Source organism: Nicotiana sylvestris, chromosome 1, assembly GCF_000393655.2.
Source record: "Nicotiana sylvestris chromosome 1, ASM39365v2, whole genome shotgun sequence".
NCBI classification, from domain to species: domain Eukaryota; kingdom Viridiplantae; phylum Streptophyta; class Magnoliopsida; order Solanales; family Solanaceae; genus Nicotiana; species Nicotiana sylvestris.
Genome location: NC_091057.1, coordinates 30353974 through 30426062, shown reverse-complemented (window position 1 = coordinate 30426062; position 72089 = coordinate 30353974). Strand labels below are relative to the sequence as shown.

Genomic DNA, 72089 nt, shown 5'->3' with positions numbered 1-72089 from the left:
TACTGTAAAAGGGTGTGGGAATCTTTTGGCCACGTTGGCAAATGGGAAGAATGATGTGAAATGTGATCTTGATGAGAATAAGTTGAGGGGAATTGCATTGATGAATCTGATGTTTATAGTGCACATCATCGTGGTGATGATCGTGAGCTTGGGGTTGTTTGCATTGTTGAATAAGAGTAAGAGGATGAGATTTGGTGATACGAGTGGACCGTTGCTAGCACAGGTTGGGTCAGAGGGCGTGTTGATGCGTCCGCTTCCTGAATTAGAGATCGAATGAGAAGTCCTGATGTTCTTTGATAGAGCAGCATTTGTAAGTTTTGAATTTGCAGATGTTTTTTTTTGTCCTATATAGGAAAGTGTAACCTTTTGTTTCACTTGAGCTTCAATGCTTTTTCTAATGTACCTTACTAGAATGAAAGTTTTCATTTCTGATACTTCCTACTATTGAATGAAAAGGAGTGTCTATAGTTCATTATATTATTGTTATCTTTCTATATTTCTATATTCATTCTGGTTATTAGTGGCAAAATGCTGGTAGCCAAAGAAAGAACTTCTTGAGTCAAACTGCGTACTTGGCTTTAAAGTAAGTATCATCGTACTAAATAGAAAAGCATAAACAAAATAGGTATCTTCATTTTTGCACGACGGATTGCTGTGAATTCTACAAAAGAAGGAAGGTCATCCCTTCTTCAAATGTGGGGAATCTATGAAATACAAAAGTTCATTTACATCATCTGCAAGTGAAATTTTTACCAATGAGCTAAGACCGTTAAACAAAAAGCCTTGGTGCTATAAGGAGGAATGAATTTTCCTCCAAAGCATCTGGAGTTCCTTTTCCCGAAGAGTCCATACAGCGCAAACAGGGAACAGTGATGGGCGAACCATGTTTTCTGCTTTCCTGAGTAATTTATCTTGGTATTATCCTAAATCAAAATCTCATATGTCACTCTTACAAGTTAGAATTCTCTCCCTTTTACCTCTCCTTTTTTTGTTGCTACTATTAGAGTTCTCGCTTTTCCTTTCATGTCAATGCCAAGGGAGGCTGACTTCTAGTCTTGTATACATGTCCCTCAGTTCCTAAATGTGATCGCTCATCAAAATACTTGTTCATAGACCTCATTTTCATATATTTCAAGTGTGTCAAGAGTCTGAGCAATTTATCTTTCTTTTCAGAATTCTTGTATTTATTGATGTACAGCAGATATCAAGTTACTTTATATACTTTTGTATGACCTGAAGAAGGAAAGAAGAGAAAAACATTACATACTTTTGTCATCCGTACTGCATCTCTGACTCTAGGATGTGGAGGTGTCTGCTCAATTATTTGATGTTTATGTTAAAGGAAATCAAAGCTAGTCTAATTGATAGTGGAATAGTTATAAGTTCCCATTCGGTGGTAAGAAGGTAACGACCTGATCTAGTGTTAGTGGACAGTTGCACTAAACATTGATCTTCAAACTGTTGATCATCAAATAGAAGAGAAACTTTCTTACTTAACAGCTAGAGTAATATGGAAATATGGATGTAAACTGTGAAAGAAGTATAAAACAACTCCTGACCAACACGTTTATTGTGCTTTAATATTTGTACATAGTATACGGGTATCTATATGTATTGCCAACATTTGAGAAGGTGACAAATACAGAGGTGTTGTACGTGTTGGATTGTACCAACTATCCTGACTCAAGGATATTTCGTCCCTTGTGAAGAAACTCTGACCATAAGCAGAATCCATTAATTATGTTGAGGAGAAGTATCTTTTTCCAGCTTTCTATACTTTGTCTTGGAGGAGAAGTTGGGGAATGACAACCATTTTCGACGAAAACGGCCGAACCCGTGGATTTTTAATCTCGAATGAATCCTCTTAAGTTTACTGGTGAAATCGCTTCTATATCTGAGTATTTTGGATTTTGAGAAATTTACCAACTTTTTCATGCGTTTATATCCTGCATAAATGTTGTTTGGAAAGAAATGAGGAGAAAGTTAAAGAAAATGGAATAGAGTTAGAAAAACAGTGAAAAAAGAAAGGAAAAAAAAAATAGCAGGTAAGTGGCTTCAAGCTAATAGAATTTACGGTCTTTCATTATGAAACATATGATAAATCCACAGAATTCTTCTCTGTCTTTGCTTCTACTATATGTGCATAAATTTCATAAATCTTGTCATACTGTTTCTTGTTGTTAGTTTCTCTTTAGCCTTTCCATTCAGATATATGTTAACCTCAGAATCTAATATTCATACCTTTCACCTCTTTAATCTGTTGGTCATCTTGAAGTCCTGTTTTCTGTAAGACCTGCAAGTTGCAATCAGATAGTAGTTCATCACTGTGCATATTTTTGCAATGACATCTTGATGTGCAGAGAATAAGAGAGGTTCTGCTGTTTACCTCAACTAGGCTCTTCAGACATGTTCTCATCCTTCTTTGTATAAATCCTCGAGTACTCTGTTTGATGCAGAATTTAGCATAAGTTGTTTGTAGGTGTAATGCCATGACTATAGAAGGATTTTTACCTTTACATGATTTTTGACAAATGCGTAAAAGTTCAGAAGGTTCCACACTGTCTTATCTAGCCTTTTGCCTTCAATATGGCGTGAAGTAATATCTGTGAATCCCATGATAAAAAAGGTAATTATCAGGCCAACTCCAATTCCAAGATTTAGAGAAGTCAAGGGAACACTAATATATGCATCTTCTAAGTTTACAAGTAGACCTCTTTTTAAATGTCCGTTTCATATCATCACTCATGTTTTAGGAAGTTTTTGGAGTCTGTTTTTTCTCCAAAGCTTAAGTAACGTAAACATTTTCTTTTTGCTTTTATCAAATGCTTCATTTATATTAAAGAAACAGTAATTTTATGTATAGACGTGAGGTGCTAAAAGGACTTAAGTTGATACCAAAAGAAACAAACCCTCCATTTGTGCTCAAGTCTTCAATTGCTTCTCCTCTTAGCTCGGGAGGTGGAATAGGGGACCAGATGCAATGGGGTGCCTTAGCACATGCTTTTGAATTTGCAACATCCATTAGTTCCTGCTGGGGAAACTGTTAGTTATCCTGAACGCTTGAATATAATAAAGCCATACGTGCTATTAATTGCAACTTCATACATGTTATAAAATTGTCTTACCTGGAAGAAAGTTGTAGCTATAATCACATCTGTTTTCTCCTTAAAACGCATCGGAAATACTGCTGTGATTTTTTGGGGCTGTCACAAATGTGAAGTTACATATTAAGAAGCATGAAGCTGTATTCTCTCAAATAAATCTCATATTTTAGGAAGGAATTTATCTCTACATTCTTTTTTTGGAGAATCTTTTCTCTTCATTCGAGTGCAATTTATTATAAATTTTTTAACCAAAGTCAATCATATAGTTTCTGTTCATGTGCCATATGTTGAACTTAGCATAAAGCAGTAGCTATATGCAGTAATTTGGAAGTATTGTATGGCCTAGTTTAGAATTTTATTTCAACATGCTTCCAGTGTGTTTAAGAGAAATGCCTGCAATCTGTCCTTCCTTTACAGCTTCCTGAATTGGCATGAGAAAAGGTGTGTACTTTCCGTATAGTATACATTTGATGTAGTGCTAATTGATTAGGTGTGAATATAACGCTTGCAATTAAGTTCATTGCAAGTAGAGTTCACAATTCAAGGCTGTAAGACGTTTGATTTTAATGTTTGAGTAATAAATCATTCTGCAGATATTAAAGTCTGAAATGGACTTGAAATTTGTTGGTATCAGAAAAAATTTGATGTTCTTACTTTGATTTTTTTTTAATTTTGTTTTTAGTATAATTTTGTCACTTTTTGTTTTGTATTTCGACCTGCATGTAAATGAACTGATTGTTTCTCAAAAAGGGTTGCAGCATTATTTCTGCCCCATAATTCATTTTAATCCCTTTACTGATGTTCTGCCAATGTGGATCAACCTACTTCCAAGGTAATGTTAGCTTAGCTAGTCTTACATTGAGCAGAGCTACTTATCTGCATAGTGTGTTCATTTACTTGGCGTTAAATTTGAAGTAGTATTTTCAGTGATGGTGATTGAACAAAGTTCTATCATAATGCGGATTACCTGTTTTATGACATAAAATGGCTCTCTTGGGTGATAGACAAGTTTGATTGGTTTGTACATTCCTTGAGCCACATCTTGCGAATTCACATTCATCAGCATTTCTTCCAGCTGAGAACTCAGAATTACACCTTGCACAGCAGCAATGTCTGTGATCGTTTTTATCGACTCTGAAAAGAACACGAGACAACACAATTTTATGAGCACCACTGCACTGCGTAATATTATCATAGTGGTAAATGGTTGATTCATTACAGAAGGGGGGAAATATTTTAGCGATTTAAATTAGAATATCCAGAAAGAAATTGTCTTAACAGCATAAAATGAAGATGGCAGACATCTCTCTTGGAAGCAACAATAATATATCTGAGTTTGTTTTAACTTGCATCTACATATTTTTTGGTCTTTTTTAGGACTATTTTGATCCTTTACTTGACCCAGGTTGTTAAAATGATGGAAAAAGCATCTTCTGCATGTTTTACAATAAATGATTCCCAGTTTCAGTACATTTAATCACCCTCTGCTCATTTTAGTTTGAAGAACTTGAAATGGATGGGCTTGGTATCAGTAATGGCCAACTGAAACGTGTATCTAAAGACAGGTATTATTTTCTTCGGTTCCTTTTAATTTTTTCCATTAAACTTGATAACTAGTCTTATTTCTTTATGCGAACATTAGTGTATCCCTGTTTTGAATTTTTCTAGACATGACTCTCCATAGAGCTCCTTCTTTCGTCCTTATTTTTTTCTTCTGTAGTTTCTTGAACCTGTTGAAGCTTATTGTTGCCGAAAGACATATAATTAAAAGTGCTCAGTAAACCTCCACCATACAGTGTCTTTGCATCTGTAGTGAGAGTTAATCTTAATTCTTAAGTGAAACTGTTCTAGCAGCAAGAAAGATGTGATTATAACTTTACAAAGCTCCAGCTACTTGACTAGAAAGTTCAATTTTGTTCCACTATCCATTGCTCGATTTTGTGAAATAGCCTCTTGCATAAATGCAAGGTTAAGGCTGCATACATAAGAGCCAAAATAGCCCATTCCTTCCCCGGACCCCGCACATTGCGGGAGCTTATTGCGCGGGCTGCCGTTCTTACCCATGGCTCACTTTCATCTTATCTTCTGCATAACAAAGTGGAAGTAGCTGACCACGGTAATGGTTCTCTTTTTCGCTTATGGCGCCACATTTAATTGTTTATTGCATGATCTATCATTCTGCTTCTGTGATGTTTCTAAAACAGGAAAAAGAGAGAAGGAGAGTAGAGTTGATGCGAGGAATTTCTAACCTTTACCATGCGGCATTCTAGCAAAATTGAGTCGTAAAGTCAGCTGATATCCTTCTTTTGGAGGTTCCACAATCTCCAGAACATCAGCACTAATTGCCTTTACCTTCTCCATAGTGTAACGTGATAGCCGAGTTGAGATCAGGAATGCTTGAGACAGAATTGGAGTTGATATTGATAAGTAGGTACGATCAGGATCTGACACCGTGGACTGATATAAAATATTTAAAAAAAAAAAAGAAGTTATGGAAACTTTAACACACATATTTGGGATTGTTAAAATATCAGCAAAATTTAAAGCAATAAAATGCAATTTCTCGACTTGGAGTCCTTATTTCATATAAAAATAGTTGCTTAAACTGTTCTTTTGTACCGCGAACTTCAACCCGCTATGGAATATGTGCTTTGTGGTTGCTTGTTGCTCTTACCTGAACGTAATATTCAACGGACCCAAATTCATGAAGGTGATGGTCGACATCAATGGTCCGTTCATCTCTGTCTCAAGGAAAAAAAACATGTTCATTATAAGAGTTTTATTTTTTACATCAGTGTTGTTCAAGAACTTAAGATTCACTCCAGGAAGAAAAACATTCGAGGACTGCTTAAAATTTAGTTAGTTGAATCTACAGTGAATTACTTGTACTTATTCCCTCCCTTTTTTGATATTTGATCTAAATGGACCTCAGCTCCAGTTTAAGAAGCACCTATCCCCTCCCTTTTTTGATATTTGATCTTAGATACCACCAAATGAAATCCGTAAAATCACCTGTTTAAAATGGATAGGGTCAGAGAACTGTTTCTAGGGTATTGCCGCTCATGCCCTTTCTAGAGGATAAACATTCAATGAATTCAAGTTCTGTAGTATTTTTCCACAAAAACCCTATTCTTAGCTTGCCAATTACTGAGTGCCATGGTCTGTTTTGCTTTACTAAACTAGACAAGGAGGTCTATTTCGTCTTGCTAAACTTGTGGGAGGTCCATTTTGTTGCTAAACTAGAGGGAGGTTCAAGTAATTCACCAAGTTTCCTGAAAATGAACAAATTATCAGTTGATTTAAACTTTGCATCAATCTGTAATCAGCATATCTTTACCTAGATTTCTTGTGTGGTCAACCTCTTGACTGTAGAAAAGGAAGTTTCATATCAGACGTCTCTATTTATTTGATGTTATTGATGTGTCTTTACTATTTGGGTTTCGTATAAAGCTCTTGAATATAGACTATATACTAATGGTACAGATCCTAATAGAGCGAAATGGATAGTTAGGATTCATATGCTAACCTCAACTAGCTTGTGATTGAGGCGTAATGGTTGCTGCTGTTTTCATATAAATCTCTATTGAGATAATTCTCCAAACTCCATATTGTACTTGACCGAACTTCCAAACCTCCCAACCTATGCCTCTTCTTCTCCCCCCCCCCCCTCAAAACCTTGTCTAAATCACGATTATTCAGTCATAAAATTCTTGTCTAACTTGATGTATAAATATATAAAAGGAAGTTGTTCCAATTAATTTGTTGCATGACTATGAACTAAATAACAGCATGTTGTTTCTGCAGCGGGACAAGTTTAGCACAAGAATATGATAGTTGGCTCATCTCTTTCAAGCACTTTGGCAGTGTACCGGGCTTGTGGTCTCAAAAAGTGGTATCCCCTTAAATTTGCTCAATATTGCAGTCACTAACTGGACTGTTGAAAGCAACATTTCACAATAGTGCAAAAAGCGAATATAGTCCCAGAATTGGAATTCCACCTGTAATGCCTTATCTTGTCTGCCAAATAGAACCTTTTTTTCTGCAAATACTCAATGTCATATCTGCTTCCACATCATAACTATACATAAATTCCTATTCATCCGCAATTTAAGCCAATCCGGTAGTAATAGAAAGTTAATTATATTTTACATAATGATTCCTGCTTAATCTGTCTAATTGCCTTATGTTCTGTACATCCACGTCTTTACCTTTTCCTTATGAAACTTTCTCTAGCTTGTTCTATTAATTTAATTTCAGCTTTTAATAATGCGATCTTGAAGATTTTCATGAAAGGTAATGTTCACTATATGAGGTGCATGCTTTTAATGGACTAGTTTTACCGAGCATGGAAATTGGAACTAAACTCGAATATTAGACTGAACGATACTATCTCAGCAACCTTCATCCTGGTGAATACATTGTCGCATTATTTGCTAGATCTTGAGATAATATAAGATTATAGCTGATACTACGGCTGTCATTGTGTAATAGGTGATTCTAACTTATTCAAGATTGATATGTTTTAAACTAGCAAAACGCTCTCGTGTGTAACCTCTACAATAAAGAATACTTGTCTACCTTAGTGAGAAGTAAATCTTGAACATGACTTGAAGCAGAAAGAACAACAAGTACAAGTTCTTTTTTTACCGGTATAATCTGAGCAGGATCTCCTTCAATGCTGGCGATGCACGTTCAAAACACGCCATGCTTCGTGTGTTGGCGTGTGTGTTGATCTTGAAGGTGGAATGAACTTCATGAAGGTATGTAAAACAGGTTATTTTTTACTGATGAGTTGTGGTAGAAGTAGTTCACTTGTTTGAGTAAAATGCAAGTTTTTGCATTTTGTAATCATGGTTAGCAACTTTTGAAGCAATTTACATAAGAAGACAAATGGTGCCCTCCCTTTTGTCTCAGCCAATGTGATCATATCTACCAATACTTGTCTTCAAAGCTCAGGAAACAGATAATAATCATGTTATGATTCTATGTACTGGTTACTGACCTATTATTGATCATTATTGTCTTGGCATCCAAGGGTGTAGCCTAGTGGTCAATAAAGTGGGTGAGAACCATAAGGTCTCGAGTTCAAATCTCAGCAGAGGCAAAACACACTAGGTGATTTCTTCCCATCTATCCAAGGCTTGATGGATAGAGTTACCTGGTACCTGATACCTGTTGCTGATAGGAGGCGGCAGGTATCCCGTGGAATTAGTCTAAGTGCGTGCAAGCTGGCCTGGACACCACGCTTATAAAAAAGAATGATCATTATTGTCTCCACTTCACTTGGAATTGAAACTTGGGTTCTTACATTTGTGCAGTGCAATCAAGATCTCATTATATACTTAAGCTAATGAGCTTTTAGTTCTGCTTAAGGAAGAATAAAAGATGATTTTTTGGACTTATTCTGGTGCTCTGTCCTCTCTCACCAACAATTGAAGTGTCTTTTTTAATATTTGTTTTTTCATTTGTTCGCCACTTTTTCTTTTCATTTTCTTTAGTCGAGGGTCTATCGGAAATAGCCGCTCTGCCCTCCCAGGGTAGAGGTAAGGTTGTATACATCCTAACTTTCTCAGACCTCACTTCTGAGACCTCACGTAAACTTTGTGTGGTTTTAATTACCCCTGACAAGTTTCACCTAATGGAAGTGAGTTCCACACGCTGCCATGTCCGTGTGGCATTTTTTGTTCGAAATAAAATATATCTTTTACCTATTTTAATTCATTAAATTTTTAATCATCTTTTCTGGGTCAAATTTATAAAAACACAAAAAAAAAAATGGCTGGAACTCCTTTATTTAAGCTAAGATTTTTCATTTGATGAAAATACTAGAGTTTTAGCTAGATTTTTTTCTCCCAGAATTGGACCAAAAAAGAAAAAATACATATTATTTTGGCGAAAGAAGAAACAAAAAGAAATATGCAGTTGGAACTCCAGTATTTTGGTTAAAACTATTTTTATTCGGTTAAAATATTGGAGTTCAACCAAGTGATTTTTATAGATCTGGTTCGGGAAAAAAAACAAAAAAATACAGAGTTGGAACAAGTAGTTATTGTATCTAAAGAATAAACAACAAGAAATACAAGGTTAAAATGTGCAGTATTTATTAAGAAGAAGCAAGAAGAAATACATACAACAACAACAACCCAGTAAAATTCCACTAATGGGGCAAGAAGAAATACATAATTGGAACAAATAAATCATTTCACATGACTATTTGGTAACCAACGCTTGAAAATACCTTGGAAGCTAATTTTTTTTTTCCTTACTCTCACGCGTTCAAAATATAGTGTATTTACGCTTTTTGCCACATCAACATCATGAGGTAAATGATAAGAAATAGGCAAGTTCAGAGGAATAATTAAAACAACGCAATATTTAAGTAAAATGTGCCATGTTTAGGATAGGTTTTTAGGTATTCTGTTTCTGCCTCAGGAAAAAGGGTTTGCATCAGAATTAATTATAATGTTTAATAAAGCATCTATTGCATTCCATTTACTTATATCTTGAAATGAAATTACAATAATATAAATTTATTCTCATAAACAAATAATAATACATATGTGAAGTTATTTTCCTACTGGGGAAACACATGGGAATCTTTTGGGATCATCACAAACCTTAATTTGATGCTCATCATATAATTGCTTAGTCTCACAATTAAATTCTGGTATTCCTTCTCTACATTTACTTTCTAATTCTGCTTGAGGAGTATTATCTAAGCCTCTTTCCACTAATAAATAGTCAAGACATTCTAAAAAACAACCATATTCTATTGATGGAGGATATATTTTACAATTTACTAATATTGTAAATAATATAAAGAAAAAAATACAAGTATACTCCAAAGTCATCATCTGCTTACAAGCCATCCTTGTATTTATAATTCCTATGGAAATAAGCAATTAAGTAGTGACGTTAGAAGTTTCATAGCATTGTTTTCATAATTTGTATAAACTAAAAACAACAACAACAACAACAACAAAGCAGCAGCTCAGTGTAATCCCATAAATGAGATCTTTGGAGAGTAGAATGTACGCAGCCTTACCCCTACCCTGGAAGGCAGAGAGACTGTTTCTGATAGCCCTCGGCTAAGAAAAGATGGAAGAAGCACTAATAGCAAATAATAATCATAGAAGATATTTAGAAAACCAAATCCAAGAATGCAAAAGAGAAGATGACAGAAGTACTGGTAGCAAGTAATAACAATATAAGATATATTGTGATAACAAACTAAGAGAGTACTGATGACAAGTAATAACAATACAAGATATATGGTAATAACAGCCTAAGGATAAAAGGAATACCATACTAATAGTAATATTATTGAACTAAGAAAGACAAAGGGGCAGTTGTGTCTATATAGATTACCACTTTTTTTAATAAATAAATAAAAATAATAATCTTATTGATGATTCTCGGTGGATACAATTTTGTTAGTTTCTTTGATTTTTCAGTATGATTTGAGGGCTTAAGTAGCGTATTTCTCGAATGTAGGATAATGTGAACTTTTTTGGGTTGTATTTGATCTCCATGAAAAGGAAGAATGTCTATAGATCACTTTGGCAGCTTTGAGAAAGACAATATTTAATGTCTTTACATGAGTATTCCGTAAATTTTTGGAATTTCGAGATCATATAGATTGCCACTTCAATGTGGATATTACACGATAACTGATAAAGAATTATAAATTTAAGAAAATCCTCTCAAGTATTTAAAAAATCGCAATTGATGCTTACTTTAATTTTACTCGAAATATAAGATCTTTTTAGTCAAAAATTTGTTAAATTACCCTCTCAAATTATTATACTTGGACCCGAATGTGAGTAATTGACAAACACTTTTGCTATTACATCTCAGTGCAATTATATTGCTTTTCAGAAAGTCTTATTGTGTTAAAAACTAAAATAAGCTCTTCCATTGCGAATTAAAAGACATTTTCAACCTACAATTTCTATGTTTAAAGAGTGGAGATTGTTCAAAATATAGAAGCACAACTATAAAGAAGTAAATTAAAGAGGCACATAACAACAAGAAATGAAACAAAAAAATTAATTAATTAAAGGTGAAGAGAAAAAAATCTTGCTTACCCTTTATTTTGATAGCACAAGAATGTTTGGTTTAAACTGATTTTAGACATAGGGTATAAATAGAGAGAGAAATTAGTAGAATTTAGACATGTACGTTATGAGTAAACAAAAATTTTATTGATGTGAAAGGCTTAAAAAGCTTAAATGTTCAGATTGGTCTCTCTTCACCAATGGATTAAGAATAGATATTAATAAAGTCCCATTAATATGAGAGAGTATTTGTTCACAACTAATTAATGTCAAAGTTACATCCTCTTGCTAAGAAGGGGAGAAATGTAACCTTCTTGTGACTGTTAGTCCTAACTCCTACGTATATTACTTTGATGAATATTTATATATATTACTTTGATGAATATTTATAAGTTTTGATATGCCAAATATGAACACGCACTGCAAAGTGTTTCTTTATATACTTGAAATAATTCAAAAAGCAATATCGGGAGAGGAAGAGGGACCTGCATATGGTGTTTATCGATTTAGAAAAAGCTTACGATAAAGTCTCAAGGGAGATTCTAGGGAGATATCTGGAGGTTAGTGGTGTTCCGGTAACGTACATTAGAGTGATTAAGGATATGTACAATGGAGCAAAGACTCAGGTGAGGATTGTGGGAGGAGACTCGGACTATTTTCCTGTGATGATGGGGTTACACTAGGGTTAAGCTCTTAGCCGATTTTTACTTGCCCTGGCAATGGACGTGCAGACACGCCACATTCAGGGGAGGTGCCATGGTGTATGTTATTTGCATATGACATAGTGCTAATCGATGAGACGTGATGTGGGGTTAACGATCGGCTGGAGTTGTGGAGGCAGACCCCGGAGTCTAAAGGTTTCAAGTTGAGTAGGACAAAAGCTGAATACTTGGAGTGCAAGTTCAGTGTGAGGATGCATGAAATAGAAGTGGAGGTGAAGCTTGATTTACATGTCATCCCCAAGAGAGATAGTTTCAAATAACTTGGGTCTATTATTCAAGGCAACGAGGAGATTGACGAGGAAGTTACGCATCGTGTTGGAGCGGGGTGGATGAAATAGAAGCTTGCGTCTGGTGTTTTGTATGATAGGAATGTGACACCAAGACTTAAGGGCAAGTTCTACAAAGTGGTAGTTAGGCCGACTATGTTGTATGGAGCCGTGTATTGACCAGTCAAGAAATCTCATGTCTAGAAGATGAAAGTAGCAGAGATGAGGATATTGAAATGGATGTGTGGGCATACCAGGATGGACCGGATTAGGAATAAAGTTATTATGGACAAGGTGAGTGTGACTCCTGTGGAAGACAAATTGCGGGAGTCGAGTCTGAGATGGTTCAGACATGTGAAGAGGAGAGACACCGATGCCCCAGTGAGGAGATGCGAGAGGTTGACCATAGCGGGTCAGAGGAGAGGTAGAGGGAGGCCTAGGAAGTATTGAGGAGAGGTAATTAGGCAGGACATGGCACTACTTTAGCTCAGTGAGGACATGGCCCTCGATATGGAGGTGCAGCGGTCAAAAAGAAGAGGAGATCAAGGACCTCCGAGCCGAATTAGCCACAACTCATAAAGAGTAGACCGACATGATTGAGCAGGTAATGAAAATTTTTAGAAGCTCAATGTATCAATTCGGGGACTATAACTAATACTTCGATCCTACAGGTTCAACAGAAGGCCAAAAAGATCGAACAGCTCCGTGAGGAGGCCAACATGATGAGGGAAGAGACTTTGGGGTGGAAACAAAATGCCTAGGAGAAAGATGCTTCTCGAGCACAACTGTCATCGTCTAAACGTCAACTCCAAAGCATGAAAGCGGAAAGCTCAGCCCAAGCCAAGAAAATTGAGGAGCTCGAGGCTCGGTTGGCCGCCGAACTAGCAAAGGTTACATCTGAGGCAGAAAAAGTAAAGGCTAACGAGGAGGCGATCATGGACGTCTACCGAGCTGATGCTGAAGCTACTCAAGCTCGAGCAAAGGAAGTTGTTGATTCCGCTCAGACTCGAGCATACTGGCATGCCTATCATGTTAAGTACCAGCCTCGAAGAGAGACTCTTGAGGAGATTCATGCTCGTGGCTTTAACCTTGTTGTCGAGATCGAGAATGTGAAAGAGCTCGAGGCCGAAGCTAAAGAGTTGCTCTCTTCCGATGACGATGATTCAGGGACATGAGTGGATCCGAGAGCGGAGGGGATTACAATGGCAAAGGTATATCTCCCGAGGAAAATTAGGCACTTAGAATTATTTTTCTTTTTTGAATTTTTTGTGTAGGATCCTGATCGGTCCATGTAAATATTTTCATATATATATATATATATATATATAAAAGATCTATTTTCTCTCTGATTTGTCTTTATTTTAATTTTTGCCTCGTAAAAATTCTGTTTCGACCATGTCTTGAAAAGTTTCATAAGTATGAAGTTTGGGCAATTTGATCGAAGTCGGACTAGTGTAGTCTTTATAATTGAGCGAGTATTTGCTCAAACTCGAAGTAGGATGACCCTTAGGTTTTATTTGAGTGAGTATGACTTCTCGAGCTCAAAATAAAATGCCCCCTAGGCTCTTGAATTTGGCCGACATGGCCTTAAAAGAATGGCTACATTTCCCCTTTTCGGCTTAAAAGAGTTAGTCATATAAAAATTTGTTATGCCTTATCATAATATTGTTTCGAGAGTTTGAACAATCCGGTATCCCTTTAGGGTTTTCGAGGGTTGATATTATCGAAACCCTTTGTAACTTTGCCGAGGGCAGCCTTTTTAACCGGTTTTGTGAAGATATTAGAAGACCTGTTTTTATTACAAAATTCGGACGTCTCCGAACCGTGGTGGTTTGGCCATAACCTTTAACTTGGGATTTGCCTCTTGGGCTTATTTCCCGATCACAGTTCGAACTGGGTCAAAGTGCCATTCCCTGAGTGGGGTGGTCGTGGCCTATAAAAAATGAGGGTTTCCTTTTTAAGGTCTTATAATCTCGAGATTCTAGTGGTTCAATTTCATCGATTTTCGGACGGCACTCCCCGAGTACGGGGTGAGTTGTTTGAAATTCAGTTGTGATCGATTCTTAAGCCTGTTTCCACAGTAGATCAAAAGTATGAATTGTAAAGTAAAAATTTCTTTGAGGCAAGAAATATTTGACAAGGAAAAATGCTTTTCTCAATAGATTATACGTGCGTACATGTCTGCCTTTAGGGTTCGAGTGATCTAAATGGGCACGGCTCGTTTGACCGTTTGGCCCTTACAAAGTTTTACCTATCGAGACCCTGTTGACACGAAGAACCTTCCTTGTAACAAAGTTAACATCCGAGGGTGATGCCCCCCAGTATTCGAGGTTGATTGTAAAGAAGCCTCAGATATTGTTGAGTTGCTCTAAGTTAGCACAAACGACAGTTGTCTCATTTAAAACCTTGCGGAAAAAACCTATTTGGGATAAAAACCGGTCTAAGGGAAAAAGAGTGCAACGCGTGCTTTCAGACCTTAGGACTTTTTGCTGAAGGGTCCTTCGATAGCTTCGGTTGAACACCTGCAATTGGTTAGCATAAAATGTAAATAAAAATGGAGAAGATCATACCTTAGCAGTATTATCGTTTGAGAAGTGATATGTTCCAATTATTTGGTAATTGTTCTCCATCCATTGTGCTAAGTTTGTAGGATCCTTTTTCCTACGATATCGAGGATCTGATATGGTCCTTCCTAGTTCGGGCCAAGTTTTCCTTCGTTTGGGTCTCGAGTATTGATGGTGACCTTTCTTAGGACTAAGTCTCCAGTTTTAAAGTGTTGAAGATTGGTTCTTCGGTTGTAATACGTCTCAATCCGTTGTTCTGTGTGGCCATTCGAACGAGGGAGGCTTCCCGTTCTCATCTAGCAATTTGAGGCTCATGTTCATAGCCTCGTGATTTGATTCTTCCATTTCATACCTAAACATGAAGCTGGGTTCCCTGACTAAAGAGAATGACGTTGCCCCATACTGGATTTCGACATTGTTCGATATGCACAAAGGACCTCAGTCAATATTTCTCTCCATTTTACTTTAGCTTCGTTCAACCTTTTCTTCAGATTTTGGATGATGGTCTTGTTCGTTGATTCGGCCTGCCGTTCCCACTAGGATGGTACAACATTGACAGGATCCTTTTTATTTTGTGGTCTTCGAAAAACTTTGTCACTTTGCTGCCGACGAATTGCTTTCCATTATCGCATACGACTTCGGCAGGCATTCCAAATCGGCATATAATGTGGTCCCAAATGAAGTCTATGACTTCTTTTTCTCTGACTTTCTCGAAGGCATGCGCTTCAACCCACTTAGAGAAATAGTCAATCATAAAAAAAATGAATTTAGCTTTACCTGGGGCCGATGGTAGAGGGCCGACAATATCCATCCCCCATTTCATGAACGGCCACGGGGATAGGACTGAGTGGAGTTGCTCTTCGGGCTGGTGGATCATCGGTGCATACCTTTGACATTTGTCGCACTTTAGAATAAATTCTTTGGTGTCCTTCTCCTTATCGGCCCAATAGTATCCTTCTCTGATGACCTTGTGGACCAATGATTCGACACCGGAATGATTTCCACAAGTGCCCTCGTGAATTTCCCATAGAACATAGTCGGTGTCTCCTGGTCCCAAACATTTCACTAACGGTCCATCGAACGTTCTTCTATACAGTGTCCCATCTTCGGCCAACGTGAACCGTGCGGCCTTCATGCGCAGGGTCCTCGATTCTTTAGGATCCGATGGAAGCTTCCCGTTCTTTAGGTATTCGATGTACTTATTCCTCCAATCCCAGGTTAAACTTGTGGAGTTTATTTCAGCATGTCCTTTTTCAATAACTGACCTTGAAAGTTGTACGATAGTCCCTAAGCTAAGTTCATCATCTTCAATCGACGACCCTAAATTTTCAAGAGCATCATCCTCACTATTTTGTTCTCGAGGTACGTGTTGTAGCGTCCATTCTTTAAATCGATGTAGAGACACTTGCAATTTGTCTAAGTACCTCTACATTCGATCTTCTTGAACCTCGAAAGTTCTGTTGACTTGATTTACCACAAGTTGGGAGTCACATTTGGCCTCGATGACCTTCGCTCCAAAGCTCTTAGCTAGCTCGAGACCTGAAATCATGGCCTCATACTCGGCCTCATTGTTAGTCAATTTTGAAGTTTTGATTGACTGTCTAATTGTATTACCTGTGGATGGCTTCAAACTGATGCCTAGTCCGGACCCCTTCACGTTCAAAGCACCGTCTATGAAGAGGGTACACCCCCCCCCCCCGATGACGTACTCGATTTTAATAATAGTTCCTTTTCGACCTCGGGTATGAGGGCTGGCGTAAAGTCAACCACAAAGTCTGCCAATATTTGAGACTTGATGGCTGTTCAGGGTTGATACTCGATATCATACCCACTAATCTCGATGGCCCATTTGGCCAATCGGCTCGAGAGCTTAGTCTCGTGCAAAATATTTCAAAGGGGGTAAGTGGTCACAACACAAATTGGGTGACATTGAAAATATGGCTTTATTCCTAGAGGCACTTAGTAAAGCAAGCGCTAATTTCTCTAAGTGTGGGTATCGGGTCTCGGCTTCACCTAGGGTCCGACTAACATAATAAACAGGAAATTGCTTACCTTGCTCTTCATGAACTAAGACCCTACTTACAGTTATCTCCGAGACCACTAAGTATAGGTAAAGTTGCTTATCCACCTTTGGGGTGTGAAGCAATGGGAGGCTCGGCAGGTAACGCTTGACTTCCTCCAAATCCTGTTGAAATTCGGGGTCCATGCGAAGTAGCTCTTTTTCTTAAGCAGTGAGAAGAAACGATGACTCTTGTCTGAGGACCTCGAAATAAATCGACCCAGGGCAGTTTTGCGTCCGGTTAACCTTTGTACGACCTTGACATTATCAACAATTAAGATGTCTTCGATTGCCTTGATTTTATCGGGGTTGATTTCGATTCCCCGATTTGATATCATAAAGTCGAGGAACTTGCCCGAGCTGACCCTGAATGCACATTTCTCCGGGTTAAGCTTCATGTTGTACTTTCTCAGTATGTCGAAGGTCTCCTACAAATGTTTCAAATGGTCCTCTGCTCACAGGGACTTAACTAGCATCTCATCAATATAAACCTCCATTGATTTACCTATTTGTTATTCGAACATCTAATTTACTAGGCGTTGATAAGTAGCACCAGCATTTTTAAGTCCAAATGGTATTACATTATAGCAATAGGTGTCGTATTTAGTGATAAACAAAGTCTTTTCCTAATCCTCTTGTTCATTTGTATTTGATCGTACCCGGAGTAGGCATCGAGAAAAGTAAGGATCTCGTGGTCGACCGTAGTATCGATCATACGATCAATATTCGGCAGAGGAAAGGAATCTTTAGGGCATGCCTTGTTAGATCCTTATAGTCTACGCACATTCTAAGTTTGTTTCCCTTTTTAGGGAACACAACTACGTTTGCTAACCATTCGGGATATTTTACCTCCCGAATGGACCCTATATTGCGAAGTTTTGTTACCTCGTCCTTGATGAATGTATGTTTTACCTCGGACTGAGGTCTTCTCTTTTATTTCACCGAGTGGAACTTTGGATCCAGGATCAGTCTATGTGTAGTGATCTCCGGTGGGATCCATGTCATATCTAGGTGGGACTGGTGTTGCCCAAACTCACACCATAAATATAGGTAGTGAGGTGGTCGAAGTAATAATAAAAACCCAACGCAAGTCGGGGTCGAATCCTTAGGGAATTAGAATTGAGATTAGGTATATATTTAGTATAATTGTATAATGTGCCTCAAATTATACTTCCACATTCTTGTTTGTTGTTTCTACTTATACTTTAAGCTATTGATTGCAATTATAAAACTAGAAGACAATATTTATGGTTTTGGTTGTTTTTCAAATGATAAAAGATCTAGGGTCGTAACTTCCAACTAGGTGGTTACCTAATATGTTGTAAACTCTAGGACAAGTTTGATTGGTCGGGGTTGTAATATAGCAGCCACACACAATTACACACTCTATAGCTCTCGGTAGTTTGAGTGATTTTGCCCAATTTGGCTTTCTCAAGTCCAAATAGGTATGGCAAAAAACAAGGGATATATGCTCAAGTCGGGTCTTACTATCTCTAGATTTGACCCTTTAATTGGGGCTATCAATTTCTTGAGTTCACCCCAATTTCTTGTTAGCCAAATTTTTCTAGACTTAGTCTCTGTTTCTCAAGTAGAGACTAAGTCAATTAAGCATGAATCAATGTTTACAGCCATTAATTCTTGAATTCAAGCAAGAACTAGGCTAAATATCACTAACCCAATCACAAACAAGCCCTAAATCAAACACTCATTAAATACCCACACTAGGGTTGGGCAATAACCCTACCTAAAAATTTAGTTATTCATGAATAATAAAGAAATTAAAGAAGAAATTAAGATAGAATGCATAATAATTGATTAGGGAAAGAAAATCTAATGTTTAAAAACTAATCTAGTATAATATTACTCAAAATAGTAAAGAAAAACGACTCAGGTGCTCTACACTAATACAACATAACCTAAAATGACAAAAAGTTCTATTTATACTAAGCTGAAAATATCTGACAAAATTTTCCCTGCGGAGGTTGTGCGGCTGCACAATTATGTGTACGGTCCGCGCTTTGAGCTTGATTGGTCAACTAGGCCTCCTACGATCGCATAAAAGTGGGGTGCATCCGCACTTCATTTGATTATGTGGACCGCACATTTCTGATTGCGGTCGCACACTTGAATTTGGATTGGAATATGGTTCTCTGATTCTTCTCTTCTGCGGGCCGCGTAATTGTGAGTGCGTTCGCACTTGTCATCCTGTGGCCGCACAATTATGGTGCGGTCTGCATATCTTCAGCCTGCCTAAAAACCAACTCTCTGAAACTCCTCTTCTGCTGCCGCATAATAATTGTGTGCTCCACATACTCTGAAGGAAATTTGACAGTGCTCTTTCATTGTTTTGCGGCCGCACACAGTATTGTGCGGTCTGCACTGTAGGCATTTTTGTCTTGTTTTGGTCCTTGTCCAATTTTGACTCCTTTATGAGTTGATTTTGACTTCTTTGGATCGTTTCCTAATATTCCTATAGGAAAGCACATTTCATTAGTTCTCGAGAATATCTTTAAGCATTTTTGAGCTAAAACACAAGTAAAAGAGAGAAAATAAGCCGTCAAAATTCCTACTTATCAACTTCCCCAAACTTAAGCTTTTGCTTGTACTCAAGCAATTAAGGCAATTCCCACCTCCACTAAAAAAAGGGATATTTCAGCTAGCCTAAGGTGAATCAATCACACATCAATTGGGACCAACAATTACCCACAACACGTATGAATTATCAACAATGCAATGATTTGACTTTTTGAGTACAATAGTTCTAATGTGACATTAGAACGTTAAGAGTTGACTTTATTCATCAAGGAAGCTCGCTCTTTCATGTAGGTCATTATGGATTCCAAACTCCTCCTCCTTTACTCTACGTTAGCAAATCTCACTTTAGAATGTAACATTCGAAGCAAGGATTGTGAAAAGTTCGCTCATCTCTCTCAAAAGAATGTCACAAGTCCGGCTCTAAGCACTATAAGCTTGCCCCTCATGTAAATCACTACTAATGCAAGCTCACTCAACTTGAAATCATGTAGGGCTTTTTCGGGATGTAATGAAGGCTTTTTAGATCAAGGTAGGACTTGATGGAATAGAATGAGTTGATCTTTCCTTAAGCACTTCATTTTCTCTTTTTGGACCATACTTTGTCGACTCTTTGAGTATAATTTCTTTTTCCTCGGGGGAACTAGAGAGACGTAACGTCACTCTTTCTTGGTCATGACATTCATTTTTCTCCTTTTCTATTTACTCCATGCCTTTCATCCTTGTCTTTCTTTGAATCCCTTCAACTTTTTACTTTATTCACTTTCTTTTTTGGCATTTTTATTTCTGTTCTTTCTTTCTTTTCTTTGCCTTCCCTTTTCTTCATTTCTTTATCTTCTTTGTACCTTTATATTATTTTCAAACTCCTCGTCTATCTCCCAAACTTATATTTTTGTCAATTGTTTCTCAAGAATGCTAAGGAAAGATCGGGTGCCAAGAGAGGATCATTATAAAACGGGTAAAGGCTTGTAACTTGGTTATTTAAAGTAAAAAGGCTTAGGCTCAAATGGGTTGACTAGGGATAACACATTGGTAGGCTATGGAAGATTTCAAATTGGATTAAGGAGAGCCTACAATCATTTCTCAAGCCAAGCTACACTTAGAATTTCTCCTAGAAAAACATTCAGGGCAAGTTCTAGACTATTAGCACGGGTACTTGGACTTGCAATTCAATACCTCACCTATCACGCTGCTGGATTGCTAAAAGGAACGTAGTCAAGGTCCCAAAACAACCCTAGATAAGATTGAGAATCACAAATGGCTCGACTGAACCACTCCATGACTGCTTAAGTCAACACAAAAGTCAAAAGGTCACAACTAGAGCTATTTTTTGCCAACAACTTGTTTTTAACCATAAGGTCGTAGGTAAATGTGTTGGTACCAAGTGAAACATGCTTGAGACCATTTTATTCATTACTACTATATTTTCCTAAACATAAAAGAAAACAGACTCAATCCCTTAAGAAGGTTGTCACGCCATCCAAGAGACACATGGTTCACACAAAATCCACCTTTGGAAAAAATGTGGCATTAAGAAAAACAAATGCTTATTGTTCACTCAAACGTAAAAAGAAGCTAACAAATCAAAAATAAGCTACTGATTAAATAAGACGTTATACTACTAAGGAAAACAAACTAAAGAAGCTATGAAGTAAACTACGGAAAGTAAAATAAATAAATATAAAAACCGAGGGGAAAATGAATATATATGTCAAGGGAAAGGGAGGGATATATACATAACCAAAGAGAAAAATAAAGATAAAAGACAAAAATAGTATAAGAGTTATTACAAGCCAAATGTCAATGTCAAATCAATCAAAATAGACCGCCACCACCCCCACCCCCACCCCTACCCCCACCCGAATAAAAGTAAGAATTGTCCCAAATGCTTATAAAAAATAAGATCAAAGAAGGGTAGAGAGTTAAGAGAACTCCCTATGTGGTCTCAGTCTGCATGGCATCCCCAGCACTCTCGGTCTCCTCTAGTTGTATATCATCACTCGGCCGAGGGACAATAGGGTTTCTGAGCATCTCCTCAGCGGTGTGGGCAGTCGCAACTGGCTCCTCAAACTGGCTGGATGATATATGTGATGCCTCAGGTCTACTTGTGCTGCTGGGGCTGAAGGTGCTCCCTCCATAACTAAGTCCTGTGGTAGATCTCCGGCAGATGCAATATTGGCAACTTCTTTTCTCAACTTGTCCACTGACCTCTTCGATGCCTAAGACTTCCGCATTTTCTTTACTTGTTTGCCCAACTCCTCATTGACTCCCCCATGTGCCACCAGGGTCTCCATAATGGTCTTCTGGTTGTCCAAAATCTTCTTCAATGTTTCATCCACTGACGGAGGTACCTGTGGTGCTGCTGTGGCAGAAGACTATGCTGCAACAACACTAGATATGTCAAAAAGCTTTGAAGTAGCTATATGCATCTAGTTGCTGAGACTCGCCAATGTCTGAAAGACTCGCATCGCAATCTGTGGATAAGTGGATGAGGCTGGCACTGAGAACGGAGCTGGTGTTCTAGAAGAAGTAGGTGGTGGCATGGTTGTTGTCCCGGTGTAAGGACCGGCTGCTGTGGAAGGCATGGCATCAGTGGAAGGCTCAACAGCTAAATTAGTAACTACTACAGTTAGCTCCTCAGACTGGCCAGCGGAGGTAGTTGCCTTACCCTTGAACTTCGGGTTGTCAGCACCCTGGAGGTGGTACCATGAGAAAGGTTTCTTTGCCTTTACTTTAGTATCATACTGCCTCGGCTCCACCTTTTCATCATTGAAGTACTCTGTGAGGAAGTTCGGGTAAGGGTAGGATCACTCATCCTTCTTGACAGCTGAAGTGATGTTGGTTGATATTATAGAACCCACATTGATCGGGTACTCAGCCATAATTGAAGCCACCAAGAGTTCTCGGGGAAGTGGGAGTTTGTTCTCATTTAAGCACGGGTCAATACGGGTACACATGAAGGTTTGCCACCCTTTGGCTTCAAAATTTAGGGTGGCCCAGACTATGGGAACCCCTGCTGTGAGCTACGAGGGTGGTTGTCCTTGAGGAGCCAAAATCTCAGCTAGCCATGGGCGAGCTACATCACCTATGGCAAGCTTCTCCAAGTACTGAACAACTTCCACTTCTTCAAACCCCACATACTTGTTCAAGGAGCATGCGTCAAATTTGATTTTCAGATTCCGCACTTTTGTTATCTTGGTGCCCTTTTTGATGTGAGCCATGTTTGCATAAAATTCTTTGACAAAATGCTCATTTGCATCTAGGACACTTTGGTTGAACCATTTCCACCCTTTTCGCTCCTGAAACTGTCTAAGGACATTTGGATTGTGAATATCTAAATCCTTAAGTAGGAATTGTCACTCAAGTGTGAGCGATCTCTGGGGCCACCACTCCTTGAATCTGTTGAAGGCAGTTAAGCTAACAAATCTGTCTTCCCATATCTCTCTTCTCCTCGACCTATCAAGGCCGCCCACTCGAGTGTCACCTCCTCCCCCATCATCCGGGACATTATCATCATCAACTACATTGATTTTTACAGCTAGGGCATGTAAGGAAGAGGGCTCAGAGTCTTGGCTACCCTGTTTCGAACCTTCAGAAGAACTAGCAGTGGAAGAGGATTCATCTACCAAGTGAAATCTACCCGGGACTTGTTGATATTGGGTATCAGGCAGTGCTTGCTTAGAGTTACCCTCAGAAGCTTCCCTAGATGGGAGGTACTCACTGGACTCGGAGGGTTCAGGAACTCTATTGGTGGTTGGTTTCTTGCCTATGGCTCTCCGAATGGCAAGTGGTAGGTTACTCTTTCCCCCGCCTCGGCCTCGGGAGGGCTCATCCCTTCCTTTTGATGTGTCACCTCTACCACGTAATCTAACCATTGTCTATAATTCATAACAATAAGAATAAGTTAAAGTTCAGGTTCATAGCACACAGATGCATGCATGACAGTTGCAGGCCAGTTATGGAAAAACAGTCCTAGAAGAGGCAGTGCAAATCGCACAAAAGTGAGTGTGGCCATAGACTGCCAAGTGCGGACCGCACAATTTCATAGTGAGGCCTCAAAACTAAAAGTACGGACCAAATAATTTTGAGTGCGGCCGCACAACCCCAGGTTCAGACTACTCGGTCTCTGATCATTTAACAGTGCGGACCACACATTTTCACTACGAACCGCATAATTTCACTACGGGCCGCATATTCTTGAGTGCGCTCCGCACAATTCAAGCACACAAATGCCCCAACTTAGCGAGATGCGAACCGCACAAAAGTGTGTGCGGCCGCATAATTTGAATTTCACGCGACAGTAAACTAGGGTTCATAAATTTTTTCACAAATTAGACATGATTTGCACAAATTGATAAGCTTAGTGGTCTATCCAATCCCTAATTAACACTTATGAAGCTACCCACATAATTTCGAAGCACATATTAAGCTCATTTGACATTTGTAGGCCTAAAAATAACTAAACTAATCAAAGAAAAAAAGAACACAAACTAAGAAGAAAGAACAAAAATCTAACATGGATTGAACATACCAGTAGTGAATGATGCAGGTGAGAATCTAACTTGATGCAATGAGAGAAGAGTTAGGGTTTGGGAGTTCAAAGGTCGAAAAGTGTGAATAATGCATGGAAGTCTTATTTGTAGGTTGATCCAGTTAGGTCCAGACTTGCCTGAGTGTGGCCGCACAATTTTGAGTGTGGTCCGCACTCTTTACCTGATCCTTTGAAGACGTTTTGCGATCCACACAAAAGTGAGTGAGGCCACAAATGGTTAAGGAAATTTGACAGGCCAATCTTCAGAGAGCATGCATTTTTAGTTGTCCAGTTGTGCGACCGCACACAGAATTGTGCGACCGCAGAGTGATTGTGTGGTCCGCACTTTTGTGACACTTAGCCAATTTTTCTTGCACAATCCCTGCAATGCACACCCATTCCTGCATACACTTCAAAACTAGTTAGCACAAAACAAAGCCTATCTAATCTAAAGAAGAAAACCAAGAAAAAGAAAAAGACACATGGGTTGCCTCCCAAGAAGCGCCTATTTAACGTCGCGACACGATGCAAATTATCAATCATTTGAAATGGAGAATTGATCGCAGCCTACTCCGCACCAATAAAAAGTAGCGAGAGAGGGTCGCAATAGCTTTTACCCGATTTTGGGTTGGGATCGATTTCCACAGAGAGCTAGAAAGGGAGTTGAGTATCTATTTAGGTTGGGATTGTATTGGTTCCAAATTGCACTTCCATTCATTTTTGGGTTTTCTTTTATAATTCTACTATTATCAAACTACAAATTATAATTGCAATTAGATTAAGCTAAGAGTAAAATGCTACAAGTTGTTCAAATATTCTAAAAGGCACTAGGGTAGTGACTTTCATCTAGGTGGCCAATTGATGGGTAATTGCGTAGACATGATTGACATGATTGGGAATATGTTATAACTGTTGATCGATATTACCCACTCTCACACCTCCCGGTAGAAAGAATGATTTTGCCCGATTGACTTTCTCAAGACCAATTGGGTATGCATATTTGCTCAAGCAACTAGGGTTCAAGTCGGGCATTACTCTCTCGAGGTTTAACTCTTTAATTGGGACTATCAATTCTCTTGAGTCCATCCCAATTCCTTGTTGGATCAATTTCGGAGACTTAGGCTCTCTTTCTCAAGAAGAGCCCAAGTCAACTTAGCACAAACTAGTGTTTGCAACCACTAATTCAGTAATTAAACCATGAAATTGACCCAAATAGCAAACACACATAGTCAATCTAGCCCTAAATTGCAACACCCATCAATTACCCACACTAGGGTTGAGCCACAACCCTAGCTAATGGGTCTAGCTACTCATACTTGAAGAGAAAAACAGAGAAATAGATGAAGATGAACACATATTAATTAATTGCTAAGCTAAATACAAAGATTCAATGATAAAAAGTAAGTAAAAATGCCCAAAATGGCTACAAGATACGTTCCCACGAGCGCAGGTGCTATTCTAAAATGTCTGATACCCTATAAATGGAAAAAGATTCTATTTATACTAAGCTGGAAAAACTGGACAAAAATGCCCCTGCGAGGTTGGTGCGGACCACATAAAATGGTGTGCGGCCACACTAGGCTCTTGAACTTGAAAACTTGACTCATTGAACTCAGGCTCCGCAGACCGTACAGAATGGACTGTGGCCGCGAAGGCTTCTAGTGCGGTCCGTGCAAACTGGACCGCGGACCGCACAGGCTTGAAAGCTCCAACTCCACCCTCTCTGAACCTCGGTTCTACAGAGGCCCCATTGCCTTCAGTGCGGACCACACAAAATCTTCTACGGCCGCACTGCCTTAATGTCTGAAATACCAGCTCTCTGAATCTCCCTAGTGCGGACCGCACAAAGTGTAGTGCGGCTGCACTAAGCCTTTTTTCCTGAGTTTGTCTTGTCTTTGGTACTTGTGCAAGTTTCACTCCTTTTGAGCTGATCTTTGACATCTTGTCACTTTGTTGATCAAACCTACAATCAAGCACAACTTATGAGCCTTTTGGGACTATTTTGTATGAATTTATAATCAAAGTATAAGCAAGAAGGAGTATAAAATGTGTTAAAATCCCTAGTTATCAACTCCCCCAAAATTAAGCTTTTGCTTGTCCTCAAGCAAACAAAATAAGACCCACCCCTTAAGGGAAAATCCAAGAAATTTTCAACTGTCCTAAAGCAACCTCAACTAGCATCAATTGGGATTAACAAATTGCCCTCAATACAAATAAGTCATTAACAACATTTAACCTTTGAAAAACCATGGATCAAGTGCGACACATGAGCTTCAAGAGTTGACTCAACACATCAAAGAACTCTCTCAATTACTTTGGTCATTGTGGAACCCAAACTCACACATCCTCACCTCTCCCTAAGCAAACCTTACCTTTAGAATATTGGCACACAAAACGAGTTTAATGGAAATTCACTCATCTCTCTCAAGAAAATGTCACAAGTCCGGCTCTAAGTACCATATGCTTGCCCCTTATATGAGTATCCACAAATGTAAGCTTCATTCAACTCAAGATCATATAGTGCTTTTGTGGAGATATTGTGAAGGCTTTTGGTTTAGGGTAGGACATATTTTGGTCTAAGTAGGTTCCATCTTCCGTTAAGCACTTTTTTTTTGATTCATTTGACACACATTCTCTTGACTCTTTGAGTCATTTCACTTCTTTCTAAGGGGTTAGAGAGACATACTATCACTCTATCTTATGCATTTCAAACCTTTTTCTCAGTTCTCAACTTTCCACAACTTTCATTCTTTGCTTTTTCTTGAATCTCTTTTTATTCTTTTTCACTTTGAACATTCTTTTTTTTTGTCTTTTTGCTTTTCTTTCTTTTTCATTGCCTTTCCTTTTATTCTTCTCTTTTTTTGTGCCCTTTTACCACTTTGTTGCAATCCTCATCTCTCTCCCGAACTTATACTTTTGCCATGTGCTAAAGGAAAGATCGGGTGCCAAGAGAGGGTATATTTTAGAACGGGTATAGGCTTGTATCATGGTTCTTGAAAGAAAGAGGTCGAAGGCTCAAAAGGGTTAACTAGAGATCATATCATTGGTAAGCTCCGGAATTGTTCAAACTATCATTTGGATCAAGGAGAGCCTATAATCATGCCTCAAGTCAAAATTCACTTATGATTTCGCATCAACAAACATTCAGGGCAAGTTCTAGACCAATGGCTCGGGACTTGGACGTGCAATTCAATTATTCACCACACAAGCTAAGGGATTGTTAAAGACATAGAGTCGGGGGCCCATAATGACCTTAGATACGATTTGAGCACACAGTGGTCCCGAAAAACCACTTGATGATTATCGGTCAACACAAGAGTCTCAAGGTCACGACTTTCACCATCCTAAATCCAACAATTTGTTTTTGACCATGAGATCAAAGGCAAATGTGCTAGGCCCAGTTGAAGCTTTGCTTGAGGCACCCTTAACTACTAACTATTAAAAACAAAAAAGAAAAACGGACTCAAACCCTTAAGAAGGTTGTCACGCCATCCATCATTGGGAAGAGCCACCCGATTCATACAACACTCCGTCTTTGTAAAGAACCGTGGCATTAAGAAAACCAAAGGCTTATTGAAAACGTCCAAAACAAAACAAAAAGTTACGAACATAAATAAGAAGCTAAAAATAAAAATTTTTTGCGGAAAATAGAATGAATATATACAATAGGGGATTTGAATATACAACAGATGGGATGAATATGTACAATGAAACGTAACTTTATATACAGACCCAAAGTAAAATAAAAATGCGATAAATGTAACTAAATATCAAATTATATACAGACCAAAGATAAAAAATCAAGAAAGCATAAAAATGTATCAATATATATAAAATCATCCAAAATGTAGGGCCTATCCCCTCAAATAAAAGCTGGCATTGTCCCCAATGCCAACTAATCTAAATAAAGAATCAAAAGGATAAGAGGAAAAAAGATATAGAAGACTCCTTAAGCCATGTCTGTCTGCATAGGATCATGAGTGGTCCCTAGGTCCTCTGTGTGCTCGGGAACCTCAGACTGGTTCCCGGTGGTCTACTCCTCTGCTGACTGGAGGAAGTCTCCGGTGGGTCTGCCAACTGGATGATAGCTTCATCAGCTCTAGGAATCATCCTCTTCCTCTTCGGAGGCCTCTATGTCTGCTTCTGCTGTGGCTGAGTTGCTGGGACTGGGTCCTCGAGCAATAAGTCTAAAGGCAGCTGATCTGCCTTCAGTCTGTCAACAATGCACGCAGCTCCTTCACAGACTCCTTGGAGGCCCGTGTCTTCCGCAGCTTCTTGTGCTCCCGAGCAAGCTCCTTGAGAGCCTTACTATGTGAACCAACTGTCTTTGAGAGCGTAGCCTGAGTGTCTAGGATTTTTTTCTAATTGTCAAGTATCTCCTTGAGCACATCCTCTATCGACTGTGGCATCTGTTGAGCTGGGGGAACTGACTGAGCCTCTACAGTGGTAGTCAAGATGGACAACTTGGATGAGACAGTCTGCATCCGGTTGTTGATACTCAATAGTGCCTGGCTCAGACGGTGGGCAGTAATAGGATGGGCCCGGGAAGATGGGACCTCCGGTCCTGCTGATATGGATGGACCGGCAGGAATATCTGTGGATGTGGAAGGTCCGGGAGGGATGTCAGCAAGAGTTGAGGTAGGCTCAGCAGGGACCTCTACCACAACTAGCTTTTCAGACTGGCCAGTTGGAGCAGAAGCAGGAGTTTTGTAGTTCTTGCTCTTGGGGTTGTCATCCCCCTTCATGCTATACTAGGAAAATGGGGCTGTCGCCTTAACCTTGATGTCATAGGGTCTCTTGTCCACCTCCAAGTCCTGAAAGTACATTGTGAGGAAGCTGGGAAAGGGTAGTTCCGGTCATGCTCCGCTCCCACTATAGTGATAATCCGGGACATCACATTCCCCACATTGATGGGGTACCCTGCCATGATAGAAGCCACTAACACAGGCCGGTGGAGAGGGAGGGTTTTGTCATGAGTGGTAGGGTCCAACCGGCTACAAACAAAAGTCTTACATCCCCTCGCCTCAAAGTTCAAGGTCCTTCTCAATATTTTGACCCCAGCAGTCAACCAATCGGGGACGGTACCTGGGATTACCAGGTACTGTGCTAGCTATGGACGGACCTCCTCGCCCATTTCCAACTTTGCCATATACAATGTCTCATCCTCCTTATTGAATCCCAGATACTCATTTATCGACTTCCTATCAAATAACACCTTCAAGTTTCGAACCTTGGTCACTTTGGAGTCCTTTTTTATGTGGGCTACATTGCAATAAAATTCCTTGACCAAGTATTCATTGGCATCTACACAGTCATCCATGAAATGCTCCCAGCTCACTCTAGTTCTAAACTGTATTTGCACGTCGAGGTTGTGGGGTAATAGGTCTTTATCTATGAAGCTCCTCTCCGGGATTAGTTTTCTCACCGGCCACCAGTCCCTAAACTTATGGTACGCCACTTCACTTACAAACCTATCATCCCAAGATTTGGGCTTCCTATTTCTAGCAACGCCTCCCACCTGAGGCTCACCTCCTTCAGCTACCTCCTCATTTCCATGTACTTCCTCCTCACCTCCTTCTGCACTCTCCCCAGATAATGAAGCTGTGGGAAAGGTGGAGTATTCCCTACTACTGGTTGCTGAGCCCTCAGACGAACCAGAAGAAACATGAGTTGGTGCTTGGGCAGTAGGTGATGGTGGAGGAGTGTCTCTCAATCGATGCCTCTCCGGCCAGTCAGGGATGTATTCAGGTATAGAATCCGAAGAGATTTTCTAGGAGGGCTCATACTCACTCCCCGACATGTTAATGGCCCTATCAGTTGTTATGGCCTTTCTCATATTCTTGATGTTTTGCCTCGCTTGGAGAGTGAGTCGTACCATTTTCTGCTTTCCACCCGGGAAGGATTCACCTCTACCAGGTTGTTTAGATCCATTGACTCTTTGTTTACCTATTGTCTGCAAACATCATTCAATACATTTGTTAGTATCAATAGAAGCAGTTTAGATTATTGTTGCAGAAAGAATTGCAGAACAGAGGCAAAATGTTGCAGACAGTTCTCAGAAGATACCAGTGCGGACCGCACAAAATGGAGTTCGGCCGCACAGGGGCCAATGCGGTCCGCACAGAGATGGGGTTCAGACTACCCATCCTCTGTATCTAATCAGCTCGGACCTCAAAAAATAGTAGTGCGGTCGCACAAGGGCCAGTGCAGTCCGCACAAAATGTAGTGCGGTCGCACTGCTCAAGGTTCAGCTTTCCAGAAGTTCATCAGTGCGGTCTGCACAAAATAGTACTGCGGACCGCACTGGGGCACCACAGACCGCACAAAAACGACCGTGGTCTGCACTAAGTGCCCAGAAGTGGCACTGAGTTAGGGTTCATGAAATTTTGCCTTTAAGGCCATTTTCCACCTAATTAGAGTCCCTAGATGATTACCCAGCCCATTACACTAACTAAGTCCATATGAATCCAATTTTAAACTAACCTAACCTATCAATTAAAGAAATACGGGAGGAGTAGAAAGAAAAACCTAAGAAAAACAAAAATTAAATGAAATTGATAAAATTAAACAAGTAAAAGGAAGATTATGGTACCAGATTATGAGATGAATTGAATCAACGCAATGAAAATCAAGTAATTACTATCAAAGGAGAAGATGAGCATTGTTTATAATCTCTGAGATTCAATTTTGCGAAAAGAGTAAAAGGAGGCCCTTAGGGTCTATTTATAGAAAAACCCCTGGGGCCCATTCTCACCAACCAGTGCGGACCACACAAAATGGACTGCGGTCTGCACTGCCCTGCTTTGTTCAAGTTTGAGAAGGCAACGCTCTGCGGTCCGCACAAAATGAACTGCGGCCGTAGAGGTCCACCGCGAACCGCACAAAATGTGGTGTATCCACGGTGGAAAACTTCAGAGAGGCTTCATTTTACCCACACCAGTGCGGTCTGCACCAAATGTACTATGGTCATGCTGAAAACTTCAGAGACCTGTGCATTTATTCCACTATGTCCTACACTGCATCAACACAACCCTGTGCAACTCACAACCAGTTTGCCTAAAAATCAATCCTCTACTACAAAGAAAATCAAAGAAAACAAGAAGAAAAACACATGGGTTGCCTCCCAAGAAGCGCCTGATTTAACGTCGCGGCACAACGCATGTTACCATCACATCATTTGAAATAAAGAAGCGCCACCACATGGCTGTCATCAATTTTCCCAAGATAATGCTTGACCCGATGCCCATTAACTCTGAAGACTTTACCATTTTTATTTTTCAAATCAAGAGCACCAAAAGGGGTCACAAACACAACTTCAAACGGTCCACTCCATTTGGATTTGAGCTTCCCCGGAAACAGACGTAACTGGGAGTTGATCAAGAGAACCAAATCACCTACTTTGAACTTCTTTCTACGAGCATATTTATCATAAAGGTACTTCATCTTGTCCTTATATAAGGACGAACTGGAGTAGGCATGGAATCTGAATTCATCAAGTTCACTGAGCTACTCCACACGAAGATTGGCTGCAACATCCCACTCAAGATTAAGCTTCCTCAAAGCCCACATGGACTTGTGCTATAACTCAACCGGTAGATGGCAAGCTTTCCCAAATACCAACTGATATAGGGACATACCAATCGGAGTCTTGAAAGCCGTCCTATAAGCCCATAGAGCGTCATCCAACTTCTCGACCAATCGGTCATATTTCCATTGACCATCTTTGACAATATGCTTTTGATTTCCCGGTTGGAGACTTCCACTTGACCACTTGCTTGAGGGTGATAGGGGGTAGAAACTTTGTGATTGACATCGTACTTAGAAAGCAACGTGTCAAAAGCTTTATTGCAAAAATGAGATCCCCCATCACTGATAATCGCACGGGGAGTGCCAAACCTTGTGAAAATGCTCTTCTTAAGAAATTCAACAACACTCCGGGCTTCATTGTTAGGAAAAGCCATGGCTTCAACCCATTTTGAGACATAGTCAACCGCCACGAGAATGTAAGTATTCCCACAACAGCTAACAAATGGACCCATGAAATCGATGCCCCAAACATCAAAGATATCCACTTCAAGAATGGTATTGAGAGGCATCTCATCCCTTTTAGAAATTTCACCCGCTCTTTGGCATTCGTCACACCTCTTCACAAAATTATCCGTGTCTTTGAACAAGGTTGGCCAATAGAATCCACAACTAAGAACTTTCGAGACGGACCTCACCCCACCGTGATGGCCACCATAGGGTGAAGAATGGCAAGCCTCTAAGATACTCAATTGTTCTTCCTCCGGGACACATCTACGAATCACACCATCCGTGCAAATCTTGAACAAGTATGGCTCATCCCAATAGAAATCCAAACTATCCCGCTTGAGCTTCTTCCTTTGGTTAGAAGAGAGCTCACACAGGATTACTCCGGTCACAAGGTAATTGGAAACATCGGCAAACTATGACATATCATTCATTGACACCGCAAGGAGTTATTCGTCGAAAAATGAATCATTGATCTCAAGGTCATCACAAGGCCTCCCCTCCTCCTCTAAACGAGATAAGTGGTCTGCCACTTGGTTCTCAATACCTTTCCGGTCCACAATTTCTAGATCAAACTCTTGAAGTAGTAACACCCATCGCATCAATCTTGCCTTGGAGTCTTTCTTTGTCATCAAGTACCTAAGGGCGGCATGATCGGTGTGCACTATGACCTTGGCCCTCATAAGATACGGTCGGAACTTTTCCATTGCAAATACTATGGCCAACAACTCTTTTTTGGTAACCGTGTAGTTCCTTTGAGACTCATTCATGGTCTTGCTTGCGTAGTACACCGGATGAAACATCTTGTTAACCTTTTGACCCAAGACATCCCCAACTGCAACGTCACTTGTGTCACGCATGAGCTCGAAAGGCAAGCTCCAATTTGGTACGGTAATGATTGGGGTAGTGGTCAACTTAAGCTTGAGAAGCTCAAATGCTTGCATACATCTCTCATCGAACACAAACTTTGCATCCTTTTCTAGTAGCTTGCACAAGGGGTTTACCACCTTTGAAAAATCTTTTATAAACCTCCGGTAGAATCCCGCGTGCCCAATAAAACTCCTCACCCCTTGACGGAAATGGGGGGAGGAAGCCTTGAAATCACCTCTATCTTGGCTTTGTGAACTTCAATCCCACACTTTGAAATCTTATGCCCGAGAATGATTCCTTCTTCCACCATAAAGTGACATTTCTCCCAATTGAGGACAAGATTGGTTTCTTTACAACGGGCCAACACCCTATCAAGATTCTTCAAGCATTCATCAAATGAGTCCCCCACAACACTAAAATCGTCCATGAACACCTCCAAAAGGTCTTCTACCATATCGGTGAAAATGGCCATCATACACTGCTGAAATGTAGTAGGTGCATTACACAACCCAAAAGGCATCTTAGAGAAAGCAAATGTGCCATACGGACAAGTAAATGTGGTCTTTTCCTAATCTTCTAGAGCAATAAAAATTTAATTATACCCCGAGTATCCATCCAAAAAGCAATAAAAGGCACGCCCTGCAAGGCAATCAAACATTTGGTCAAGGAATGGCAATGGGAAGTGATCCTTGCGGGTCACCTTGTTCAGCTTCCGGTAGTCCATGCATACCCTCCATCCGGTAATTGTCCGAGTGGGAATAAGTTCATTGTTGTCATTTGTCACCACAGTTATACCACCCTTTTTGGTACACATTGCACTGGAGAAGTCCACGAGCTATCGGAAATGGGGTACACGACCCCGGCATCCAACCACTTGATCACCTCCTTTTTCACAACCTCTTGCATTGCCTCGTTCAATTTTCTTTGATGCTCCAAGGAAGGTTTTGCATCATCCTCCAAGATAATTTTGTGCATATGCGGGGCTTATTCCCCGAATGTCAGCCAAAGTCCATCTATTGCCCTTTTTCGCCTTTGAAGCACCACCAAAGTGGCCTCAACCTGCATGTTAGTTAGGCAAGAAGAAAGAATAACTAGTAAAGTAGAATTTGAGCCCAAGAACTCATACCTGAGGTGTGGAGGCAGTGGTTTCAACTCCAACACTGGTGGCTCCTCAATTGATGGTTTTGTTGGTGGAGTTTTGCGGTTTTCAAGATCCAAAGACAATTTTCTAGGCTCATAGGAATAAGAGCCCATCTCATGTAAGGCATTCATGCACTCCACTCTGCTTGCATCATCATTGACATCAAGATTTAATAGCACGACCTCAAGTGGGTCCTGCACATTGATCATAGCACTGGTGTCCTCCACAATCACAGCTGTGACAAGGTCTACAAATGAGAACACCTCGGTGTTATTGGGTTGCTTCATAGATTTGCACACATGAAAGACGACCTTTTCATCTCCCACTCGGAAAGTGATCTCACCCGCTTCAACATCAACCAATGCCTTCCCCGTTGCAAGGAAAGGCCTCTCTAGAATGATTGGGACCTCATAGTCCACTTTACCGTCTAAAATCACAAAGTCGGCTGGCAATATGAATTTGTCCACCCGGAAAAGCACGTCATCAATAATGCGCAAAGGTCACTTCGTCTATCGATCCGCCATTTGTAACCTCATGGAAGTCGGTCTAGGTTGCCTAATATCCAAAGTTTTGAAAACTGAGTAAGGCATCAAATTGATACTAGCTCCCAAATCACATAGAACCTTGGCAAAATCCGCACTCTCAATGGTGCAAAGAATGGTGAAAGCACCGGGATCTTCAAGCTTAGGGGCCATTGAATGCACTATAGAACTAACTTGGTGAGTCATTTTTATAGTTTCACAATCCATAGAACACTTCTTTGTGACCAAGTCTTTCATGAATTTTGCATAGCCCGACATTTGTTCAAGTGCCTCCACCAAAGGCACATTAATATATAAGCTCTTCATCATGTCAATGAACTTTTTTAACTTGATTATCATTCTTTTGCTTCGAGAGTCTTTGAGGATAAGGTAGAGGTGGCCTTGGCAAAGGAGCCTTGGCTTTTGGCACAACCGGCTCCGGCATGTAAATTATGTGTTCCCTAGACGGGTTCACATCATTTTGAGTTTCCACCTCGACTTCTTGAATATCAATCCTCACTTCATTGTTCACATTTTCATCAACCACATCTTCAACTACCAAAGGGACTTCGTCATCTTGCAACTCAACATCATCATCTACGACTTGCTTTTGCTTAGAGTCATTCACATTACCGCCTTTCCCACTTCTTGTTGTAACCGCCATAACATGATTGTTCCTACCCTTTGGGTTCACTACCGTATCACTTGGTAGAGCACCTTTCGGGCGAGTATTCAATGACTGAGAGATTTGGCCTAATTGCACCTCCAAGTTTCGGATAGAGGTGCTGTGAGAAGCTAACTGTGCATCAGCATCTGCATTCTTCTTCATCATCTGTTCGAATATCATTTCAATTCTACCCATATCATTACCGGAAGAACTAGGACCTTGAGATGGAAATGGGGGTGGATTGTTCGGTTGTTGGTACATTGGGGGCCTTTGAAAGCCTTGCCCCCGGTTGCCTTGGTTCCCATTGTTCCATCCACCTTGATTGTTATTGTTGCCCTCATTATTATTATTACCATTCCAATTCCCTTGGTTGCCTTGATTGTTGTTCTGATTCCCCCAATGTTGTTCCAATTACCACCACCTTGTTGTTGATTGCCCCAATTTTCTTGGGGTCGCCATTGTTGGTTTGAATAGTTGCCTCTATTGCCTTAATAGTTGTTGACATATTGTACCTCTTCGCTTTGGTCATCATAACCATCATTTTGAAAATCATTACATGTATCATCATATTGCTCAGAATTCCCTTGGTTTTGTTGCTTTCTTTGCCTTCTCTTGTTGACAAGCATATTAACACCCTCCATAGCATTCACTTGGCGAGGATTTTGGACTTGTTGCAACTGTGCCTTAGCCAATTGATTCATAGTAGTTGTCAACTCCGCTATAGCTTGACCATGTTCATGTAATTCCTCGTGCAAATGAATAACTGTAGGGTCGCCTTGAGGCACATTGGCTCTACTTTGCCATGCATAAAAATTGTCAGCCATCTCATCAAGTATATCACATGCCTCATCATATGGCAGCTTCATAAAGTTTCCCCCGGCAAGTTGGTTCACTATGCATTGATTTGTTGTATTGATGCCCTGGTAGAAAGTTTGTTAGATCATAGCGTCGGTCATATCATTATTGGGGTATTCCTTTACCATTGTTCTATACCGCTCCCAAATATCATGCAAATGTTCCGTGGGCTCTTGCTTGAAAGCCAATATCTCATCTCGTAGTGCCTCCATATGTCCGGGTGAAAAGAATTTAGTAATGAATTTATCTGCCAACTCATCCCAAGTTGTGATGGAATTGTTGGGAAGTCTCTCGAGCCAATCTAATGCTTTCCCCCGAAGTGAGAATAGGAAAAGTCTCAACCTAAGGGCATCCTCGGACACATTTGTCTGTTTGCTCCACCAGCATGTATCCACGAACCCCTTGAGATGTTTGTAGGCATTTTGATCCGCAACGCCCATGAAGTACCCACACTGCTCAAGTAAGGTCAACATCACATTGGTTATCTGAAAGTTGCCCGCCCGGATTCTGGGTGGGACAATAGCACTTGCATAACCCCGGTTCCGAAGTACTCTAGGAGCCACTCTTGGAGGTGGAGGAGAAGGGTCTGGAATATTGCCATTTGGATTAGCATTGGCATTGCGGCCTTTAAGTTGTCCTTGAGGTACAAGAGGCACCTCATCTTGTTCAACATCATCTACATCCTCCCCCGCAATTACATTTCCAAGAGGGTCATTTGCGTTGTTCAATGCCATTTTAGTACCTGAGTAGTGACACAAACAAGTAAGTAACAAAGAAGGAAAGAAGAACAATACACAAAACTAACTAAATAGATAGCCAAAACCGTTAGCTCCCCGACAACAGTGCCAAAAAGTGATTGCGACCCACTCTGAACCACTAAAAATTAGCGAGAGAGGGTCGCAATAGTTTTTACTCGATTTTGGGTCGGGGTCGATTTTCATAGAGAGCTAGAAAGGGAGTTGAGTATCTATTTAGGTTGGGATTGCGTATTGGTTCCAAATTGCACTTCTATTCATTTTTGGGTTTTCTTTTATAATTCTACTATTATCAAACTAAAAATTATAATTGCAACTAGATTAAGCTAAGAGTAAAATGCTACAAGTTATTCAAATATTCTAAAAAGCACTAGGGTAGTGACTTTCATCTAGGTGGCCAGGTAGTGACTTTCATCTAGGTGGCCAATTGATGGGTAATTGCGTCTAAGACACGATTGACATGATTGGGGAATATGTTATAACCATTGCTCGATATTACCCACTCTTACACCTCTCGGTAGAAAGAATAATTTTGCCCAATTGACTTTCTCAAGACCAATTGGGTATGCATATTTGCTCAGCAACTAGGGTTCAAGTCGGGTATTACTCTCTCGAGGTTTAACCCTTTAATTGGGACTATCAATTCTCTTGAGTCAATCCCAATTCCTTGTTGGATCAATTTCGGAAACTTAGGCTCTCTTTCTCAATAAGAGCCAAGTCAACTTAGCGCAAACTAGTGTTTGCAACCACTAATTCAGTAATTAAACCATGAAATTGACCCAAATAGCAAACACCCATAGTCAATCTAGCCCTAAATTGCAACACCCATCAATTACCCACACTAGGGTTGAGCCACAACCCTAGCTAATGGGTCTAGCTACTCATACTTGAAGAGAAAAACAGAGAAATAGATGAAGATGAACACATATTAATTAATTGGTAAGCTAAATACAAAGATTCAATGATAAAAAGTAAGTAACAATGCCCAAAATGGCTACAAGATACGTTCCCACAAGCGCAGCTACTATTCTAAAATGTCTGATACCCTAAAATGGAAAAAGATTCTATTTATACTAAGCTGGAAAAACTGGACAAAAATGCCCCTGCGGGGTTAGTACGGACCGCACAAAATGGTGTGCGCCGCCGCACTAGGCTCTTGAACTTGAAAACTTGACTCACTGAACTCAGGCTCCGCGGACCACACAGAATGGACTGTGTCCGCGGAGGCTTCTAGTGTGTCCGCACAAACTGGACCACGGACCGCATAGGCTTGAAAGCTCCAACTTCACCCTCTCTGAACCTCGGCTTTGCGGACCGCACAGAATGGTAGTGCGGTCGTATTGACTTCAGTGCGGACCGCACAAAACCTTCTGCGATTGCACTGCCTTAATGCCTGAAATACCAGCTCTCTGAATCTCCCTTGTGCGGACTGCACAAAGTTTAGTGCGGCCGCACTAAGCTTATTTTTCCTGAGTTTGTCTTGTCTTTGGTACTTGTGTAAGTTTCACTCCTTTTGAGTTGATCTTTGATATCTTGTCACTTTGTTGATCAAACCTACAATCAAGCACAACTTAAGATCCTTTTGAGACTATTTTGTATGAATTTATAATCAAAGCGTAAGCAAGAAGGAGTATAAAATGTGTTAAAATCCCTAGTTATCAAGAACCGCCACGATATGACCATCATCAACCTTTCCAACATAGTGTTTGACCCGGTGCCCATTGACTCTAAACATCTCATCGTTCTTATTTTTCAAATCTAGAGTACCACAGGGGGTTACATTCACCATTTCAAATGGGCCACTCCATTTTGACTTCAACTTGCCCGTAAACATCCGTAACCGAGCATTGAACAATAGAACAAGATCACGCTCTTTAAACTCCTTGTTGTGGATGTACTTGTCATGGAAGTACGTCATTTTCTCCTTATAAAGGGAAGAGCTTGTGTAGGCATGATACAGAAATTCATCTAGCTCATTCAACTGTGACACCCTTAGGTTTGCAGCGACATCCCACTCAAGGTTCAACTTCTTCAAAGCCCACATGGCCTTATGCTCAAGATCCACTGAAAGATGGCACGCCTTCCCGAACACAAACTAATATGGAGACATCCCAATCGGTGTTTTATAGGTCGTTCTATAAGCCTAAAGAGAATCATCAAGTTTCCTTGACCAATCCGTCCTATTGGCATTCACCGTCTTTGACAAAATACTCTTGATTTCCCGGTTTGAGACTTTAACTTGCCCGCTTGCTTGAGGATGGTAGGGGGTCGATACTTTGTGAGTGACACCATACTTTATGAGTAAGGTATCAAAAGCCTTGTTGCAAAAATGCGAACCCCCATCACTAATAATGGCCCTTGGTGTACCAAACCTCGTAAAGATGCTCTTCTTCAAGATTGCCACCACACTCCTCACTTCATTGTTGGGAAAAGCAACGGCCTCGACCCACTTAGACACATAATCAACTGTGACTAGAATGTAGGTGTTCCCACAAGAGCTAACAAACGGACCTATGAAATCAATACCCGACGCATCAAAAATGTCTATCTCCAAAATGGTGGTGAGAGGCATTTCATTCTTATTTGAGATCCCACCGGCCCTTTGGCACTCATCAAAACGCTTGACAAGCTCACTAGCATCCTTATAGAGCGTAGGCCAATAAAATCCACAACTCAAAACTTTTACCGCCGTTCTTGCTCCCCCATGGTGACCACCATACGGTGAAGAGTGGCAAGACTCAAGAATACCTACTTGTTCCTCCTTCGATACACATCATCGAATTACACCATCGATACAAATTCGAAAAAGGTAAAACTCATCCCAATAATAGTCAAGGCAATCTTGTTTGAGTTTCTTCCATTGTTTTGAAGAGAACTCATTCGGTACAATGCCACTCACAAGATAGTTTGCTAAGTTGGCGAACTATGGTATCCCGGTCATTGAAACGGATAGGAGTTGCTCATCGGGAAATAAATCATTGATCTCAAGGCCGTCATGTGGCCTCCCCTCCTCCTCCAATTGGGACAAGTGGTCCGCCACTTGATTTTCATTGCCCTTGCGGTCTTGAATCTCTAGATCAAACTCTTGCAATAGAAGTACCCACCACATCAACATTGCCTTAGAATCTTTCTTGCTCATCAAATACCGAAGTGCCACATGGTCGGTGTGAACAACCACCTTTCTACCCATTAAGTACGAACTGGACTTCTCCATAGCAAAAACAATAGCAAGGAGCTCTTTTTTGGTCACTGTATAGTTGACTTGGGCATCATTCATGGTCTTGATTTCATAGTAGACCGGATGGAAGATTTTGTTGATACGTTTCCCCAACACCGCTCCAACCGCCACATCACTTGCGTCATATATGAGCTCAAAAGGCAAGCTCCAATCTGGTACGGTAATAATAGGAGTAGTAGTCAACTTGAACTTAAGCAATTCGAATGCCTTTATACAATCTTTGTTGAAATGGAACTTGGCATCATTCTCTAAAAGTTTACACAAAGTGTTTACCAACTTGGAAAAATCCTTGATGAATCGACGATAAAACCCCACATGACCCAAGAAGCTCCTCACTCCCTTCACTGATGTAGGGGGAGGGAGTTTGGAGATCACCTCAATTTTGGCCTTGTCAACCTTAATACCATGCTTTAAAATTTTATGGTCGAGGACAATGCCTTCCTCGACCATGAAGTGACCTTTCTCCCAATTCAACACCAAATTTGTCTCTTCTCATCTATCCAAGACCCTATCCAAATTGTTCAAGAAATTATCAAAAGAGTTTCCAACCACGGAGAAATAATCCATGAAGACCTCAAGAATATCCTCCAGCATGTCGGTGAAAATGGCCATCATACACCATTGAAAAGTCGCCAGTGCATTACACAAACCAAATGGAATCCGTGAGAATGCAGAAGTACCATAGGGACAAGTGAAGGTAGTCTTTTCTTGATCCTCCGGAGCAATGCGAATTTGATTGTAGCCGGAATACCCATCGAGGAAACAATAGAAAGCACGTCCGACCAACCTATCAAGCATTTGATCAAGGAAGGGAAGTGGGAAATGATCTTTTCTTGTAACTTTGTTGAGCTTGCGATAGTCCATACACACCCTCCAAGTGGCCACCGTCCTTATAGGAATCAACTTGTTCTTGTCATTGGTAACCACAGTCATGCCCCCTTTCTTTGGGACACATTGCACCGGAAAAGTCAATGAACTACCGAAAATGGGGTAAACAACCTCGGCATCCAACCACTTTATGATCTCCTTCTTGAACACCTATTGCATTGCTTCATTTAGCCTCCTTTGATGTTCAACGGAGGGTTTGGCACCCTCCTTCAAAATAATCTTGTGCATGAAAAAGGGGGGCTTATGCCCCGGATATCCGCCAAGGTCCATCCGATTGCTCTTTTCCTCCTTTGTAGCACCTCCAATGTAGACTCTACCTGCATGTTAGTCAAACAAGAAGAAAGAATAACTGGTAAAGTAGAAGAAGGGCCAAGGAATTCATATCTGAGATGTGGAGGCAATGGCTTTAACTCCAAAGTGGGAGGCTCCTTGATTGAGAGCTTTGTTGGAGGAGTCTTCCGATTTTCAAGATCCAAATATAGTTTGCGGGGTTAATAAGTATACGACCTCATTCCTTGAAATGCATTCACACACTCCACATAACCTTATTTCCCCTCATCATCGTCAAGATTGAGCCAAACGGCTTCCAAATTATCCTCAACATTCATTCTGGCACTAGCATCATCAATAATCACATCCATCACCAAATCCATAGACGAACAAACTTCATTGCTATTTGGTTGCATCATAGATTTGCGCACATGAAGACTACATTTTCATCACCCACTCGGAAGGTAAGCTCAGCGGCTTCTGCATCAACAAAAGCCTTCCCTATAGCAAGGAAAGGTATACCTAAAATAATCGGTACCTCATAGTCCACTTCACAATCAAGAATCACAAAGTCCGCTGGGAGGATGAACTTGTCAACACGGACTAACACATCATCAATAATATCCAATAGCCTTTCATAGTACGATCTGCCATTTGAAACTTCATGGAAGTGGGCCTTGGTTTCACAATCCCCAAAGTTTTGAATACCGAGTAGGGCATCAAGTTGATACTCGCCCCTAGATCACATAGAACTTTGGCAAAATCAGCGCTCCCAATAGTGCAAGGGATTGTGAAAGTGCTCGGATCTTCCAATTTTGGACCCATTGAGTGCACAATAGCACTCACTTGATGTGTCATCTTGATAGTTTCACAATTCATCGATGTCTTCTTTGTGACCAAGCCATTCATGAACTTTGCATAACCCGACATTTGCTCTAAAGCCTCAACCAATGGTACATTGATAGACAAACTCTTCATCATGTCAATAAACTTTTGGAATTGGTTCTCACTATTTTGCTTTGCAAGCCTTTGAGGCTATAGAGGAGGAGGCCTTAGCATTGGTGCCTTAGCCTTTGGCACTACCGGTTCTGGCATATCAATCATGTGTTCCCTAGACGGGTTCACTTCTTCTTGCGTCTCCTCCACATTTTCATCAATATAAATTCTCACTTCTTCATTAGCTCGAACCACATTGCTTGGAATTTCATCTTCTTGAACCACAACATCATCATCCCCAATTCTTCTTTGATTTGAGGTGGTTACATCTCCACCTTTTCCACTTCTCATAGTCACGGCCATAGTATGTCCCGTATTATTCCCACCCTTTGGGTTCACCACCGTATCACTTGGTAGTGCCCCCTTAGGACGAGTGTTCAAAGCTTGCGAGATTTGGCCCAATTAAACTTCCAAATTGTGAATAGATGTATTGTGAGAGGCTAGTTGAACATCAGAGTTGGCATTCTTCTCCATCATCTATTTATACATGTTCTCTATTCGTCCCATATCATTATTAGAAGAGCTCGGTCCTTGAGAAGGATAGGAAGGCAGATTGCTCGGTTGTTGGAACATCGGGGGCCTTTGAAAACCCGACCCCCAGTTGTTGTTGTTGTTGTTCCACCCTCTTAGTTGTTGCCTCCCCAATTTCTTTGATTGTTTCCACCCCAATTGCCTTGATTATTGCCTTGCCAATTGCCTTGGTTACCTTGATTATTCCAATTTTCTTGATTAGGATTGCCACCACTCCAATTGCCTTGGTGGTTTTGGTTATTCCAATTTCCTTGGTTTCCTTGTGATCTCTATTGTTGTTGATTTTGTTCTTGAGCATTGTTTCTTAGACCTTGATAATTGTTGACATATTGCACTTCTTCTTCTTGCTCATTAAACGAATCACCTTGGTCATACTCACTATCATCTTGCATGAATTGTTCCGGATGACTTTGCATTTGTTGACCTTTTGCCGTCTCTTGTTCATTATCATATTCACACCTTCCATTGCATTCACTTGTTTTGTCCCTTGAACTTGTTGAAGCTTAGCTTTGCCAATTGGTTCATTGTAGTTGTCAACTCGGCTATAGCTTGCCCATGGTCATGTAGTTCCTTGTGCAAGTGAATGACATTTGGGTCACCTTGAGGAACACTGGATCTACTTTGCCATGCCGATGAGGTATCCGCCATCTCATTCAAAATTTCACAAGCTTCGGCATAAGGCGTGATCATGAAGTTCCCATCGGCGAGTTGATTTACCACACATTGATTTGTTGTGTTGATCCCCCTGTAGAAGGTTTGTTGGATTATTGCCTCGGTCATATCATTATTCGGGAACTCTTTAACCATAGTACAATAGCTTTCCCAAATCTCGTGCAATGGCTCATTTGGATCTTGCTTGAATGCAAAAATCTCATCCTGTAGTATTGCCATATGCCTCGGAGAGAAGAATTTGGCAATGAATTTCCCCGCCAACTCATCCCATGTATGAATGGAATAATTGGGCAGTCTCTCTAACCAGTCCAATGCCTTTCCCTGTAGAGAGGGAAATAGTCTCAACCTTAACGTGTCTTCGGAGACATTGGTTTGCTTGATCCCCCAACAAGTATCGACGAACCCTTTGATATGCTTGTAAGCATTTTGACTCGGAGCCCTGGTGAAGAATCCCCGTTGCTCAAGTAGTGTAAGCATCACATTGGTGATTTGGAAGTTGCCCACCCTAATATGAGGCAGGACTATAGCCCTTGTTTGGCAATACCCAGTGCGCTGCCGCTCTTGGTAGGGGTGGGGAAGGGACGAGAACTCATGAGGCAGTCGGCCTCGCTTATTTGCTTAAAGTTCGGGAAGAACCTCATATCCTTGGTCATCGTCCACTTCCTCCCCTAATAGCACATTCCCGATGGGCTCATTGTTGAAAGCCATTCTCGTACCTATAATGAATTCAAAAACAAAGTTAGTGACTCGGAAGGAAAAGAAGACAAATCACACAAAAACCTAGATATATAGCTAAATCCGTTTAACTTCCTAGCAACGGCGCCAAATATTGGTATCGCCCAAACTCACCCCACAAATATAGGTAGTGAGATGGTCAAAGAAATAATAAAAACCCAACGCAAGTCGGGGTCGAATCCTCATGGAGTTAGAATTGGGATTAGATATATATTTAGTGTAATTGTATGATGTGCCTCAAATTACACTTCCACATTCTTGTTTGTTGTTTCTACTTCTACTTTATGCTATTGATTGCAATTATAAAACTAGAAGACATTATTTTTGGTTTTGGTTGTTTTTCAAATGATAAAAGATCGAGGGTCGTGACTTCCACCTAGGTGGTTACCTAATCGATTGTAAACTCTAGGACAAGTTTGATTGGTCGGGGTTGTAATATAGCAACCACACGCAATTACCCACTCTATGCCTCTTCTGCAGCATAATAATTGTGCGGTCCGCATACTCTGAAGGAAATCTAACAGTGCTCTTTCATTGTTTTGCGGCCGCACGCAGTATTATGTGGTCCACACTGTAGGCCTTTTTGCCTTGTTTTGGTCCTTGTCCAATTTCGAATCCTTTATGAGTTGATTTTGACTTCTTTGACTCGTTTCCCAATATTCCTGCACGAAAGAGCATTTCATTAGTTCTCGGGAATATCTTTAAGCATTTTTGAGCTAAAACGCAAGTAAAAGAGAGCAAATAAGCGGTCAAAATCCCTACTTATCAGGGACCAAACAAAACAATCCATGTTATTTAAAAGAAATTGAATGAGTTTTTTCCTGAGCTCGGGAGTCAACCCCGTACCCAGGTATACCTTTCGATCGGGCAGATGCTCGATCAGTAAGATTTGTTCCAACTCTTCGACCGTTGACTTCGTTGCATCATAATCATTGGGGATTATGAAGGTTCGAGGTATCATATAATCATCATCCTCGAAACTTTCCTGCTCCTCCGGCCTGGCCGAGGCCGACGACTGTGGTTACTATTGACCTCTCGCTTTCCCTTTAACTCTGATTCCTTTGTTGACGAAAGCGTCAACACTAGTACTACGTTATCGATTGCAAACATTTCTTTCGCGACGAGTTTTTCACCTTACACTGTTTTGATTCCTTCTGATGTTGGGAATTTCAGGACTTAATGAAGCATCGAGGGTACTGCCCTCATGTTATGGATCTAAGGCCTCCTAAGAAACACATTGTACCTCATGTCGCCTTCGATCACATGGAACTTTGTCTCCTGGATGGTCCTGGCCACATTTACTGACAAAATAATTTCTCCTTTGGTGGTTTCACTTTCCATGTTGAAGCTATTAAGTACCTGAGTTGCGGGTACGATTTGATCTTGGAGGCCGAGCAGCTCTAAGACCCTTGATCGAATAATATTTGCCAAGCTTCCTGGATCAATTAACACACGTTTAACTTGAATTTTATTCATAAGGATATATATTACCAATGCGTCATTGTGAGGTTGTTCGATCCCTTCTGCATCCTCGTCATTGAAAGACAAGGTTTCTTTTGGTAAATAGTCCCGAGTTAGCTTCTCCCTCATGATTGTCACTTTGGTTCGGGTAAATACTGGTCCTTGAGGAATATCGACCCCTCCAACGATCATGTGAATTACATGTTGTGGTTCTTCCTGCTCGTTCTATTTGTTTAAATATCTACTTTTGAAATGATTCTTGGCTCGATCACTTAAGAATTCTCGAAGATGACCTTCATTAAATAAACGAGCTATCTCCTCCCTCAGTTGTCTGCAATCTTTGGTTTTGTGACCGTGAGTACCATGGTAGTTGCATATTTGGTCAGGGTTCCTTTGAGCTAGATCGGTTTGTAGGGGCCTGGGCCATCTAGTATCCTTGATCCATCTAATGGCTGACACAATACCTGATGCATCGATGCTGAAGTTGTATTCTGATAGTCGTGGTGCTTCTGTGGGCTCGACATGTTTATCGAAACCACTTTTACTCATGAGCCCTCGGGAGCTCTGTCCTCGATCATTCCTTCGATCATTTCGAATAGGATTCCATCCCGGGCAGCTGTTTTTACGATATGCATTGTACGGTTGGTACCGATCTCTGTTCGATCGAGGTTCTCTGTCGATGTCCCTTTGAATTATACCGACGGGCCTATTTGAATAAACGGAACCGGAAGGGGTTCCCAATTGATCATCCTCGGCCCTGATCTTTGACTGGTATCGATTATGTACATTGGCCTAGGTTACAACTGGATATTTAATCAAATTCTGCTTTAGTTGTCGTGATGCTATCGAACTTCGCTCGTTCAAACCTTGAGTGAAAGCTTGAACAGCCCAATCATCTATGACCGGGGGTAGGTCCATGTGTTCCATCTGAAACCAAGATACGAACTCCCATAACATATCATTGTCCTTTTGTCTTAATTTGAAGAGGTCCGACTTCCTAGTTGCGACCTTTATTGCTCCAGCGTGTGCTTTTTCGAACGAATCTGCAAGCATAGATGAAATTGGACATCAAATTGTGGTACTATATCATTGCCCCTTTCGATAAAGTCTCTCCAAACTTTTTCAATAGAACATATTCAATCTCATCGTCTTCTAAGTGATTCCCCTTTGTTGCGCATGTATAAGAAGTAACATGATCATTAGGATCGGTGGTCCCATTGTATTTGGGAATATCTGGCATACGAAATTTCTTCGGGATGGGCTTCAGAGCCTCACTTGAAGGGAAAGGCTTCTGCACAAACTTCTTCAAATCTAAACCCTTTAGAATCGTAGGTTCCCCCGGTATTTGATCAACCCGTGAGTTGTACGTTTCTACCTTCTTATCACTGGCCTCGATTTTCTTCTTGCCTGATTCGATCCGTTTAGTAAGCTCCTAGAGCATCTTGATAATGGCGGGATCAGTTCCCGACTCATTGGCGTTCGGGGTATTCGATACAGGTTTGGCTCTGTGAATAACTTCTTGTTATGTTTCACGCTCAATTCTGCTTGGTGCTCGATTCTGATTTTGGAGTTGTGCTATAGCAGCTTGTTGAGTTTGCAACATCTCGTATATCATTCGAAGGCTAATTCTGCCTTCTTCACCGCTCTGTGCATTTTGATCGGCTGCTCGAGCATCCCTGTGGATGCTATTCTCAGGGTAGACGCCCTAATTCCTATTGATGGCAATACGGGAGCTGATATCGACTGGGTCTACGGCCGGCGGACCGTTGGGGTTGACTGGAGGTACTCCGTTTCCCGGGGTGACTATAATTTCGTTCTCGCTATGAAGACCATGGCCATTGTCTGTGTGAGTGGGTGCTACTTGAGAGTTTGACATGTTGATTCGTGAAATCAAAGACACTTACGAGAACAAGCGTAAAGCAGTGTGTATTGTGGGAATTAATACCAGGAAGTCACTATTATCCTTAGCCCACAGTGGGCGCCAAACTGTTTACCCTAAAAATTGGATAACAATTAAAGTTATAATGTGATTTTAAGGACACATGATTTCACCTAATACAAATTGATAGATGCAACGAGTAATAATAGAAATTAACAGTAAAATTAAGCAAACTAGTATTTGAACGGAATTCAACCCTCGAGTTTGAATACCCTCGAACTGATCGATGCAAGAATAGTTAAAAATATAGCAACCTGATGAACATGAATATAAGCTAGAAGGTATTGTATCGCTTTGATATGTGTCAATGTAAGGTGTTTACAAAATTAGCAGAACCCTCTTTATATAGCAAAGAATCCTATTTATGGTACAATTCTAATTACGAAAGTAAATCCCATGATTAGCCTAAACAATCGCCCTTGATTTGATCTGTTCCGGGATTTTCGCCGTGATATTCGACCGGTCATGAATATCTCGCCTTTTCGTTATTGCGCTTTGCTCGAAGTCTGTCATATTTGGTCTGGATCGTTGCTGGCCTCGATCTCGACAGACACCTCGATCTTCGAACTCGATACCTTGTCTTTGTGCTCTGGTCTGATCCACTACGAGGCAGACCTTCGATACAATTTCCTGCCCTCGATCAAATAGTACTCGATTTTAACTGTATACAGTAATATTAAACAAGTTTATTAAATAATAAAAATAGCATTAAGCTTGTGCAATGAAACAAAGTTACAAATTGTGCAGTCCCCGATCATATCTACCATCTACATCATGCAAGGAGCGATAAAAAAGGCAGCCAGGTACACTAAGATCCCACTATGTGCGGGGTCCGGTGAAGAACCGGATTACAAGGGTCTATCGTATGCAATCTTACCCTGCATTTCTGCAAGAAGCTGTTTCCATGGCTCGAACTCGTGGCCTCTTGGTCACATGCAAGGAGCGATATTGGATTTAGAGTGTAACCTATAGGTTCACGAAATTTAGTAATTTTTGCCCAAACATTATATATGTATTAAAAAATTTATTAAATATTTATAATTATTCGCTGGACCCAATTATTATTATATATTTAACTTGAGGCACATGAACTCTATATCTTGAATCCACAAGTAAAAAAAAAACATATTGCACCAAAAAGCTATCAGAGAAAGAGATCTAAACTCACGGCTAATATTTCTATTCTTTAAGCCCAAATTATCCACCAATTAATAGCTTGTAGGATCGTGTTCCATAAAGTTGTTATTAGAACAAAAAAACCAAAACGGAATTGCAAAAAATCGTGTGGCCCTTTTATCTTTGAATCATGTCTCACCCGTCGCTATGCAATAGTGTCAACTAATGCCACTATAAATTTTGCAATTTTGATATGGCTTTTTTCTTATTGTATATCTTATCTTTCCTGTTGCAAATATTTCAACAGGAAATTTCATGTATAATTGTAGTAAATTACAAGAAAACTTCGATAAAAATTTCATGTATAATTGCAAATATTTTTAAAAAATAATCAAATATTAACATACAACTTGTAGGAAATTACGGGGTTTATTGTTATTGTAATCAAATATTAGTATAAGTCCCCGTACCAATCTTCATAAAAAGTGATAAATTTATATTAAATGTCATGGTATTCCGAATTCGTCAAATCTTGGGTCCGCCATAAAAGTGTATCTTATGTTCTACTATTCTTATTCTAGCATTACTAAAACGTTTCGCCAATATTTTATTTGCTTTGTTTATTCTTTAATTGTTAATTTAATCGGTGTTAGGAGTATATAAAGCTACCTTGAAGCTCTAACATATCCTTTTTGACTCACGTTCCATATATGTGTTTGTCGTTATTGCTTTATTTTACGGCTGCAGTTGGATATGGTTTTATTAGTATTAGCTTTATTGCTTTTTGGGAAAGCATGTTTGTTTAGTTTGAATAATAAGTATAGTTATTAGCTGTGTATATGTTAATATGTTGGTGGAAAGAAAAGACATCCAATTAAGTTTTTGGTCAATGGTCAAGAGCCTTAATGTGTTTATTTCTTATGGGAAGTGAGGTAGTCTATATTTTTTTACTCAACCATACTCCAGTAATATAATTTTTTTAATTTACAATATGAGGGAACGGTATGCTGATAATAATATATAAGTTAAAAGACTTAATTAACTACTTCTAATTTAAATTTAACACAATTCAGGTACAAACTGATACAAACCATAAATTCAAAATTTTGCCATTAAAAAAAATAAAAATCGAGCCCGCTATTCAAATCGATATCACAGAGAAGGAACGAGCACCTACATGACCTAGAAAAAATGTAAAACCAGTAAAACCGGCAAAATTGTGAATAAAATCTCAATGTAATTTTCAAGATGGAGATATTTAGGGGTAAATAGAAACAAGAAAGAGTTGGTCCGAAGAACCATAGTATAATACATGTCACTTTTCTTACTCATGAAGACTTTTTAATTTTTTTTAATTAAAGTTTTTGGAGAAGAGAGACTGCATAAAAAAGTACGTAAAACAACTTAATAAAATCATCCAAGAGATAATATAAAGAAATTATTTCACTTATCAAAATGTTCTTTAATAACTCCATGGTATCCACTTTATATTTTTTTGCCGACACTTGTTAACTGAAAAATATTTAAGAAAAAGTCCTCTCTAGAGGAGAAGTCTATTTTTTCTAGACTCTTTCAATTTTAACCATTGACATTCTATCTTTTGCATATAAATACAAATTGAGATGGATTTGTTTTTTTTTTTTTTGGGGGGGGGGGGGAGGGGGAGGGGTGACACACTTATTTTCATGTTTTGACGACAAAGTAGACCTACCTAAAAGAATTAAAATCCAAGCAACATGTCCTTTTCTTTTCTTCTTTTTTTCCAATAGCCTAAAGATGGATATAGTGAAATTTAATGATTAAAAGGGATGTCATTATCATTTTAACACTGCTAAATAAGAGCACAATTCACCACAATCGATTAAGTGTGTTTAAATATGATAGGAAGAAGCAAATCTAATTAGATTTCGATTGTTCAACACATTAAGAAAATTGACATATTGGTTCTATCATTCTTAGTGGAAAAAGTCTAATCTATCAACTCATAAGTAATCTCTCTCGAAACCAATAATTATTTATTTGTCCACGTCAATTAAAGGTTCGGCTTCCTTCTCCCCACCAAAAATAAAATCAAAAAGAAAGAACAGAAATTGGACCGTCTCTCCCAAAAAAGGTCACCTTCTCTCGAGCTAGTAGTTGAATGCTATATGACTTGTTTCCCTCGTATCTAAAAAACCTTAAGTAAGATGAAGACATTATCGTGTCATCTAAACTTATTTTCAATATTCAACGTGTCTTTATAAACATATATATATATATATATATATATATATATATATATATATATATATATATATATATATATATCACATGTTTAGCAGAAATTGATAATTAAAATTGTGTGCTAATTATAAGTATGATGTTTGTTTTACTTAAAAAAGTTGTGTTTCCACCTTACCCTCACATTTTCATTCCATATAATTTCAAGTTTTTGACTTTAGCACACCATTTTTGAAGGTCTAATGGTAATAAATAAGTAAAACAAGAAGGGGAACCTGGTTTGTAGCAGATGAAACAAGTATATTCAAACTATGGAATATTCAACGATAATGAATTAACTATTTAACCTACTTATAAACGAAAATAAAAATAAAAATACAAGACAAAACATCTTCATGTGAAAAGATTCATGGGATAAAACCTGTCATTTCCACATAAATTGACTAACTTTTTCATTTTGATGTGTGTTTATGTATAAAATAAGATACTTCAGGGTTGTTTAGTTGGGAAACAAGTTATCTCATGATTAATTATCTCGTAATTAGTTATTCTATTTTTTGTGGGAATAAAAAATACTAAATCTCGGGATAACTAATCCCAAAATTAGTTATACCAAATTTTATCTCAACCAATATGAAATTAATTATCTCAAATTTAATTCCAAAATTAATTATTCATTATTCCTAGTACCAAACTAGCGTGGAGTATTAGAGGTACTTGTACCTAATCAGTGTGATTTCCTTTACAAACTGTCTCTGCAGCCAGCAGGAGAACTACGAAGAGTACAATTTTTATCCTCCCTTTTAATTAGTTTAACTCTAAAGCAAATGAGTGACAAGTGTAAAGAGATTGAGAAAATACTAGTAGTAATTATGTTTGGGTATACTAATTTTTGCTTCCATTGCCTATTCTATTTAGTATATAATCTCATGGTTACTTCACTACGGTATTCTATATCCTAATGACAATATAATTATCTAATATTTACCATGAAAATTAAGATTAATGAATTTCTTGAACAAGAATTAAATAAAACTCATAGAAGCATTATTAATCGAAATTGAGACTGATTACAAGTTAGTAGAATTCATTTAGAACATATTTTAAGATTACCATATTAATTCAATCATGTTTTGTGAACAAATAGTTGAGATAGGAAACGAGTCCAATGAGTTGTTCTAGAACCGTAATTTTTTATATGACTTTAAATATTCTAAATTATTATGATCTGTAGTATTTTAAGTAGTTTTAAATATATTCGAAAAATTTAAAGATTTTATATTCAAATATCTGAGGAAAATAAAAAAATTGTTATTATTGAAATAGAGAGTATTATTTTGAGCTTCCACAAATAATAACAAAAGTAAACGCACACTTCTCTCTCTCTCTCTCTCTCTCACACACACACAGTCCTGTCTCCCTTTCTATTTCTCTCTCTTTTTCCAATCTAATCATACAAATTCAAGGGTTTTATGATCCATTTGCCTTCACATTGAGAGAGGGGGAAAAAGAGAATTCTTGGAGCTTCAATTGTTTGACCCTTTATTTGTTCTTTAAAAAGCTGAGTTTTTTAATGCATACCCATATGGTTTTTATGAGAATTTGAAGATCAAGAATCTGCAATTTCCATGTTTTATTGTTATTTAAGAGCTAAATTTTTGTGGGTCGTGAAGATAATGCATTAAATCTTGAAATTTTCTTGCAAAGATTTGAGCTTTGCAATGGGATTATTGGTTCTGCATTGGAATTATCTAATTTTGGGGGTTCTTTAAATAAATTTAGCAGGAAAAGAGCTTTCTTTTATTGTGTATTTTTGGCAATGGATACAAAAAATAAAGAATTTAAAGGGGAGAAAAATAAGTATGTAGATAGTGTGGAAGCTTCTAAAGATGAGGATGATGAGTCTAAAGCATTGTTGTTGCCTTGTAAAAAAGGTGGGCTGTCAAAAAATAAAGGCAAACCAAAGAGGAAAGTGCAGTGGAATGATACAAATGGGAATAAACTTACTGAGGTTTTGGAATTTCAGCCAAGGTAAATTTTTTTTGATCCAATTCTCCTCATTCAGCTATTATTTGGCTTCTAGCTGCTAACTTATACTAGTTAATAATATAGAAGTTTTGGTCCATAAGATTTGTTTCGAAGTTTAAGTTTCCTCTGATTATATGTGAATTGTATTGGTTGTTCATCAAGGAGATGCATCCTATAAGTTCCATATTTTACACAGTCGATCACAAGGGAGTCTTGGCGTGACTGGAGGTCACTGGTTCGAGCCGCGAAACAGCCTCTTGCAGAAATGCAGTGTTAGGTTGTACAATAGACGCTTGTGGTCCGGCCTTTCCCCGGACCCGGCACATAGCGGGAGCTTAGTGCCCCGGGCTGCCCTTTATTTTACACAGTCGATCACTAGAATAAATGTGGCAAATGAATAAACTTCAGTAGAACTATTTATGGTATACTAGTACTTAAATCTTTATAAAAAAGATGGTATAGTGGCTTAGTCTGGTAGATTTTTTGACTTATCAAAAAATAAAAAGAAATTAACTTAAGTGTGGTATTTCGTTTATGTCAAATGTCAAATTTGAAACACGGTACTAAGTGACTTATATGTAGCCTGTGTCTGCGTATCTGTTTGATGATAAGCAGATTGAGTGAGTGAGTTGCAGCTGTAGACTGCCTATCGGTGATGCTATTGTGCTTGGCATATATGAATATAAGCAGCAAAATATAGCCTGTTATTATTAGTTCCCAAGGGGATGACAGAGTAGTTGAGGCACAGTAGTAACAACCTGGAGATTCCATGTTCGAATTCCAGCTAGGACACTTAACCTGAACTCATATGCTCCAACTTTGGTGGGCATGTTTACCCAGAACCTGTGATTGTGGACAGTTGCAAGCTACTTGGTGGATTAGTCGAGGTGTGCCAAACTGGCAATGACACCACCGTCGTCCAAAAAATGAAAGGCATGTGATAATTAGATTTCCTAAACTAATAGCTGATAAACTGCTAGGCTTTAATGGTGCATGTTCTAATCCTGGCTCCATTACTGGCATGATCTTGTCAAAACCTACAAGCTTCACTGTTAGCATTGGGCAACGTAACAATTATATGCTCAACCTAACAATTATATTTAATAATTTCATAGTAAAGTGTATTAGTGGCAACTCCCCCTACTTAGGAGCACTCCAATTTGAGCAATATAGGCATTTAATGAGCTGTCAGTACTCGTTTAGTTTTAACTTGCTCATCTATTCTATTCATTATAGGTTTCTCAAACATCTAAAGACCCTTGCAGAAGCAAGTACTAGTGTAGACTTTAAAAAATCTTGGTCTAAGAAATATGTGTGCTTCTCGAGAAGAGAAGTAGGATTAACAACTTAGGAGAGGTGAAGCCTTTTCTAATGTTATGACTTATCGACAATACTATTGCATAGAGCCATCTACTTGGAACTGTGTGTCTCTACAGTTTGCTTTTGTACGTCATCACAATAAAATTGAGCAGCAAAGTATATGTGTACAACAACAACAACAACCCAGTAAAAATCAGACAAGTGGGGTCGGGGAGGGTAAAGTGTACGCAGACCTTACCCACCCCGGAAGGGTAGAGAGGCTGTTTCCGAAAGACCCTCGGCTCAAGAAGAAAGAAATAAACAATAGACAATAGATTAGTGACAACAATAGAAGCCAGAAAAATAAAATAATATCAGCATAAACAGAAAATAAATGTAAAAGCAATAACAGTAACCAATACTAATGCCATAGAAAATAGTGTGGAAGCTACATAAACCACTAACAACCCAAGGCAAAACATTATCAGCCTAGTACCGCTCCCGGAAACAACGTAGAAAAACGCCCGACTCCCTCCTAACCTACAACCCTAATGCTCGACCTCCACACCTTCCTATCCAGAGCTATGTCCTCGGAGATCTGAAGTAGCGACATGTCCTGCCTGATCACCTCACCCCAATACTTCTTAGGCTGCCCTCTACCTCTCCTCATACATGCAAATGATAACCCCTCACACCTCCTAATCGGGGCATTTATGCTTCTTCTCCGCACATGCCCGAACCATTGAAGCCTCGCTTCCCGCATCTCGTCGTCCATGGGAGCCACTCCCATCCTATGTTGCTCGGACTTTTCGAAAATGTGGTAGGATACATGTCGGATCCTCCAAAAGTAGTGCATTTTTGAAGGACCCGATACGGGTGCGGCTACATTTTGGAGAGTCCCCGCAACATAGCTCCCACCTTCTCCCGAATATCTTTATTCCTAATCTTATCCAACCTAGTGTGCCCGCACATCCATCTCAACATCCTCGTTTCTGCCACTTTCATCTTCTGGGTATGAGAATTCTTGGCTGCCCAACATTCCGTCCCATACATCATGCTGGTCTAACCACCGCTCTATAGAACTTGCCTTTAAGTTTCTGTGGCACTTTCTTGTCACACAGGACTCAGTAGAGCATATGTGTTGACAAAATTTCAGCAACCAACATGATATTTTGATTGATTTTGAAGGTGTTGTATTATTAGTAAGGTGACTATAGTTGGACTCTTTCTGATCTTCAGTACCAATGCCTCCAGATTTAATTTGACATATGAACTAGGAGGTCCAATACTTCCTCTAGGAGGATTGAGCTATGAAAAGGAAGGGTAGAAAGATTTACAGAGTGAAAGAGGAGTCATAAGCTTATTTTCTCTTTTTTTTTTTTTTTTTTTTTTGTGTGTCAGTATATGGGAAGTTCCTCCATGTTAGCTTTTTCCACCCTTTTGGACAGAGGAGAAAGTAAATCACTTCCATTTCTCTAAGCAAATGATACTTCACTCGAGGGAACCAAACAGATTGTAAGGCGTTTTAACACAGTGGGAGCAATGCTTCTCTCTTCTTTAACAGCACTGCTATCGCTTATAGGTCGTTTGGTAGAGTGCATTAGAGAAAATAATGCATGCATTAGCTTTGTGTATTAGTAATACCTTGTTTAGTACACTTTTTCAACCTATGTATAACTCATACAAGTATTAGTTACACCTCCTATTTGGTATTATCCTATGTATAGCTAATGCATAGAAAACCATATTATTAATAATACTAAAGACTATTAATGCATGCATTAGCATAATTAAAGATAAAATTATCGTTAAAGTCCCTTAAAACTAAAGAATATAAATGACATTTTTGTAAACAACTAATTTTTTTAAAAATTATGCAATGCATTTTAGTTTTTAATACACCACACCAAACAGTGTATAAAAAATAATCTCTGCATAACTAATACTTGCATTACTAACACATGCATTACTAATCCCTGCATTACTAATACACCTTATTCAGCATTATTGTTATACACCCTACCAAACGACCCCTTACTGTGGTCATCTTGAGTGTGAGGAAAAATAACCGCAGTTTCCTTTGATCTGGAGAAATGAGATAAGAGATACCAGAGTTTGGTTGAAGCCTGGTTTATAATTAAGGTAGCTTGTTACTGATAGAAAAAATGAATTAAGATAGCTTGCTTCGTGGGTTCTAATTGACACTTTTTCACTTGTGCTTTCTATTAAAGTTGCTAGTTTTCTGAAATTTTCTTGTCTGACTTTGCACATCTATTAAGAGTAAACTTATGTTGATTGCTTAGGCTTAGCTAAGGGGAACTGGGGATGATAAATGGGGCTGATGATTCTTTCTTCCACCACAGTTTTGACCCCGCCTTTGCTTACATGTTTAACATAATCCCCTATTTACACCCAGCCCACCCCCACCCCTCTTACTTATTTTTCTTTTTAAAACTTTTTCATTTCAGTTTGCTTCTTTTTCTTTTTCATATTTTGTCCTCTTAATTATAGTAATCTTGTTAACTCTAACAACTAGATGCACATGAAGATAATGGCTTTAATCTTATGCATACTGATATAATAAAAAATAAATATACATGGCAATGCAAATAATTTCCTACAAAACCATGAGTATGATAGCTAGCAACAACCATATAGGATTAAAATATCCTTGTAAAAATTCTCCACTATTTTCCCAGAATATTTACAATGTAAAACCATAACATTCCCAATCTGGAGGTTACCTAAAAACGAAATATGCTAACTAGTTTTTCCTTTTTCTTTCGCTCCTTTCGAAGAAAACCAATCATCTGGGAAATCACATCGTAGAGGCTTCAACATCCGGCCAAATCCCCATCTAATATGTTTAAAATTATGCATCTTAGCAAACTAGTCATTGATATTCACTACAAGGTTGAAGTGTCAAAGCCCTTTCCTCAGGCGAAAGCTGTCCCTATACTACCAATTAAATTATCTAAAAGCATCATAAGCAGTAAACTTAGTTATAAATTAACTTCTATTATATCAAAGGTCCTGCCTGCAAAAAACAAAGCTCACGTAATAAAGATTTAGAAGTCCCAGTAGAATAATCCTGAATACTAACCAACAAGGGTTGTGGTGGAGTGGTAAGTACTCCTTCATCCTTAACCAGAGGTCTCGAGTTCGAGCCCTAGGTATGGAGTCGCCTTTGTTAGGGAGCGTTTTACCCCCCGAGCGCTTTACCCCCCAATATGGGACTTCCCGGCGCGAATCCGGATTAGTCGGGCCCCAATGTGGGTACCGGATACCGGGTGAGAAATCAAAAAAAATAAATCCTGAATACTCAACCCCAACCCTGAACAATATCTCTTTTTCCAAAGCTTCAAGAAAATACACTAAATCCAACAATGAAGAATACAGACATTTCATAAACTAACTAATATTAACCAGGCAGAACACAAAACTACAGAAACCCATTACATCTTTCTGTCGTCGTAGATTAGAAGTGGTTATATCGGAGGCATCGAGACACCTGAGGCTCCCTGCCGTTTTTGTCGTTGTAGGTTAAAGTGGTTATATCATAGGTCCTGCCTGTCTGCCTAAGCACTGCCCTTCCCCACCTTGCCCCATTACCATCCATAATGGAAACACATAATCCTCGTAATTTGATGTTTAAATTTTATATGGAAAAGGGCAAAAGCTAATTGACGAAAAGTGATTCTCACGTGACTATTTGGCTCTATATAATAAAGGGTAGAATTTCAAATGGAATCTCTACCTCATCCCAGTATAAGCATATTGTTCTAAAATGAAATTTCTGCCCCTTCCGGTTCAGAAAGGGTAGAAGTTCCACTTTAAAACAATATGATTATACTGGGATGAGGGAGACATTCCATTTGTAATCTAGTGATAGCTTTCCTTCCAAATGGTGATAGTTATATAGTTGAGTACCTATGCTTATAGTATAAATTAACAATTGTCCTTGGACTTCCATGCTCTGAGTCATTACCAATTTCATAATTATTGTGAGATTATAAAGGTCCTACTGAACTAGTTTCTGTGGTGTCATATGATACATCATAAAGATGTATATTGCCCAACACTCAGGATTAAGATGAGACAATGATTATCCAAAAAAAAAAAACACTAAACTAGAAAGAATCTCACTTTCATAATAAATTTGACTTTAATGGTTTACATCCAGAACAAGTGTAGATATTGAATTCTTGTTCTGTTTATGTTTTGTCATTGTTGGCAATCTGGCACTTGCAGTTACAGGACACTGCTCGATATAGTTTGTGAATGTTTGTTTTTTTCTCTATTTAGTTCATTAAAAAGACAACATGTGTTTACTTTTACCCCGCAGCTGTGGAATGTGTAATGGATTAGTTCTGAAATTTGGAATTATATGCAATGTTTTTAGTAGATGACTAAACTATAGCTTGTTTGGATTGCTCTAATGTATAAATTTTTGTTTGTTTTGCAGTGATGTCAGTGACTCAGATGACGATGAATCAGATTCTTGCATTTGTAGAATAATGTAGTTCTCAGTGAATGCACTACCAAACCAGTTGTCCTTTGACTTAATACAGGGTGAATCAACGCGTTGAATCTCCTTGATTCACATCTTATATAGCCTTCAATAACAGCAGTTTGTTAAAGAGAGTCAACTGTCTCTAATTTTGGTTCAAGTTATCTGGCACCTCGAGCCAAATGAACCGACACTTTCCTTTGTACACAATCAGATAGAGAGAATGACTTCCTCTGTTGTATGTATCATACAGAACCTTCGGGTTTTTCTTGTCTTCTTTTGCTCAAAATGTAATGTATATGAGTACTGAAGCTTACATCTGATGATGGTGATCTAGCATATAGCTGGATTCATAACAAGATTTGGTTTTGTAACAAACAACTTTCTTCATTTGTCTACTACTTTGTTTTGTAAAGAGTATTGAATTACAACATACATATGTTCTCAACCAAATACAAGGCTCCACAAATGGAATTTTATGTCCCCCAAATTTATCTAGAAAAGAATACAACACAACTGCACTCACAAATCATGTACTACTGTCCAAACATAAAGACAAACAATACTTTACACAAACATCAATCCAAATGTATTTAGGCCATTCTCTGCACTTTCTTTGTTTATATGGTATTGAATTCATCAATCACAACTTGATGATCTTTAGCTCTATCTTCAATATAATACACAGCCGAGCGATTTACCGATGCTGCTCCTTGTGAAACCAGCCAGTTTGAGAGACTCGCATCAACTGGAATTTCATGCCCCCGAGTCTTAGGCTTAGAGTTTTCTTTGGGGTTTAGGTCTGCACAATTGATTATTGGCTTTTTAAGCAAAGGTATTTCTTGTTTTCCATCAGATTTGTTAATGTTTTCCTTCTGATGCTTCACTTGCTGTGCTCCTTTAGCTTTAACTGCTTTCCATTGAGTGAGATTTTCAACTGGAAGTAGCACAGAATTTGCATACAAATTCCTATGATCTTTACCTACTTCATTTGTTTCATCTTTGTTCAGCCTTTTATCATTTTCAAACTTGTCTTCTGTCTCGTCGTCACCATCTTCATTGTCATCATCATCATCATCGCTAATGCCATAGTCTTCTTCATCAAGATCATCGATATCACTTTCCTCAAGTGTTATCTCGTCTTCTTCCTCGTCGTTGCAGTTATAGTATCGATAACTTGAAGGGTACATAGACATACTTGATTTTGCGGTTTCTTGTTCATTGTATTCACATTGTGTCTTCTCCTCTTCATCTGAGAAATATGTTGTATTGTTGTCATCATCTTGGATTCGCTCATATGCCTTGACATTCAAATTGAAGCTCACTTTCTTTTTTACCTTAGGTTTTGATGATTCTTTAGGCTTATCCCTGCATGAAAACCAAATAAAATTCACAAAACTACCTAATAACATGAAAGTGGCCTAGCAGTCAACGAAATCGGTGAAAATTATGGGAGATATACTAAAACCAAATAAAATTCACAAATTACCTAATTGACATCGATGAAGTCGGCCAAAATTATGGAAGATCAAGAAAAAACAAATAAAATTCTCGAACTACCTTAACATGAAGTGGCCTAGAAGTCGGTGAAATGAGTGAAAATTATAAGAGATTAAAGTTCAAATTCCAAAAGATACAAACAAAAAAAAAAACTAGGTGGTTAAATCTCATTTGTCTAAGCTTTGGTGGCCAAAATTATCAAGTATTTGCGCTATTGGAAGATAGCAAGTATTTGGTGAAATAGTCAAGTTACATAAACTGATCCGGAAATCACCACAACAACGACAACAACAACAAACTCAGTCCACAAGTGGGGTCTGGGGAGGGTAATGTGTACGCATATTTTACTCCTACCTTGTGAAGGTAGAAAAACTGTTTCCGATAGACCTTCGGCTCAAGGTGATTCGGACACCACAAAAAAAAAAAAAAAAGGGCAGCCCGGTGCCTAAGCTCCCGCTATGCGCAAGGTCCAGAGAAGGGCCGAACCACAAGTGTCCATTGTACGCAGCCTTATCCTGCATTTCTGCAAGAGGCTGTTTCCACGGCTCGAACCCGTGACCTCTTGGTCATATGAGGCCAAGGCTCCCCTTCTCCCGCTATACGCAGGGTCCGGGAAGGGCCGGACCACAATGGTCTATTGTACGCAATCTTACCCTATATTTCTACAAGAGGCTATTTTTACGGCTCTAACTTGTGATCTCCTGATCCGAACACCACCACTATCAAAATTGTACGGAAAAAATGAAAATTCATGTGTTACTGACTGACCTGAGTTCAGAATTTACAGAATCTGCAGCATTTGCCTTGTCAGAGTTTAGTTGTACATACTTTTGATGCACCTATAAACAAAATTCAAAGAAAGCAAACATTGGAATTCAAATAACACAAGGGAATCAATTCATATGAAAGGATTTGGCTTCATCCAACTCATATAAATCAACAAAAAAACTAAATTTTGCATAGTATCAAAATCAACACTAGTATAAACCTTCATTTCTAACTAATTCATCAGACCTATAACCATTTAAATTAAACTTGAAAAACGTGTCATATGAAACAAACAGAAGTCAAAATTGACACAAAATTAATTTAACAAACAGTGGTATAACTTACTTGGAACTTATTACAAGGTTTTATACGCTTTTGTTTCTTGGTCGTAAAACCAAAACAGCCAAGAAAACATCCCATTTCTTTTTTAGATCTCTGCTTTCTTAATTTTCCCAAAACCCCTGCAGAGAAAATGGAGGAAGATTTTGTCTTGTATATTTGCAGTGTGTTTATATGAAAGTTTGTTGGTTGGTGGGGTGGGGTGAGGTGGGAGGGGTAGGGGAGAATGTGGCTTTCTTTGGTAATGGAGGATTTAAATATGTTGCCTCCAACGCTATTTGAAAAATAGGAACGTTAAGAAAAAGGGATAGAAATAATAATGAAGTAGGGTAGTGGTAAAAGACAAAGGTTCAAAGCCAGTTTGCCAGCTTTTTTATGATTTTCTGTAATATTGAGATTGGCATTCTATTTTTTTTTTAATAAAGTTTTAATTACCCTGTCAATTTCTTTTTAAGAAACTTTTGATATTTGACAAGAGGTACAGAAAGATTTTAGAAAAGTTAATGTACGGACTTGAAAATACTTACATAAATGTTAAAAGAATTTAATTGTAGTTTTATAACTACTCTTATCTAATACTATATAACTAGTGAATTGGTCCGCGCTTCGCACAGTTATAATAAATTTACGAATGATGTTTTGAGAATTTAATTAATTGAGATAGAATAAATAAAAGTTTTATTTAAAAGCATATGAATATTAATTCTATAAGTTTATTACCACAAATATAACATTTTATCATTGAAGACAGCTTGATCAACTCGATGCGATTGTAATCTCTTCAAACGCCTCTGTTAAAAATTGTTGATACACTGCTTAAATAAGTTTTAGCATTTGAAGTTTATTTAACGTAAATTATAAAAAACGGTCGAAAAGGTAACCCACACTTTTGGAATGACAACCAAATTGCTACTTTGGAGGTTTAGCAATTTTAACCAAGCATAGATCTATGCAGTAAGGATACATTGGTGAGAGAATTTGTTCCAAAACATTATATTGAGGGAAAAAAGGTAATGAAACTCCCTAGCCTTCCTTCACTATTTAAATAGTATTCATTATTAATATTTATTAGTAATTGTATTTAGAGACTTTGGGGCTTACCTACATCCTCCCGCCAAATTCCCTTCCTTATCATGAAATGAAATGATGTTCATAATAATAGTTCACTATTGTAATATTTCTTTAATATTTATTAATTAATTCATAATTGGATTTTGATACTTTTGAATATTAAAAAAATTATAACGTAATTTTCCTGCATTTTGTTCCGTTTAAATGTCATTCCTAACTAATATTTTGACAATTGTAATAGAAATAATTATATGTGATAAATTTACAGAGTATCGAGCTTTATTGATGAGGAAAAAAAAATAAAAATGAGAAAAGATACATATGTTTTCTAGTCTAAAGATGTGCCCTATAATCGATCTCTTCAAATACCAAAATTATATATATGAAGATAGATAAAAATTAATTATTATATTTAGAGATTACTGAACTTTAACGAGGAGAAAAAACAACTAAATTTTTTTTCCAAAGTGATAATATATTTTTATATCTAGAAGGTGCCACGCCATCTCTTCTTCATGACTATTCCCCTTGATATAACATTGCTATAAAAGAGGAAAGAAAGGAAGTAGACAAAAAAAAAAGAGTGAAAAAGGTACTAAAAAAACAGAAACAACCAAGTGTTGGGTGCCACTTCAAGAAAGTATTCAAATAAATCAATTTAAACAAATTTGTGCATTCATAATTAGATCTAAATTAGATTTTTGATCTCAATAGCATTATACAACATAGCCAAACAATATTTTACAACGAATTAATCAGGAATTGCGCCGTTAGTAATTTTTGAAGAAAACTCAATATGGGCATTTCAGTCATGACTTATGGGCAAATGAGTGTGAAATTGCTTGTTCGAATTTACTGAATGAGCATTGTAGTTCTCCACAATCACCTTCTCGATATAGGATCCTACTAATCAGTCTTTGATATTTGCTATTCTTTTTCGTTGTCGTTGATTTAGCAATGACCAGTGATTCTCATGCGTCATGGCCCTAGTATATCAACATTGAAACTTCTTCTAATTTTTAACAAATAAAATCATAAATTGATTAAGAATTACATAACCTTCACATAAAAATGTTCAATGAATGTGAGAGACTAATTTTACTATCTGAAAACCTAATACCACTTGCAGAAGTTACCCAAAACAAAAAGTGAAACAAAAAACGTATGTAGTAATCCTTTCTTTTTCTATGTTTATTATTCATTTTTTTTTATTTTTTTCCATTCAGTGTCCATGTCTCCCCCCAACCACCAATTCTTTTTCTCATCACGTTGAATCTGTTCTCTACTCCAAAATAAATTTTACAAACTTACTTGTATTCCTCAATAACTCCTCATACAATTTAAATATTTACACTCTTTATGGATAATAATAGAGTAGAAGAAACAACTAACATTTAGTATTTGGTAACATCCTTCCGCTATCACGCGACTAAACAGATATCTTGAGAGGTGATCATGAGTGCTTCTTATTAATTAAGTTCCTTGGAAAAATGAGATTCAGTCCACACAAGTAGTGTTTTTTTTTCTTGATTCATTAATTATGATAATCAAAATTTTGCTCACTGTAAAAATTATTTAGGAAGTGATATACATCTTCAAAAAGCTATACTGGTGAATGAATTCGTTACCTGAGGCTGTTAAGCTCCTTTTGCAATGATCAATCTGAAACTATTATCTCCGTGCAAAAAATTTGTTCGTTCAATTATATTGAGATCTTGTGTTCCCATGGCTAACATTTATACCCTTTTAATCGATATTGATCAATATTTACTGCTTTTCATTACCTTTCTTTATTATAATATTCTTTTCCGTTTCAATTTCTTATTAACGTTACAAATCCAGCGTGATATTTTAAGAAGGTGACCATTGAACCTTTTAAGATAACACATAAATATGAGTATTCCTCCAATTAGTGTAGTTTAAAGATCATAATAAAGTAGGTAACGTATAAAGCTAAATGCATTATTGGGCTAATTTACTAAATTAAAAACAAAACAAAAGGCAAAAATTGACAAAAAAGATAAATAAGAATCCTAGTCTAAGAGATATGCCATATCACTTTTCTTTTTCCTAGCTTTATATATTATATATATATATATGGTAGAAACTTACTCACACCGTATGTTTACACCAAACAATAGATACATAACATGTGTCTTGCATATGGACTTCAATCATTCAACCATGATAAATTATATGCATTCTCATCTAATTAAATTAATTAACCATGGTGAGTTAATATATTTTGGTGTAAACATGCATGAAATTGGTAATAAAATTGCTTTGTGAAGTTTTGAAGATTTGGTTTTTCTATACTCTGTTATCTTCTTTTTTCTATTTCTTTTGGATGGAAAGGCTTGGGTCAAAGGAAAAGGAAAGAAAAAGATCTAGCCAAAATTGAATGTTATTCGTTTAGTACGACGGATAAGGTATAATTAATTCTGGTCGTAAATTTGAGATGAATTTATCTTATGTTTGATTGAGATAAAATTACGGTATTAGTTATCATGAGATTATAGTCTTATTTTTATTCTTATAAAAGGATGAGATAACAATCTTGAGATAATTAATTCTGGAATAATTTATTTCCTAACCAAACGACTCCTAGGATGTAATGTGAAGTACCGACTCTACCACTAAACTATTTCTCAACCTTCTATATTCTTCTTTAGTTGAAACAAATGAAATAAAATTGCTAAAATTTCGACGGGGATTATGTGAATGAAGTAACTAGACCTTTCCGCAAATTGATGTTTGACAAAACTCTAATAAATGAAATCACTTTTGAATTCTGTCTTTTCTCGATTAGATAGTCTAGAATATTGTACATCTAAGGAACCTGCGGCTGCTAGATTTGCATCTCGAAGCAAGTCTTATCATCTAAAATATAATATATATTTTTTTGTTGCTAAAACGGAGATATTATTAAAACTAAAATATAGTATGAGAACATTGACTTTCAATATACTGCAAATTTGGAAGTGCTTGAATTTTTGAACATGATGAAATTGGTCGGGTTGGGTGTTCCGTTCGATACTTCAATATTTGATTTTATCAATTACGCATATCGAATATCATACCAAAATAGTTTGATACAGTTCGATATTTCTTATTTGATTCAATATGATTTCGGTTTATCAATTTGCATAGAAAATTTGCTTGAAATTTCCATAAAAAATGCAGCAGCAAGTGCAACCAAGAAGCGGCAACAACAGATTATTGTCCGTTTTCATACATCAACCAAATCAAATTTCATATAGTAAAATGAAAGCAAGGTAACAATAAAACACCATCTGGTAAACCAAAGTGTTATACAAACTCACAACATAGAAATACAACAAAAATCACTCCAAGTAGCGCTATTTACCTTGCGAAATTCTGAAATTTTACTCATTGTTTAGGTGTTCGAAGTAGAAGTCATGCTATGTGTTTTGAATCTAGATTATTACGTTACATTATGTCCTTTTTGTCATATATTGCTATTACTACCTAGAGTTTAAATGATTTCTTGGCTTCGGCCTTATTTTATTTTGTTATTATTCTTACTTGTTGTCATTATTTTTTTTTATCCGTTCTCCAACCGAGGGTCTATCAGAAACAGTCTCTCTGCCCTTCCAGGGTAGAGGTAAGGTTACGTACATCTTACCCTCCCTAGACCCCACTTGTGAGAAATTAATGGATATGTTGTTAACATTATGGGACAATCACATATCATTCTTGCTAATTATTAGATGCAGTAAATAAACATCTTTTAGTAGCTATAGATCAAAATTCTTAATTAATGATAGGCCAAAGCCGTTTTCCATTTATAAAGATCAAGAGACATAATTTCTACTAAAGGGATTTAAAAAAGAAAAAATTAAATTCCCTTGACTATTGAACTATGCTTTTAGGTTGTATCAAAGGAATTCAAAATAAAACATATAACACTAATTATGCATTATAATTTTTCGCCGAAGTGGGTTCATGCACCCCTTTTGCCCCCGGATGCATTAAACATAATATGACATTGAATTGAGGTAGTAGCAACACAAATAAACCAAATTTCCTCAAGTTTAATTTTAGTAGTAGACGCTGAAATGGAAATATCGATATATTCTAATAAGCTAAAAAGAAAGAAAAACTGAAATTTGGGTTAGGTTTGTGGTTGGACTCAAAGTTAAATTAAGCTACTTATTAGGCATAATAAAAGAGGTTCAGTAAGAGCGAATGCTGAACTGAAGAACCGAAATATTGATATCCCAAATCCCAATATCGAAGACCATACCGGAAATCAATACTTAGCTATTATGCCCGCCCCTAGAAACTGGAATACTTGGTACAATAACAACAACAATAAAACCAATATAATTTCACAAGTGAAGTCTTGGAAGGATAGTGTATGTGTAGACTGTAGGCATATAAATTTTAAATCCATAAAGGAATTTGGATTATATTTTAAATTTAAGATACATTGGTCCAAATAAATATATGGGCTAATATAATTGAATTAATTATATGAGTCCAATATATATGGATTAGGTAAAGAAGTTTTAATCTATTGGGCTAGCCCATTTAATTGGGCTAAAGTGATGAGCCCACTTAATTAAGCCCAAGATGTCATCTTCCTAGAGGCCCAGTTTGGTGCCACATGTCAAATGACGTGGCGCGCCAAGTCAAACGAAAGAGCCAATAGGACCATGCCACGTGTCAAAATGACAAGGCGTGTCCAGTCACGTTAAAAGGCCAATGAAATCGCGCCACGTGTGCAAGTGATATGTTCTGGTCAATCAAATGCAGCCATGTCACACTTTAATTTGATTGGTCGGAAAGAGTTTGTTCTTATCATAACTCTTCCCTTCCACAGCTATAAATAGGGGTCTTCATAACTCAGAAAAGACACCAGAAATTATAACAAGAAGCAAGAAATAGCTCGTGGATCAAACGCTGCAAATTCTTCCGCAAGTTTCAAGCTTCAAGTTCAAGTTCAAGAAATCAAGTGCAAGTTCAAGAACGAAGAACAAATCAAGGTCAAGTTCAAATAATCAAGCTCAAGCTCAAGAACAAGAACATCGTTCGAGGCAACGAATACATATTCAAGATCAAGCCAAAAAGCCCTTGAATTTATTTACTATTGAAAAGTAGAATCAGAGGATTCATAGAGATTGTAACACTCAAATATTCGAAATAAAATACTACGATTGTTACGATATTTTCGGTCTTGATTTTATTTTTTCGACGCCAATTTATTGTCTACAAATTCTGGCACGCCATCTCTACCTCTCATCTCAACTTTTCACTCACCAAAGTTCAAGAACATTGAAATGGCTTCAAAGAAAATCAACTCCAGATCAACATCCACCAAGACTGCTAACTCCAGGTTCTATGCTGATGTGGAAAGCATCCTCGATGTCACCTTTGGAAGCTTCGGACCTGTTACGAGGAGCAAAGCAAGCTCTTTAGGACAACAAGCACCCCAAGAGCCGTCCGCATCAACCCCTGTTTTCGGATCTTCATACTCAAAAGGAGCAAGATCTTCCACAAATGCATCTGAAGAAAGAAGCGATGTTGCTGAAAAGATCAAGAAAACTCTTGCTCTGCTTGACCTCTCCGGCTCCAAGCACTCTGCTGTGAAGGAAGATGATGATGCTTCAAGCGATGGATCCTCCCCACTTACACTACATAGCGTGAGCCAGTCAAGGATCAGTCTGTGTGAAAATCCATGCTACTCTCCGTCATCCACGACAATCATGCAAGCCATGGTGACAAACACTTCATCTATGAAGGAGCAGTTGGCAAACTTGATGGAAGCAATCGCTGGCTTGACCAAATGCATGCAAAATCAAGATGCTAGAATTGACAAGCTAACAGACAGGGTGAGAATCTTGATGGAAAAAGAATCTACCCATGCAGCCGGCAAGCTCCTAGAAGTTCTAGAGAGTGACTCTCCCCCAAGACAAACAGAATCCACTAAGGCTATCCCTGTCTCATCTGAAGGGATGATTCCAATCGATCAACTGAAGGAGTTCATCGAAGGAACCATTAAGAACAAATATGAAGTTGCTGCCAAATCCTCCCTTACATATGCAAAGCCGTACACTACAAGGGTCGATATGTTGAAGATGCCTGCTGGCTATCAACCTCCGAAGTTTCAATAGTTTGATGGTAAAGGTAACCCAAAGCAACATATTGCGCACTTCGTGAAGACGTGCAACAATGCTGGGACTTATGGAGATTACCTCATCAAGCAGTTTGTCCGCTCTCTAAAAGAAAATGCTTTTAACTGGTACACGGACCTCGAGGCTGGATCTATCGACAACTGGGATCAACTAGAGCAAGAGTTCCTCAATCGCTTTTATAGCACAAGACGCACAGTGAGTATGATAGAGCTTACAAATACTCGTCAACGAAAGGGGAAACCAGTTATCGACTTTATCAATCGTTGGAGGAATGTAAGCCTCAACTGCAAAGACAAGCTTAGTGAAGCTTTAGGCATAGAGATGTGCATCCAAGGCATGCATTGGGGATTGCGCTACATCTTGCAAGGTATCAAGCCTAGCACATTTGAAGAACTTGCAACTCGTGCCCATGACATGGAATTGAGCATGGTGTCCGCTGGAAATGGAAGGCTACCCATCTATGAACCTCGCAAAGTGAATGACAAGCAAGAAGTCAAGAAGTGGGGCAAGTTCATACCCAAGTCTGAAAGCAAAGAAGCTATGAATGTCAATACGTCACCTATGAAGTTCACGACGAAGGTGAGCAAGAAGCAGAGTATGAAATCCACTTCTTTTCAAGACAAGCCAAGTGGAAAGTTGACTCTAAAAGAAATGCAGGAAAAAGAGTACCCATTCCTGGATTCTGATGTGCCAGCCATTTTCGAAGAACTCCTTGAGTTAAATCTCATCGAGCTTCCGGAGATGAAATGACCAAATGAAGCTGGGAAAACAAATGACCCAAACTACTGCAAATATCACCGACTTTTAAGCCACCCTCTGGAGAAGTGCTTTGTTTTCAAGGATAAAGTCATGGATTTGGCTCACGAAAAGAAGATCGTGCTTGAAGATGAGAAAGCAAGCGCAAACCAAGTCTCTATCACCTTTGGCTCATTTAGTCCGGATGACTTATGTGATTTTAAAGAAAGTAAAAATGAAGAATTAGTGCAGAGCGACAAAGCTGAAGTCAACCAACCTGATGATGATGAAGGTTGGACATTGGTGACTCGTCGTAGGCACCACAAAAGGAGCCCACAAAAGGAGCTCACAAAAAGAATCAGTGGAACAAGCAACAAGGAAGATGATGGTAAAAAGAGCAATAAAAAAGAATCCAGTTAGGCATTTGAAGAAAGCAAAAGTGGAGATGCACCACCCTCAAGAGCCACGAAATCCAGTGACCTTGGAGGAATTTTTACCAAGTTGGTTCCGCACGAAGATTCCCCATGAGGGCATTGATGCCTCTTGTTGCCATGTTGACAAAGGGGAAGAAAAAAGTGATGACCTACCGTTGGCACCATCTTCGGAAAAGCCCATCGAGTCCACTCCTCAAGAAGTTAATGATTGTGAGGAAAAGGTCACGTTCACAAATGACGATCTTTTGCTAGGTGACACTCCTCATAACCGCCCATTGTACCTGGTTGGCTATATGCGCGATGAAAGGGTAAAACAGATTTTGGTTGATGGAGGATCCTCAGTGAACATTTTGCCAATCCACACTGTGAAAGAACTTGGTATTCCCATGAACGAACTCTCAGAAAGTCGTGTGATTATCCAAGGATTCAATCAAGAGGGGCAAAGAGCCATAAGCGCGATCAGGCTGGGAATCACTATTGAAGATATGCAATCAAGTGCATGGCTGCATGTGATCGACGCGAAGACTTCATACAATGTTTTGCTTGGGAGGCCTTGGATACATGAGAATAAAGTAGTTCCATCTACCTACCATCAATGTTTAAAATACTATGAGGGTAAAGTCGAGAAGACGGTATTTGATGATGATGAGCCATTCACTGAGGTTGAGTAACACTTTGCCGATGCAAAGTTCTACTTGAAGAACCGCATTGTGAAGGAGCTGAAAGTTGATGATGGTACGAAAAGCAAGAATGACGAACCCATAACTAAAAGAGCTGATGTGACTATTGGTAAAGCCAAAACTGTTACTGAGGAGGTACCCACCAACGTGAATAAATCTCATAAAGGGGGTATTGCGTCTTATGGAAAGAAAGTAAGTCCCACACTCCAATATGTCCCTAAAAGGAAGAAAGACGAGGGCAGATCACATAATCTCCAAACCAAGACGCTAAGGGAGTTAACTCTTCCGGTAAAACGAATTGAGGCAGTAAAGTTGTCCTCAAAGCCGCTTGTAGGGTTTGTAGCCCAAAATCGTTCACAGAATGTGGCACTCCCTACAAAGCGAACAGATGAAGGTTTCGATCCTAACACTTACAAGCTATTTGCAAAAGCTGGATACAATCCCAATGAGCCGTCAAAGTTAGGGAAGCTCCCATCAAAAGCTGCAACGAGGAAACCACGTGAAGGTATGGGATACAAGCAATCGTCACCAGTATGCATCTCAATAAGAAGGGCGAGTAGCAATTATATCAGTGTAGAAGACGAATCTGCCGCTTCTAACAGGCCTTCTATCTTTGATCGGCTTGGAAAATCAACTGTGAGAACTTCTGTATTTGAGAGATTGGGTCCATTAAAGAAGGGGAATAAGTTTCAGAGAAATCATCGAAATACAAGAACACCCGCTTCACCCAAAATTCAGGAGATCTCTAAGGATTTCCAAATTTGGTTCCTTCCAAAATGAGGCGACAAACAAAACCGGTGGTTTAATGTGAAGAAGTACTGAAGGTAAAACCATACACTATAGTCTACACTAAGGAACGTGACGAAGATGAAGAAAGTGTAGGTTCTTCGTATCATGTCACTGTACAAGGCGAGAATGGTGTTTCGTCTTCGATGGGAGATAATGCGGAATTGGAGGATGTTTCACAGTGTTTCACATATCCTTCAATGATGGGGACCCTCAAGAAGATGAAGATGCGAAAGATGCTCCACCTGAACTTGAAGAAAGAGTGAAGACGACAGTTGATGCCTTAAAAGAAGTTAACCTTGGCACCGATGAGGAACCAAGACCCACCTACCTAAGTGCTTTACTAGAAGCTGATAAAGAGAGCACTTATATTGAGTTACTCAAAGAATTCAGAGATGTCTTTGCTTGGAGTTACAAAGAGATTCCTAGCTTGGACCCGAAAGTAGCAGTCCATCACCTTGCAGTCAAAAATGGTGCTCACCCTGTTAAACAAGCTCAAAGGCATTTTAGGCCGGACTTGGTTCCCCTGATTGAAACTGAAGTTAACAAACTCATTGAAGTTGGCTTTATTCGTGAAGTTAAGTATCCAACATGGGTTTCAAGTATTGTCCCTATAAGGAAGAAAAATGGCCAGATTCGAGTGTGCGTTGACTTTAGGGATCTTAATAATGCATGTCCCAAAGATGAATTCCCGCTTCCTATTCCGGAGCTGATGATCGATGCTACTACTAGTTATGAGGCAATGTCTTTCATGGACGGTTCGTCGGGCTATAACCAAATTCGCATGGCACCAAAAGATGAAGAGCTTACTGCTTTTCGCACCCCAAAGGGTATTTATTGCTACAAGGTAATGCCTTTTGGCTTGAAGAATGCTGGTGCTACTTACCAAAGGGCTATGCAGAATATTTTTGATGATCTTCTCCACGAGAAAGTCAAATTCTATATTGACGACTTGGTGGTGAAATCAAGAGAGAAGGGCAACCACATAAAAGACTTGAGGATGGTATTTGAATTTCTCCGGAGATACCAACTTAGGATGA

The 72089-nt window shown here is 38.8% G+C and overlaps 4 protein-coding genes across 5 annotated transcripts; 1 reads left to right on the top strand and 3 right to left on the bottom strand.

Moving 5' to 3' along the window:
• Positions 1–1446: 1446 nt before the first annotated feature.
• Positions 1447–7906, bottom strand: LOC104237490 (actin-related protein 2/3 complex subunit 2B). Of its 2 annotated transcripts, XM_009791646.2 has the most exons (10): positions 7752–7906; positions 5779–5845; positions 5354–5561; positions 4072–4238; positions 3126–3203; positions 2896–3028; positions 2512–2603; positions 2387–2443; positions 2242–2293; positions 1447–1946 (listed from the first exon to the last, which is right to left on the bottom strand). In XM_009791646.2, exons 1-10 carry the CDS (start codon positions 7808–7810, stop codon positions 1735–1737), a joined length of 1125 nt encoding a protein of 374 aa, XP_009789948.1. In that variant the 5' UTR covers positions 7811–7906; the 3' UTR covers positions 1447–1734. The 2 variants fall into 2 exon arrangements, with proteins under 2 accessions (XP_009789948.1, XP_009789956.1); XM_009791654.2 differs by lacking the exon at positions 5779–5845 and having other exon boundaries at positions 7752–7879.
• A 30420-nt stretch (positions 7907–38326) lies between these two features.
• On the bottom strand, positions 38327–38719 carry LOC138868210 (uncharacterized). The gene has a single exon (XM_070145707.1). The coding sequence runs from the start codon at positions 38717–38719 to the stop codon at positions 38327–38329; it is 393 nt and encodes a 130-aa protein (XP_070001808.1).
• A 13375-nt stretch (positions 38720–52094) lies between these two features.
• Positions 52095–59031, top strand: LOC104244832 (uncharacterized). Its single transcript, XM_009800335.2, has 2 exons — positions 52095–52772; positions 58534–59031. Exons 1-2 carry the CDS (start codon positions 52561–52563, stop codon positions 58589–58591), a joined length of 270 nt encoding a protein of 89 aa, XP_009798637.1. The 5' UTR covers positions 52095–52560; the 3' UTR covers positions 58592–59031.
• Positions 58985–61393, bottom strand: LOC104244833 (uncharacterized). The gene is made up of 3 exons (XM_009800336.2): positions 61192–61393; positions 60847–60917; positions 58985–59946 (listed from the first exon to the last, which is right to left on the bottom strand). The coding sequence occupies exons 1-3, from the start codon at positions 61264–61266 to the stop codon at positions 59199–59201; spliced, it is 894 nt and encodes a 297-aa protein (XP_009798638.1). The 5' UTR covers positions 61267–61393; the 3' UTR covers positions 58985–59198.
• Positions 61394–72089: the final 10696 nt, after the last annotated feature.

What these genes read in the sequence shown, in the direction of transcription:
- LOC104244832 (XM_009800335.2), top strand. Translation starts at nt 52,561, where the DNA reads ATGGATACAAAAAATAAAGAATTTAAAGGGGAGAAAAATAAGTATGTA. An exon ending in GTTTTGGAATTTCAGCCAAG is followed by an intron (nt 52,773 to 58,533) that starts GTAAATTTTTTT and finishes TTTGTTTTGCAG; the next exon opens with TGATGTCAGTGACTCAGATG.
- LOC138868210 (XM_070145707.1), bottom strand. Translation starts at nt 38,719, where the DNA reads ATGTGGGCTTTGAAGAAGTTGAACCTTGAGTGGGATGTCGCTGCAAAC.
- LOC104244833 (XM_009800336.2), bottom strand. Translation starts at nt 61,266, where the DNA reads ATGGGATGTTTTCTTGGCTGTTTTGGTTTTACGACCAAGAAACAAAAG. An exon ending in AACCTTGTAATAAGTTCCAA is followed by an intron (nt 60,918 to 61,191) that starts GTAAGTTATACC and finishes TTTTGTTTATAG; the next exon opens with GTGCATCAAAAGTATGTACA. An exon ending in TCTGTAAATTCTGAACTCAG is followed by an intron (nt 59,947 to 60,846) that starts GTCAGTCAGTAA and finishes GTTTTCATGCAG; the next exon opens with GGATAAGCCTAAAGAATCAT.
- LOC104237490 (XM_009791646.2), bottom strand. Translation starts at nt 7,810, where the DNA reads ATGGCGTGTTTTGAACGTGCATCGCCAGCATTGAAGGAGATCCTGCTC. An exon ending in CCGTTGAATATTACGTTCAG is followed by an intron (nt 5,562 to 5,778) that starts GTAAGAGCAACA and finishes ATTTTATATCAG; the next exon opens with TCCACGGTGTCAGATCCTGA. An exon ending in CATTTTATGTCATAAAACAG is followed by an intron (nt 3,204 to 4,071) that starts GTAATCCGCATT and finishes CATTTGTGACAG; the next exon opens with CCCCAAAAAATCACAGCAGT.